The 71,481-nt window shown below is 41.2% G+C and overlaps 4 protein-coding genes across 6 annotated transcripts; 1 reads left to right on the forward strand and 3 right to left on the reverse strand.

Annotated features, from left to right (window-relative positions):
* Window positions 1-220: 220 nt before the first annotated feature.
* Window positions 221-22,117, reverse strand: mrc2 (mannose receptor, C-type 2). Its single transcript, XM_084038092.1, has 29 exons — window positions 21,823-22,117; window positions 17,177-17,581; window positions 14,922-15,095; window positions 14,646-14,810; window positions 13,933-14,046; window positions 13,548-13,691; window positions 13,255-13,446; window positions 12,295-12,449; window positions 12,035-12,139; window positions 9,397-9,512; window positions 9,157-9,305; window positions 8,274-8,491; window positions 7,401-7,543; window positions 7,219-7,315; window positions 7,013-7,142; window positions 6,814-6,846; window positions 6,518-6,684; window positions 6,094-6,262; window positions 5,865-6,007; window positions 5,546-5,654; window positions 5,140-5,306; window positions 4,948-5,056; window positions 4,616-4,854; window positions 4,359-4,521; window positions 4,134-4,283; window positions 3,762-3,875; window positions 3,091-3,270; window positions 2,771-2,794; window positions 221-2,651 (listed from the first exon to the last, which is right to left on the reverse strand). Exons 1-29 carry the CDS (start codon window positions 21,947-21,949, stop codon window positions 2,431-2,433), a joined length of 4,422 nt encoding a protein of 1,473 aa, XP_083894218.1. The 5' UTR covers window positions 21,950-22,117; the 3' UTR covers window positions 221-2,430.
* A 1,102-nt stretch (window positions 22,118-23,219) lies between these two features.
* Window positions 23,220-38,019, reverse strand: tlk2 (tousled-like kinase 2). 3 transcript variants are annotated; one of them, XM_084036490.1, is made up of 28 exons: window positions 37,830-38,019; window positions 37,089-37,177; window positions 36,637-36,905; window positions 36,326-36,375; window positions 36,176-36,236; window positions 35,937-36,076; window positions 35,725-35,831; window positions 35,386-35,451; window positions 32,509-32,591; window positions 30,917-30,994; window positions 30,747-30,816; window positions 30,619-30,662; window positions 30,359-30,457; window positions 29,710-29,811; window positions 29,390-29,482; window positions 29,076-29,186; window positions 28,752-28,888; window positions 27,848-28,000; window positions 27,687-27,753; window positions 27,496-27,593; window positions 27,318-27,399; window positions 26,599-26,690; window positions 26,388-26,477; window positions 26,080-26,249; window positions 25,709-25,847; window positions 24,807-24,918; window positions 24,569-24,676; window positions 23,220-24,468 (listed from the first exon to the last, which is right to left on the reverse strand). In XM_084036490.1, the coding sequence occupies exons 1-28, from the start codon at window positions 37,979-37,981 to the stop codon at window positions 24,295-24,297; spliced, it is 3,036 nt and encodes a 1,011-aa protein (XP_083892616.1). In that variant the 5' UTR covers window positions 37,982-38,019; the 3' UTR covers window positions 23,220-24,294. The 3 variants fall into 3 exon arrangements, with proteins under 3 accessions (XP_083892616.1, XP_083892615.1, XP_083892617.1); XM_084036489.1 differs by lacking the exons at window positions 35,386-35,451; window positions 35,725-35,831; window positions 35,937-36,076; ... (3 more) ...; window positions 37,089-37,177; window positions 37,830-38,019 and adding an exon at window positions 33,726-34,404; XM_084036491.1 differs by lacking the exons at window positions 30,359-30,457; window positions 35,386-35,451; window positions 35,725-35,831; ... (4 more) ...; window positions 37,089-37,177; window positions 37,830-38,019 and adding an exon at window positions 33,726-34,404.
* A 1,501-nt stretch (window positions 38,020-39,520) lies between these two features.
* Window positions 39,521-50,553, reverse strand: itgb3a (integrin beta 3a). The gene is made up of 15 exons (XM_084036966.1): window positions 50,352-50,553; window positions 48,683-48,768; window positions 48,197-48,401; window positions 47,755-48,007; window positions 47,447-47,609; window positions 47,168-47,329; window positions 46,980-47,075; window positions 46,780-46,869; window positions 46,538-46,672; window positions 46,032-46,461; window positions 42,910-43,132; window positions 42,055-42,155; window positions 41,748-41,861; window positions 41,206-41,372; window positions 39,521-41,093 (listed from the first exon to the last, which is right to left on the reverse strand). Exons 1-15 carry the CDS (start codon window positions 50,416-50,418, stop codon window positions 41,028-41,030), a joined length of 2,358 nt encoding a protein of 785 aa, XP_083893092.1. The 5' UTR covers window positions 50,419-50,553; the 3' UTR covers window positions 39,521-41,027.
* A 25-nt stretch (window positions 50,554-50,578) lies between these two features.
* rprml (reprimo-like) lies at window positions 50,579-57,811 on the forward strand. The gene is made up of 2 exons (XM_084036967.1): window positions 50,579-50,696; window positions 56,341-57,811. Exon 2 carries the CDS (start codon window positions 56,806-56,808, stop codon window positions 57,139-57,141), a length of 336 nt encoding a protein of 111 aa, XP_083893093.1. The 5' UTR covers window positions 50,579-50,696; window positions 56,341-56,805; the 3' UTR covers window positions 57,142-57,811.
* Window positions 57,812-71,481: the final 13,670 nt, after the last annotated feature.

Below are 71,481 nucleotides of genomic sequence, written 5' to 3' on the forward strand. Positions count from 1 at the left end.
ACAACAGGCGAGGTGTGCCCTCTTGTGGAAAAACATCCGCATTGCACTCCACAGTTTACACACCAATCGATAACTTATGGAAGGCACTGAAACTCACTAAGTTGACAGACAAATGCATAGTATAGTGTCTCTCTGTCTGTGACCATAGACCGGTAACAATTTAACACGATCAGTTCCTCCACACCAAATAATAAACCACAATTAAAGGTGAAAGCAGACGTTTTGAGAACATAGACTTTATTTATTTCATATAAAAAATTACACAAAACTTTCAAAAAAAAGTTGAACAGGTGCTTCAGCTAATCTTTACAGGGACAAGAGCTGGCCTGTTTCACAGACAGGATCTCATTGAGGACTGAAGGTTCTCACACCTTCACATCATCACCTCAAACACTTCATATCATACTGCATATAAAGTCAACCTGTACAGTAAAACCACCAGCAGAGGCCGGGGTGAGTCTGGGACAGACCGCTGCACCCTTTACACTCCTCCTTCCTTGCATGTTTCCTCTCTTCCTACATCCCTGACTCCTCCTCACACTCCTTTTCCCCCACCCTTCTCCTTCATCTAGTTTTCCTTTTTTCCCCCAATCTTCTTTCTGACCCTCCATGTCCCTGAGCCCTCCTTCTCTGATTGGTTCCAGACGTGCCACTGAGCTCTTCTTGCCGACTCAACATTCCACAGCTGGAGACTGCACACACTCACACTCGCTCACACACTTTCTCCTCCGCCCTTCCCCCTCTATCTTAGTCCAACTTGTGGAGCAGAAAAAAGCTTTTTCACAGCAGCTCTGTGAGACACCAAAAGCCTCAGACTGAAACAGCTCCAATACATTCCTGCAAGCAGAAAGACAGCAATGCACTCAGAGGCAAGAGCTGAGAGGAAAAGAAAAAGGTTTGAGGAGGACAATTAACTCGGAAAAATGTGAAATCTTACAATGATGTAGAAAAAGATTCTCTTTTCTTTTTCGTAATAGTGAATTCACTTTTAAAACATTCTTTGGCTCTCATATATACAATGGTGTCATTCACTTGAGGGATGTTTTCCTTTGTGGAGCAATGAGAGGTTTAAGTGTTGGCAATTATCCCATAAAAGTAGGAAAGTTCCCAAATGTCTTTACCAGTCATATTTCGGTCAAAACGCATGAAATCTGCAACATAAAAAAAACAAAAAAAATCGCAAAAAATATCCAAGAGATAAAAAAAAGGGAAAAGTGAACCGTGGTACATAAAAAAAAAAAAAAAAAAGATCAATCAGACAAAAATCAAATTGCAACTCCTTTTTCATGGTGCATAGAAAGATAATTACTACCTTAAGAAATCCCGAATCAGCAAGTTTGAAATCACAGGACAACTGTGCCTTAAGGAAAATGACTGAAGGCAAGTGGATGACCAAGATTGAATTTGCTCAAGATAATAGTAGAAAGTGCCAAAATGTACACGGAAACATGGGAGCTGAAAGTCTGATCATTTGATGACAACCTTCAGTCCTGCAGTACCAAAAAGACAATGCAGTCTATTTAAAGACCAGCTTTAAATACTAAGTACAGAACTTAGTATTAGTAATGTGCACAATGCTAGTATACTGCCCTCAGACGGTCAACACTAATAATCGTCCCTTGTCACCTTCCACACATTCACATTTGGACTTCTTCCTCCTCTGCTCTTCTGACAGCTGGTGCTGACGTGTCAGATCAGCGAAGAGGAGAGAGGCAGACTCACAAAAACCACATATGCATCAGCAGTAACAGTTCTCTACAGCTGCACAGATAACGACAAATCAAAGAGAAGGACATGAATACAATAAAACAACAAAAACACACCTCAAGTTCATGTAAATACTGTCATGGCGAAACAGAAAAGTACATTTAAAAAAAGGGAATTTGGTCCCGAAGAAGACTGTGGCTGTGTATTTAGAGGACAGAGACAAACGGTTTTAGTTTCGAGTCGATCTGTGGCGGTGATAGTTACGTTTTTCTTTGTAAGTCTTTCAATCAAAGTGGGAAAAAGAAGCGAAATATACACCAAGCAAAAATTTACATTGGCACCAAAGAAGACAGCGAGGAGTCATTTCATAAAACCGATTTATGTTGAACTTTTCCAGCTGCTGCGATCAAATTAAACTCCCAGTAGATCCATTTATGGCCTTCATGAATGCTTTTGGGGAAAAGCTGTACTGGATTTGTCTGGAAAGCAATGGCTAGAAATGTTAAGTCTCCCAGCAGAGGATTGAGATGAGGGGATTCAATTTAAAATCAAACGTCCGCTGCGCTCTACACAGCTCTTCAGCTCTTTAAAATTCTTTTTTTTTTTGGTTTTGGTTTCAAAAGATACAACAAAAAACGAATGCCAAAACGTGTATCTGAATCAGCCTCTCCTGTGTCAGGTTGGGTCCGGTCCAGGGTTTGGTGGGTCCAGGTCTGGTGTCGGCTACTCTGCCTGCTCGTTCAGCTCCATGTCAGACACCAGGATGTTCTTTTCAACCTGCTCTGCCAGGTTGGAGTTGGTGCGGCTGTAGCGGGCCCCTTCGTAGGACCCCCGGGCCCCAACAGTTCGCCGACGATACAAGTAGATCACGCCGACGATCAGCACCACCAGCACCAGGCCCGTCACCATGACAACAATTAGAGTGGGCAGGTGATCGCTATCCACTAGGTAGAGGCAGAGGATGGATGTCAGGATTAGTATAAATAATTCACCAAGTGGTTAAATAATGTATTCATAAGTTTCAAGTGAATACAATAACATGGCAGCAGTTTATCATACTTACTTGTTACAGCTGAGGTTTCAGCAGCTGCAAACGAAAGAAGGGACTGTTAGTATAAATGCAGCATTTTAGTATTTGGCAATTATTTGAATTGAACTTGAACTCGTAAATCTCTTTGAATTTATCAGGCAATATTTGATTTAGTGATTGCTTTGATGCTAAAGGCCACTGTGTCAGCTCCTGCACATGGATCATCATGCTCAAGAAACTTCTTCAGCATTGATGATACTTTCATCATTTGCTCATTGTGGACTAGTTTGATCTTAAACCCAACCAGATCAGGTTGACTTCCCCTTGTCTAAAGGGGTCTTGTGTGTGCTTACTGCGGGGCAGTTTGCAGATGACTCCATGTGTGCGATTTCTGCAGGAGCCCGGCTTCCACAGGCCAGTGTTGCTCTGGATCCAGAAGCAGGAGTTTGGAGACAGAACAGAGAAGGCGACATCATGTGCCTCCCAGTTGGTGTATGACATCTCCGTGTCCCCGCTCCACACCAGGCCTCTACCTACAAGCAGGGACAGATGCACACAAACTCAGAGGAGCTTCACACAAACTGTTCCTTTAGGTGTGTGTTCAGGGAAGTTTAGTCATAGAGATTTCCAATATTCACATTAATTTACCAAGGCTATTTCAGGGCATTTCACTCAAATGATCTAATTAAGATGAATTAATTCATAATGTAATTGACAGTTTATAATGCAGTTTAAATAAATGAATTGTTCTGAGATAATGCACCTTGCTTTATCACATTTAACAGTCATAATTAGGTTCCCTCTACTTAATTAATTGTTTCATGATTATTCTGTAAGGGAATCATAATCAATGGGATACAACTTATTAAATTAGAAAAACATATCTGCAAGCAAAGCAAGATTATTTCACTGCAAGCTGCCTAAAATTAAAAAACTTGTATTCGAAAAAAATAATTGGAAAATCTGAAGGTTAATAAGTTTGCAGCTGTGGAGCGATGGACTTTCTGATGCAATGTTGCTGGACCTTTCACGCTGATGCCCAGCCAAGCTCCATGTGCCTGCTCTGCATAACTCTGGATGTGTTCCCATACAAATCCATTCTCTGTTTCATCCAAGATAGAGAGAAGTTCAGCTCCCACTAGAAGAGACAAAAGGAAAGAAATACAGATGGAGCAAAAGAGCAATGGGAATTGATCATGTAAGAACATTTCACAATGGTGCAGCCCGCTCAATGAACAACACTTCTAAATTTAGACATATTGATGCATTTTGTCAATTATGTTTGCAGTGGAGAAGGTCAGAAGTGTTGCACTTAATTAGCTTTCAATTCAGTATCCTGAGCTGTACGGGCAGCACAGCAGGAGCCTGAGCACAGTCAGAACGGTGGCTTCTCTACCTTTTTTACAGGATGTGCGTGCATCCTGTTGCAGTCTAACACTTTGCAGATTGAAGGCGTAACAGTGGTTTCTGAAAGGCACCCATGCCCACTCCCCCAGAGAGTGTGGGCACTGGCCAGGGTAGATCCACTCGTGATGCACAGGCTCATCTGGCAAGAAGAAAAACACAGATTAATACATTTATTAATTAAATTAAAAAATGTGCTGTTATGACACACACATACCACCAATTTGACAGATAGCAGCCTCCAGTTTAGCATCACAGGGTGTCATGGTCCACTGCCCTGTAGTGGTCATGTGACCGCATCCAGCCATCTGATGGGGCTCCCCATCTTTCCAGTCTGAATACATCACTTCCTCTCCACCCAGCCAGGTGAAGCTCCGTCCCTGAAAACATAACAAGAAATGAGTTGCAATTCAATGCAGCTTAACAGGAAAACAACGGTTGCACTTCAAATAAACAGTAAGTTAAGCAGCTCACCCCATAATTGTAGATACCAATCCACGCAGGCCGGCGCAGGCTGTTGATCAGCAGTGTGAGGTAAGCCTGCTGGTAGGGATCCTTCACCATGGCCAACGTCCCATTCAAAGATTCACAGAGATGCAAAGCGCCGGTCCAGTCCAGACGCTTTTCCACAACCCGGTAGGTCAATCCACCCAGCTCTATAGGCTTTGACAGGGAGGCAGGGATAAGAGCCGGGGCCGGAGGGAGACCAGACTCTGAAGAAAGGACAAAGTCAAACAAATTGGCTCAATTCTGCATGTGGCGCAAGTATTCAGCATTTTTAAAGTAGTCGTGGTTATTATTCACACCTTGTTGCCTCTGACAGATGAAGCCATTACTTTCCATCTCACAGGCTCGGGAGGCCCACATGCCAGTGTTCTTCTGTGGGTTCCCATGAATCATCACCACACAGTTTCCCTGAGAGGTGACAGTGAAATCATCAGAACGGGAACAAAGTCATGACACGTATAACACGAACAAGAGTGGAGTGTTGTGGGTACCGGGTTCTTGTCGTGGTGTGGTCCACTGTTGTCGAGGGGCTCCCCAGGAGCCCAGTTGGTGTAGCTGAGCAGGCCAGCCTTGGCCCACTGGAAATGACCTTTCGAGTCGGAGGTGAGACCCACCCAAAGGTCAACACTGGCATTTGGAAGCAAGGTGGTGACAAAGGCTGTGAGGAGGAGAATGGATTGCATCAGTGTGAATGTGTGAGGACACTTTTATAATGTAATATTACAAACTACATCACTGCTCACAATGACAGGACATACACATTTACCTAATAAAAATAATTATACCTGGAAAAGTAGGTAATCCAACGTTCAAGTAGAGAGGTAATTTAACTTTAGTTGGGTCTGGCATCACCTCCCTTCTTTTAAATGTAGGCCAGCTGTATTCTGCTGTAATTACCTTGCTCCAAATGATTGGACACCACTGCCAGTACTCCTCCCTGCGTTTCACATTTCAACTTGGCTGCAGACCATGTGACACGGTATGGCTGATCAAACACCCTGAAACACTACAGAAACAGATGTCACTGCACACATTAAAAGAATATGATTACTCAGGTTATGCTGAGTTACAACAGCAGTAGATGCATGAAATAAAACATTAGATACTTAATGTTTACTTGTGCTTGCCTTTGATGCATTCTAGATATATTGCATCCTTTTACAATAATAATATGATAATTGTATTATGCTGAACAACTGATGTCTTGTAGCTCTACCTTATGTTGATAGGAAGACCATCCGTCAGGACAGCCTGAAGGTAGGTGGGGGGGTGACGGAGTTGGAGGAATAGTGCCTGTGACATTCACTCTCTTACAGATGTAGGGCAGGTCAGAGTGGCACTTCTGATCAGCCCACTCCGCTGTTTGGGAGTGAAAAATAAAAGCTCATGCATCTGTGCTGTGTTTGATTGAGTCTCTTGAGGTCTCTTCTTCCGGGTGTTCGTACCTTTACCGGCTGACATGTGGACACATCTGCGATCACGGCTTACTGGGTGCGGCTTCCCGAGGGCCCAGGACACGTAATTGAGCACAGAGTGGTCAGACCAGCGGAAACGGCCGTCATTTTCGTAGGTGTGAAGCCCTAGCCACCAGTTGTCACCCTCCGCCTTCACCATCTGAATGTGAAAGAGGAACTGTGAAAGAGCATGTCGAGGCCTCACACATTTTTAAACAGGGCTTATCTGTAGAACAGGCTGCCATGCAGAATGTAATCACTCAGATCACATAGGTTGGTGCTTGTTAGGTATTTCTGAAAATCTTGCCTTGATAAAGCTAGATCGCCTGCTTAAACCACAAGTTATTCACTACATTTTTAGATAATATCAACTCATCCAAACAATAATTAACTTTTTGATAAAAGTGTGCAGTGCCTTGCTTAAAGTGTTGGCCAGGAAGGCTTCCTCCTTAGCCGAGTGGACAGAGGCCAGCGAGGAGTCAAACCAGGAGCAAATCCTCTGGGCCTGGTCCCAAGTGGTGCGGTGGTCAAAGAATTTATACTCGGCTTCCTCAAATCCAATCCACTCCGGTGTAGTGGTGCCTGACGGACGAGCGATGAGAGAAGCAGGAAAGACAGTCATGAGACATAATAGGAAGGTTTGGAAATAAGCCCTTAGTAGGTCAGTTCAGTACGCTGAGAGAAGTTCAAAGCTAAGTAGATATGACTGACCTTCAGTGATGTCTGGTTCCTTCTCAACACTACCTAAAAGTACACACACAAGATAAAAGTGTATTCATGACCTACATATTGTGAGAGATCCAAAATGCAATGAATAAAAGGGAAGAAATCTCGAGAGTGGAAAGACTATTTCATAAGAAAATGTTCAACATGAAATTGAATACAAAAAAAAGTGCCCGTAATGCTGTACCTCTGGGGATCTTGCAGATCCAGTCTAACTCAGAGTCACAATGCATGGCCAGCCAGGTCATAGTGCCCAAGTCTGCTGCAGCACATTGCCGGATGTTGTAGTAGTAGCGGCCAAAGTTCTGGTACGTGAACTGAAACACAAGCAAACAGTAAATTATTATGTATAACTATCTATGTAGAATCTGTACACAGTTTGTTTTTACTCACAGCAAGTCCATCACTCCACTTCCAGCTGCCATTGTCCATCGGGTTTCTGCGGTTCAGTCCAATCCAAAACCAGTGCTGCTCATGGTCCTCTGACTCCCTGCGGGCCACATCATCATCATCATCATCAACATCGTTATCATCAAATGACATCACATAACACCTGGTCAGAGGTGCACACCCACCCATAGGCCTCATGGAGGACCTGCAGAACAAAGTGCTCCTCCTCAGGGCTGGTGATGCTCAGCAGGTTGGCTCCATGTCTCCGGCAGGACAGGTGAGCCTGCAGCCAACTCAGCTTCTTCTCCAGCTGGGCGGAATCAAACACCTACAGACAGGGGATGAAAGTGTAATTACAATCCATTTAAAATGCAATACTGGAGTAAAAATAATAAGTATTAGAAGTTATATTACTTCCACCACCTGACAGTAAAAACTGTGAAGAATATGGTGCTGTTAACTTATTTTTTTGTTACAGATATAATCATTTTGTCAATTCGAGTCAATTTTATTTTTGTTTATTTATTTATTATATTAATCTAGTGTATGTTAATTTTACACTATATTTTATTTAAGTGTTTTTTCTGTTCACGATAAAGATATGTTTTTTTTGTTAGTTTTTAGTTATATTTAAAAGGTCCAGCCAAAGCAAGGTATCGTTTTGATATTGGTAAAACTATACTATTTAGTTAGTTACAAGCATTTAAAAATACGTCTTCAGATATGCAAAATGATACAAAAATCCAGTTTCCTCTGGACTAATGTATATCTAAGGTATGTACTACAGCATCATATAATATTTATTTCAGCATTTCACAATGATTGAGTGCAGAGTTACATATAAGTCTAACTGAAACTATATGACATGACATTTTACATCTACACATTCAGATGATTTCGCATTAATATTAGGGAATAAACTATGCAAAAAAGCGCCACAGCCAGTTTTGTCCAAGATTGAATGAATCAATTCATGTAAACCAAAGTGTGACAGGAAATTAAAAGACACTTCCAGCAGTCCTGATGGTGTGAAACTGGGAAATATTGCTGGAGAGAACCTTGTAACAGTAGCGCAGGTTGTTGTTGCTCTTCCAGCCACTAGGACAGGAGCCGCTGAGGCTCGGTGTGGGCTGAGGAACGGGGGGCTCGGGGCTCAGAGACGTGTCCTGGTTCTGACGGCAGATGAATTTCGCCTTGGATGACGCACACTCCTTCACCTCCCACAGACCTGTTGCGGAGCCTGTAACCATGGAAACGCAGCCGCCGCGGACGTTGACTGAAATAGATACAGGGTGAAATGTAGGTGAGTGGAGAGAAAGAGACACTAAGAGGCTAAACTGATGAAATGTGTGGAAATGGAGGAATAGAAAAAAAAAATGTGTGGAAAAAGTGATGACGCATTTGGAAGGCAAATGTGTGTTGGATGCTAGTTACATTAAATTGTGCTCTTCTATGTAATAAAATTGTTTTATTCTTATTAGAAAGATCTACTGTATATATTTATATGCGTCTGTATCACCTGGAAAGAACTAGGGCTTTCCTCCTGAAACGTCATGATACAATCACAGGCTTTGGAGCTTTACAGAGAACAAATAGAAGTTTGGGATTTAAGCTTTAGCGACATTTTCTGTTACTACTTATCCTCAGGTGCAACTTGTGACAAAATGTGACAAAAACCTACAGATGAAGTTTAAAAAAATGGTCAACGAGGTCCTTTAACCATCCAAGTCTACTAGAGCAACAAAGTGCAGTGGAGGACTCACCAACAACTTTATTTTGCATCATCCAAGTCAGGTATAGAAATTACAGTGAATGAAAAACAAAAAATGATAGGATACTGCCACAACCTCAACCTTTTTATTCTACATCCTGTTATACATTATCAATCATATTTGCAGTTCATTCTGTAAAACTTGTCCAAACATGATGTGTTTGACCAACCTGGTTGGTCGCGATTCCAGTTGGTGTAGGACACTTCATCATTGCTGAGCCAATGGAAGGAGCCGGGACTGCCCTGGTCATGGAGGCCGATCCAGAAGGAATCACTAGAGCGACCGTCCACCAGGCTGTTGGCGAAGGCCTGCTCAAACCTTTAAGGATTTACAGGGAGTTTAAGAAAGGCATCGTGGTGAAACACAATGTGATGTGTGTGTCAGGGTAGGCATGTGTTGCTGTTTGCACCTGTTGGTAATGGTAACAAGGGCAGCTCCATGGTCCTCACAGGACTTCCTGGCCTCATCAAAGGTAAACAGATCTTCTCCCACCCAATAACAAGCTGGACTGTGCCACTTCCAGCCCTGAGAGGAGAATCAACATAACATAGAACTTGTGGGGGGATGGAGGGAGAAATGTGTGTTCATCAAGGAATCAAGGGAAAAATAACTCCAAGCTAAGCAACACCTAAAACATATCCTCGTCTGCGGAGAAAAAAACAGAAATGGTGTCTTTCAGAAAATTGTTTTAAATGGCATTTAAATAGTCGAAGCATAAGTCCAATTATACCATTCAACTATACCAGCATGCAGAAGGTCACAAGGGGTGAGTTTTTGCAAGAGAATGATAGTGAGAGACAGTTCCTATACAATTTTGTGTGAGCCCAACCTCAGGCTTTTTGCACAACCACGTTTGGCATCCAGACAAAAACCTCAAAGATTACAGCTGCTGGAGAGGCTTGATCTGTTGAAACCCATTGCAATCTTTCCTAACCTTCCTTTCCCTATCTTACAGTCACAACATCAGCGTTGCCTTATAGCATGTTCCCAACAACATGGAACAGTATTATGTATTTCAACTACAATCTAGTATGTAGAAATAATTATATAATGTACATAATTAATGTACATTATCTGTCAAGTTTCCCCCATAAATGACACAGAAGCTGAACCATCCAAACATTACATTCAGGGCTTCAATCGTCACAATGAATATTTGAAGCTTTTCTTTTGGAGGCAGTAATGTCTTTCTGATGGAAAGTACATGAATATAATACTGGTTTTGGTCTCTACTTTCTGAGGGAATTATCTGGTTCTGCTAAATGCTGCACAGTGTTCACCAGCGAGTCACACACTGTGTCTGTCTGCTGTTTGGTGCTGGGCTGGTAATGTACAGTGTGATTTTCAGCTTATTTGCTGGAAACAGCAGCCTGCTGCGGTCTGAACCGTCACTATAAAAGTGAACCAAAAGCCAGACATTTAGTTAAAAGTCACTAAAGCCAACGAGATCTGCAGATTCAGGTGATAACTCTCTGTAGGTTCAGCACTACAAACGACCCCTTTCACATTGTCACATTGTTTACATTATCAATTTGTTATATAAATAATATTGATTATAGTACATTTTTGTTTTTGTTCATCTAGAATTTGTTATTTACTATCATTCCACTGTTGGAAGACATCTGGGGACGAAATCAGGCACTGTGTCTTTAAAGAGTTAAATAATCTTTAAAAAAAAAATTAACACAGCCGAAAGAGTGCACATTTTCAATTATTGTGGGGCCCCCTGGTCTCCACCAGATGCAGCTGCTTACGCCCCCGGCTGCCTCTGACATTAGAGATCAGTGTTGTCTTATCTCTCCGTTTACTCACACATGAAATAACTGAGTTATCCTGATAATAAAATCACTATCTTTGACAGTATGAAGCAGGAATTCAACACTAGTATAATAACTGACTTAGTGAGTAGGTAATATGATAGCATACAACATTTTTTTTCCGTATGAGCCCGGGGCTGGATGGAGTATGTGGGGATTCTGTGGCGTAATGTTGCTCAAGGGGTCAGCAGGCTTTCTGTCATTGTTGTTTCACATGTTGCATCAAGTGAGCCGACATGCTTGGGATAAACTGCACCGCCACAGGGCCCTGCAGCATGTGCCATGCCAAATGACCCCCGTCACATTACCACCCATGATGCCTCGCTCCCCAGGGAACGGGAGAAAGATTCATTACACCAAACAAATGGTCCATCCATACAAAGATCTCTGCTGAATGTAGCCGCCGAGAAACAGCACGACTCCCAACGTCAAATCATTTACATTATAAAGCAACGCTTAGCTAAGATATAACATTTCCCAGGGGCACAAACACGCACACTTTGTTTTCTTTTCTCAGTGCGTTCCTCCCCTACGCTGCACATTACTGAAAATAACTGTTCACTTGGACAGTGACCATTAGTAGGAATAGTCAGGTAAGAAGAAGTCAGGTTTGAGAGGCTCATACGGAGAGAATTATGGACTGAAATCAGTGACAGATGTTGATGGATTCTCCAGATGGGAGTTAGTTCCCCATGGGGGTACAAGTAGTGGGCGTCATGGTGCAGTTCTGTTGTATGTATTAAATACACTCGAATGAAGATACAAACAACATGTCCCAATTTGACAACCTCAAAATGAATTGTGTTTTAAGCCAAGGGAAGAGTGTGTGTCCAGTGTTCAGTTTGTCATATTGGAGTGATTTATATTCCATTTACAGACTGCAGGCAGACTACTGGACCATGTGGAAGGGTGAGAGTTGAAGGAAAGTTCTGGGGAAAGGGGTCAAGGTGAAGGAACAGTTGAAAACCTTAGACTAATAAATATACCCCCAGCAACACTGCAGACTGTCAGCAGCTGGAATAAGAGAAAAAATGCTGCAGGAGATATGAATACATCTTTGTGGAGTAAATATAATGGGAAGACAAAAAAACCAAAAGAATCATATCTAGTCCAGAACTGTAAAATAAATAATCATAATAATAAATAAATAATCTAAAGCATAAACAGTAAATGTCCATGAGAAAAAATAAGTATGTAGCAGCGGGTGCAAAGGAATAAAAATCGTCATACTTGTTTGCAGTCTTGGTGCTGTGGCTTCCCATCACTCTTTGTTCCTGGTTTCTTGCAGATGGAGGCCAGAGTCAGATTACAAGGGCTGTCATCCCAGCGACCCTCCTGCACACGCAAGCAAGACACATAGAGGACGAGAGAACACAGCTGTTAAATATATACAAACAGAGGAGACTCACTGCCAGTGAGAGTCCATTACTTCGTGGTGATTAAGGTCCCAGACTTTGGGGGTCAGGGCGAGGGTGAAGGGGGTCACTCACAGCTCCCCAGATGGAGACGCAATCTTCTTGGGTGTTGCGGAAGTTGTTGGGTTCAAACGGGTGCCAGTAGGTGAAGATGACGGGTGTGTGATCAGTCCATTGGAAGTCCATTTGCATATCAGTGTCATGGAGCCCTATCCATAGCTGGTCAATCTCTGATGGAGGAAGTGGTCGAGGACATACTCAGATATTTTACGAAGTAAATGTAGCAAAAGTACAGTGTAAAAATGTTACACTTACAAGTAAAATCCCTGCATTCAAGATGTTTCAGTAAAAGTTAAAAATATAGAGCAAAAAGTACAATATTTCATCATGAAATGTAGTACAAGTTCCTCATATTGTACAGTCATTGAGTAAATGCACTTAGTTACTTTCCACCACAGGACAGAGGACACAGATAGACAGTGAGGTTAGGAAGACATTTAGGGAACACAGAACTAGGGATTGGATTAGGGTTCCAACATAAGATACAACTTTCCACGAGGTTCAATAACTACATTGGAGGATTTCCATGGCCTAAAAACAAGATTCCTCACTTGATGTGCTGTTTTTCAGCTCAAGGAAAGGAATGAACTGCCTCTTTTCCACTACCTTTGAGTTTGCTCCCAAGGTGTAGGAAAACAGCTTGCAAATATTTTAGTTAATTTAACAGAAATATTTACTTTTTTTTTTTTTTTACACAGAAAATCTATCCAAATCAGAAAGCATGTTTAATTATTTTCTTTTTGTTCAGATTTCATTCTGGAGACGGCATTGTGCATTTCCGCTTCCATGTGCTTAAAATATTGACTGAATTTTGAACTTCTCCTGTATTTATACAGAACCATGTCAAAACCCTCACTTCCCCTGTCTGGAACACAGTTTCTATCTTTCAAGATTTACTTAATGGGTGTCTTGTGTCACTTCATTTCTGGTTCCTGAAAACAATGATAAAGCACAATAAAATAATGAACAAATCACCTTTCTTCAGGTTGCGTATGATGAACTCTAGCTCAGGAAGCGTGTGGATGCTGGCCAGGTTGGCCTCCATCCTCTGACATGTTTTCTGAGCTGTATCCCAGTCAATCTTCTCAGAAGTCAGCTTGTAGCAGCCAGCCTGGAAGGCCTGCCAGCCCACATCACACTCATATTTCTCATCATCTGCCCAAGAGTCTGTGGGAGCGAAATGATGAAAGCTATCAAATTCTGGACTTTGGCTCTGTGGCGGGACAGAACCTGCTGTATAAATGTATAAAGATGTATAATACACTAACCAGTAGTGAAGGGATCCAGGGTGGCATTGGGCCTCTTCTTACAAACATACGGCAGAGCAACAGTACAATCACGGTTTTGCCAACGACCCGATGACTCGGTTCTGATCACAGCACAGTTCTCCATCTCAGCGTGGTTTGGCTGTTCTGGAGGATGAGAGTAAAAAAAATTAAACTCTTCAAAACATCACTAATGCCAAGGCCCTACTAGAATACTAGTTCAAGGCACTTAACCCCGGAATACTCCAGTGCTCAACAGTCAAAGACATTTGAACTCAGAGCAGTGCGTTTCTAAAAATGAGCAACATCATTCAGCCTTCTGTGGGAAATACATGTCTAAACAAACTGCACACTTTAAAAAAAGGTTGAGTTATTTTTACAGTCTAACCTGACTCCCAGTTGAGATATTTGAGTGGTGAGGAGTCGGCCCACTGCCAGCCTCCATTGATGTCCAGGTCATTGAGGCCAATCCACAAAGCAGCACTGTAGCCTGTCAGTAAACCTAAAAAAGCAGAAAAAAAAACCCTCTCTGAAATGCTATGAAAGAAGACAAAAACACTGTTTTCTCCGTGTACTTTTGTGAAGGGCAATCACAATAAATAAAAAAACACCCAACAATTAGCTTCCATTTTGGCCTAACAATCTCTATAGTTAGCCATGATTTTAGCTGCCAACACTGTATTGCAGATTACACAATTGCTGTATAATAATTGCCTAATATTGGCAACAGTGTCACAAAATCCCCAAAATCAATCATTCCTGTTGGGAGAGTGAATGTGAACAACTATGAGTCAACTTGGCCTAAATGGCCTAGTTTTTAATGTCCCAGGCAAACTAAGAAACCAGAGGCGTGACTGACATATGCATTCTTGTCATAAGTAATATGGTGATATTAGAAATTAGAAATGTATTTAGAATCAAGGTTATTGTCACCAATTTGATCAGGGGTGCAAAAGGTTGAATTATACCCTGCTACATTTACAAAACCCCACAAAACCTTAAAGTTCTAAACAATTTAAAATGTTCTCTGTACATAAAAACAAGTAGCTACAACATGAGTCGATGCACATAAATGTACACACATGTGCACTCTGACTTTACCATTGATGTATGTCTGCTCATGCAGCTTGGTGATGCTTAGCAAGTCCGCTCCCTGCTGTTGGCAACTGATCCTCGCCTCACTCCATGACAGCGTAGCCTGGAAGTTAAACTGGTAGCAGCTGTCGGTCAGTGGGTCAGTATCCCAGAATGTCTCACAACCATTGCCTGACAGTGAGGTAAGGAGATAAGACAAGATAAGAAGATGTTAGACAGGGAGGATATAACAGTATAGTAAACAGCTGGGTGAGAGGAAATTGTGGCGAAGCAATAACTCACTTTTGACGGGACAGAAGCCCCACCGCTCGTCTTTGCCGTAGTCGTAGGTCGTGGCACACCAGAAGTGTCCGTCCTCACGCCCGATACTGGTGCAGTTGTGGAACCACTGGCCGTCATACAGGAAGGGCAGATAGCAGGGGCGGCCATGAGAGTTCCCCTGGATGGTGTAGATCTCTGTGGAGCCAAGGGAGCAGAGATGTTAAAGCCTTGCATGCGGTAGGAGAGACGTGCCGTGCTCATGTTGTCTGAAGTCATGGCTGTGATCTGTGCTGACCTGAAATACCTTATCTGATTTCCCAGTGAGTAGTATAATTAAACACATGGTGAAAAACAGAGGATGATGTTACAGTGAAAACAGTAAATGTCAAATGGTGGTCAGCAGCAGGAAAAGGAAAAAGAAAAATAAGCAGTTTATCAGGAAAATGCTATATTTGAAAACAAACAGCTTTCATTTCATTAAAAAAAAACGGATTTGATCTAAATATTTATATTCATAGCAAGATCTTTTTAAACCAGGATAGTTAAACTTAAACTATATCTGTATCTATATTTGTACAGTTTGAACAGTTTTGTCTAAATTTCTAAATTCCACGATTATAGTAGCCTATGGCATGAAGAAAAGAGCAAAAAAGACAAGAGAGAGGCTGCATCTGTAGTGTAACCAGAACAAGTTAAGCCAGGGAAAAGTAGGGCAGACATGTTAAACAAGGGAGGAAAGATCTGAAGCTCCCTCCCTGACTTCCCTCTCTGCTCCACCGCTGGCTGGCTGCAGCAGAGTTGCTACTCCGCTGACTAATGTCAGAGGCATTCCTCTACAGCAGCGAGTTCACTTCACAAAGAAACTTATGAAGATCAGCACTTGCAATTTGAAAATGTCTACGCACCCAATTCCCTAACCCCCCAAAAAGTAAGAGAGTAAGGAGAGAGAGAGGTTAAAGCAGAGAGTGCAGGGAGATTTTTCTGGAATTACGTTTATGGCGGATCTGGTTTTAATTGCAGCCGAGCAGAGCCTGTTAACTGTGGACTCGTCTGGCTGACTGCAGTACGGTCTGTCGATGACCAGCCATGACATTTGATATTGGTAAGAATGGTACTAACGGTGGAAATGAGGCTTAGCTGTGAACCACCATGTAAGATTGAATCTGGATTGAAACCTATACATAAATACAAATATGCCCGAGGACAAGGAGAAGTCTGTGTGTGTACTGCAGTTTACAAACACCAGCAATGTTTTTCTTGGCTTTCTGACTGCAGCCAGCCACTTGTCCTCAAAGATGCCCTGAAAGCAACATTTTGGGATGTCCATTTGATCAGATACAGCTGTGGCATTCACAACAGTAAAGTCTATCTGCCACACCGAGGCAGTACAACATAACGTGGAGGAGCAGCTCACTGGGTCACTGTATCACTACAGCTGGGTAAAAAGGAAGCAGAGAATGCTTTGCAGACTCCTTAAATTAGAGCAAGTTGTGATCTCATTTCTTTTTTTTTTATGGTTTATTATTATTTTATTTATTCATTATTGCAATAGAGCGTTGCAGGGATGATGTATTTTTGTAGGCCAGCCCTGGAAGGTAGCGGCGTCACACTGGCTCCCTTCACAAAAAGCCAATGGAAATTTTCCATTGGCTTATTACAGAAAATAAGCTCCGTGGCAAACAAACGTTCATAATACTTACACGTTTTGTTCAGCAAGGTAATTTTCACAAGTGAACACTACTTTTTATGACTTTTGAAGCATAAATTGACAGAAGTAAAAAGCTAATATTGGACTATAACCAAAGCACAGTTGCGTGACCTCACCACTACCAAGCTAAAGGCACACTAGTATTCAACGTTTTTAGCAGTTCAATTAAGCCACTTGTAATCAGCTGACACTTTTAAGCTTCAAAATTCAAGGGTGGGGTATTAAGTGACATATTTAATATCAGAGAGCATTAAACATGTCATATGTCAGGCATCTAACCAAAAACCTATTCAGAAATCCTATTGACTTCAAGATGAGTGAACCGGAAGTGAAAAAATCCTAACAAATGTCTAGGTTTTCAGACTCATTCCTGCAGCACATGTGTTTATCTTCCTTCTATTTTATTGTCTACATAATATTCTATGTTGCTCAGGATTCATGATTTTGAAAATGAAGCCATTTTAAAGGGAATCTGGGAATCGGTGTCGTTATCTTGTAAAGCTTGACAACCAGTCTGAAGAATCCTTGCAATGCAAATGTGACCTTGTTTGATAATAAGCATGCTTACCACGATATGTTTTCGAGCACAGGTCCTGCACACCACCATGCAGTGTCCATTTGAGCTTTGAAGGAGAGGAGGTTGAGGAGAGGTTCCAAAACATGGCTGAGGGAAGGTAGTTGTTGAGGTTGTCCAACACCTGGCCACAGCTCCAGGTCCAGCGTATTCTGGGGGGCTCGCGGTCACAGGTGTACACGCCCAGAGGAGACCTGTCCCATCTGGAGGTGGTGTTACCAGTGGTCACGCCCAGGCACAGTGAGGAACCCAGGTTGAACAGGCGACCCCGGGTCACCCACTTCCAGCGCTGGTTGGGCTCCTCACAGGAGGATGACAGAATGAGGGAGTGATCCTGCACCCCCAGGCACTCCTTGGCGCCCTCATGGAAGAAAGCAAAATCGTCAGCGTCCAGCGGCGCTGTGCAGAGAGAGGGGAAACAATGGCATCGATCAATAATGCTGATTAAAACCGTATTCCATGTTAGCAGCTAATGTGGCAAGAGAACAGGTCAGTGGCTGGATCAATACATTATCGGATGCAATGATGGGTTAGAACTAGAGTCCCTGATGTTCCTGATAACCCTTAAATCTGGTATACACAGTGTATGAAAGCTCTCAGTAGGTAGAAATTGCACAGATCTCATGCAATAAACTGTGAGAAGTGGCTGCACATGTTTGTAATACAAGGTTAGCAACACATCTGAGCTATTTCAACATGCACCTGGTGTCAAGAATTCCCCCCGAGGGTTGACCTGGAATTGCTTCTCACCTTGCTCACTACGAGGTGTGTGGTCATTTATGTTGGGTTTGACTGGAGAGAGGAGTATGTGGTTTTAAGGGATACATATAAAAAAGGTCTTTATCATGAGAATCTGGAAGGTGATACATTTGATACCAATAAGTGAATGTTTTCACTGGTCTGAATTTGATTAAATTGATGAAACTATAATAATCCTCCGGGGTGAAATGGGAAGCTGTGCTGATGGACTTCAGGAGTGATTCTCTGACGAGCGATAGAGTTTTGCAGTATTCTCATACTGCAACACCATACACAAATAAAACAACGAGTTACGTGATAAAACGTGTTGAACTTAAATTCTGAGCAGTGGCTGGACGCCAGCCTCGGTGACTGGAATATCAGGAAAAAAAACAAACGCTTTCTCAAAAATACATGTGGTTTCCCTTCATTCCTTTTTTTTTTCCTTCTCTATTTTTCTTGAAGGATTTAGAGATCAGTAGCCTAGAAGCCAGGATTGTGAATATGCTTGTGTGTGGTTGTGAGTCTGTGTGAAAGTGGAAGAGAAAAACACAAGTCAGGAGTGTAGGAGTGGCTCTAAATAAAGGTCCTGCTAAAATACACATAAATCCCACCTCTCAAACATGAGATTCACAGGAGAAAAAGTGAGACCCTCAGCATTCCTACTCGGCGGGCTCTTGTGAGAGGCCAGGAAGTGGGGAAGGTGGGAAAAGATCACCGGGCATTTAGTTGAAAAACACAACTCTCCTATGTGGACACTTCACTCCGCTCAGGCTACGGCAATCCCTCGTTTCCTACCTCTAAGCTAAAACACTCCAAACCTCCAGAGCTGCTTTTACAGACACGGAGACAATAGAGACTCACCATAAAACTCCCTGTAATCTGGAGACGATAGACACCCCCCCTCCTTCTCGCACTCAGCCTCTGTGGTTGAGTTTCTCAGAAGCGGTGTTAGCTCATTTGGTTGATGGCAAACACAGTAACAGAGCGCAGTGGCCCAGCGGTTCAGTATAGGTTTGAAAGTGCTCTGTACGGTGTAATCAGATATAATCGGCGTGCTCTTTTTCTAAAGCTGTCCCTCTTACAGCACCACACAGCTGTTTACTGCCTGGTGATTGTTTTGTTTCAAATGAGAGCAAGCGGGAAGACAAAAACCCTTACACTTTCAGTTTAAATGTTATGCGTTCCAGTTAACACAAAGCATCTCAGTTGATTTTCCATGAGGCAGTTATTCTAGACACTCCTATTAATGCAACATAATCCAGAGCTGGTTGAAATGTAAAAAAAAAAAAAAAAATTCACTGCCTGGTGAATCCATTGAAAGTACAAGCGTTGAAATGCAAAAACATGACTGATTTCTGTCAAGTCGTAGCCTGCTTAATCTTCTTGAATAATTGATTTTTTTTTGCCAGAAAATAATTAAATTAACTTCACAATTTCCCAAAACCCAAATTGTCTCATTTAAAATGACTATCATAGAGGACAATGAAACATTTGTAAATGGGGGAGTTTAAGTAACAAATCACTGAAATGATTAATTGATTATCAAAACATTTTGATTAATTTCCTGTCCATCTCCCAATCATTTAGAAGGCTCTGTGACAAACAAATAGCTGGAGTTGCACAACGCTGACTTTTTAACAAGATGAGACACACACGGCAATTAATCAGTCTGATATCATTATGTCATTTTCACAATGGGAATCAAATCCATTTTTTTTTTTAAATAGACCACAGTCAGCACCAGCCGTGCCCGTGGGAAGATTTTCCCAGCAGAACCAGCCCAGTAAAATCAGCATTACGTTGAATGTTGAATTCACTTCGAGTCTAAGCTCAGTATTAATATGGTGACTTTAGGAGAAGTTCCTGGCAAAAGCGTTTGAACCACTACACAACCTGAAGCTGCAGCTCCAGACAGCAAGAATTAAATTCAAGTTTAAAGTCCAGTCTGGAGGGGAGAAAACTGGATGTTTGATGTGAGAAAACTCCCAGGCAATCAGGGAGAGTGCAAAATTCCCAATTTACTTTAAGCCATTGGACTCTGTGAAAGCTAAGCCACAACAGCTCTCCTGCTGTGATCTCATCCTCTTCTTTGCCCTGTCACCCCTTTTCTTAACGCTGGAGACAGTTTCCTGCTGGACAGAGAGGCTTAAACTCAAGGACAATTGCCAAGAGAGGCAGCTCTTCCCAGAACCTCCACCTCTCCGCGACTCTGTGGAACCAGGTATGAGGACAATACGGGAATGTGGATGACAAATCAAACATCGAGTCACGGCTCGAGACATTATGAGTTCAACAAACTTCTGCATATAAGTCACAGCTGCTGTCAGATGATAATCATTTTGTCCAGTCATGTGTTATACACTATTATCTAATCGAAAAAACAAGACTGAGGTTTGAGCAGAAGGCCTTTTCCCCCCTTTCCCCCCTGTAACATCTCCGTATTTTGACAGATGTCTGAGATTAAAACAACTGATCAGTGTGATAAAATGGCAACCAACAAGCAGGAAATTCCAGCCTGCTGTGTTTGTTTCTTTGGTGTTTTATGGTGGCCTGGCCTCTGAAGCAACCCAAACTGTGGATAGGTTAAGCCTCGGGGGAGGAGAAAGAGAGGGGCTCTCAGTGGAGAGGAGCATAATCTGCATCTTACAGCCACATTCAGACACAGTAAATGGAATCTCTAGCTAAGTGCCTATCAAATTTAGAAACCAAAGTGTAAATTGATGAAACTTTGCATCATTCCCACACTTCCGCATGGCATAATCGGCATAATGACTTGTCACAACATGCTGAGCTGTTCCCGTTTAACGCTCTCGGCTGGGAATTCACATGACAAATCCAAAGTTCCCCAGCACTTGGTGCAAAATGGAATGAAAACAGAGTTCTCAACTTTTGGCAACAGGGACATTTGATGGCGTAAGGGTGCAAGTCATTCCACATTAAGAAACCTGCCTCTTGTTGTTGCGCTATCCTCTTTTCCTGCTGCAATACAGTAAATTTCTCCTCCGAGGGGCTTATAAAAGATGACTTCAAGATCAAACTAAAAGAGGTTAATTAACCTAATTAAGAGTAATTAAGTCTGGCATGAGGGGTCAGACAATTAAATGTGGTAACTTTAAACTTTCCTTTTGTGATATCAAATAGATGAAAAAAAATATATATGTTAATCATATTTCAGAGGTGACAGCCTTTTGCACAGTATTTACAATAAATACAGACATATACTGTATATTATTTCTCTTTATAACCTTATGTGATAGAAACTGACATTATAGTCGAGTTGGTCAACTCTGATTTATATGTCCGACTGAATCTTTACTGGGAATTTCCCAGTGAAGTTTAGAAAATAAATCCAGTGGGAAACACAGTGTAGGTGGATTTACCCCCAACAGCATCCCATAACATATTATGGTCTAGTTCAGGGCCGGACTGAATGTGTTAATTGCAGCCTGTAACAGGATGTAAAGGTCACATCTGCCCGCAGGGTGCCAAATGAAGCGTCATTATACGTCAGTTTTTATAATGTGGTCCGAACAAAAAAACATCCAGCAGAAAAACAGAATATCAACAAAACATAGGTGCGCTGCTTTGCGGCTTTAAATGAACGTAATAGCGACATAAATAGTGACAATAGAGACACTAAGCCAGCAGCCCCTTCCCTCCTCCCCCCTGCGTTCCTCCACATCTGGTTCCACTCAACGCTCGGACTTTTGGTTCGTGGCATACCGAGGCACCAAATCCACAATACGCCGAAAATACCTTCGTGTATCTGCTTTCAAAATGCATTGTCTAACGGGAAGTCGTTACAAAAATAAAAGCACGCACACACAAAAGGTTCAACGTCGGCGCGGGTTTTCCACTTTTACATCACTGAAATGAAGGGAAAGTTTGTAATTTCTCACCAGTAACGCTCCTCTTCAGTTCCAGACTAAAGATCAATAAATATAAAGTGCATTTGTAAAATATAAGTTGGCGATTTGTCCATGTTCTTCTTGATTCCTTGTTTCGGTGACGACCGTTGCCTTGCATGCTCACAACTAACTTAGCCTACAACACGAACGCACGCGCTGCGACAACAACAAAAAAAAACCAAACCAGGGGGAAAAAAGGAGCAGCGAACCCGGAGCAGCCACTGCCCCTGCGTTTTACTTTGAGGACGGATGATGCAGAGTTGGTTGCGAGTTTGACCGCTAGAGCTCTCAGTGTGCCTCTCAGTCAGACGAGAGTGAAATGAATGGAGCGGCGTCAACAACGTGTTTGTGGGGTTCCCAACGTGAGGTCCGGGGTCCTCCAGGCGGCCGTGAGAGGACCCCCCCCACCGCAAGAAAAAAACAACATGAACAGAAAGTAATCTTAAGAAAGGATTCAGAAATGTGAGAAATTTGTATTCATAAATCACAGCCATCAGGAAAATAAAATGATGATGCTGATAAACTAAAAATGTAATTTGAGAAGTATACCCCTTCTTTACACCACCTATATTGTTTTAATGGATTAATTTGTGTTAAATGAGTTGCCTATCCATAATCTTTTTTTTTCTTTCCAGAGGGCCATCACTTTACTAGGACTTCCTGGGGAAGGTGTTAGGCCATGGTTCTCTGCAGGAAAACAGGGGATTGCTCCCTCTAGGTTAGGATTAACTTGCTGACCTGACTGAAGGAGTTCACGCATACTAGTCTTGCATGAGTGAAGGTAAAATTAAGTGTGAGGTCAACAGGCGAATGGGTGCGGTGCAGTGACATAATCATTGTAACGGACCAATTTGGTGAACAAGGAGATGAGCTGGAAGGCAAAGCTTTACCTGTCAATCAAACCAACGCAGGTAACAAGTTCCAGCCAATCAGAGGCAGAGAAGGGCGTCAAGCATTCAACATTTTAATTGAGCGGTTGTATTAATGTTGTCCTCCACCTCCTGACACAATCATGGTGACGGTACTGGATTGAAGAATGAGAGACAGCATTCATCGTGATGCTTTACTAACCTGGGTGCTACGCTACACTATTTGCATTAAACCATAAAGTAAGCTAATAGTTTCCTGGTTTTAGATGAATAAAGTACATCTATTTGTCCAGAGTTGTTTGCTTCATTTACTCACTTATCAGAGAACACAACTTAATGGAATATAACGGAATATTAATACAACCCGACAGCCAATTCTACTCTGAAAAGTGTAGAATGAAACTGAAGAACATGAGTAACACTCATGACTACAGTAGCAGCTTTGTTGTAGTGATAGATTATTCATTCAAAGACAGTGGTGATGGTGAATCCAGTCAGACAGAAGCCCAGAACAACGTACACATTTTAACCAATAGTATTTAATGGTTTATGCAACTCTCTGCTAAGGCCCAATCTCCCCAACAGTACTATTAGGTTAACCAGCCCCTTGCATTTTATTGGCCAAAAATAAATTCAAACATACCTAAATAAATATGTGTGTTTATGGTAGGGGGGCAATCAAAACAATAACAGTTCTAATTAAAGGCAACTTGAAAAACACAACAGTTTCCTCCATAAAACTGGTTATATTGAAAAGTTTTTTAAAAAATGTAAAAGGGGTCATTTCTCAATACCTTCCACTCCATATCAAGTCACACGACTGTAAACCCATTCATTATAAAAACGGAGGTGGAACACTGCCACCAGCTGGAAGTTATAAACTTTGGTCACAGGAGGAGATGGAAGAAGGGAAGGGGAATAGTAGCTTCTGTCCCTCCTTATCACAAACTATCTGGGTCTGGAATTTATGCAGGGCAGGGGATCCCAGAACAGCGTGCTGGGTGACATAGTGCCATAGATATTTTGGGTTCAATACAATAGGCCAGACTGGTTCTCTCAGTTAGGTTGATTGAGATGAGAACAAACAAAATGTTTGAGCTTGGGGAGTTCAGACTACCTTGGACCAGAATGGCTCATGCATGGGTGTATGTGTGAATGCATATGGGTATGAGGCCTTCAGCAGTCCTTTCCATCTGGCCGAGCTTAAGCAGTTCTATACTTCTTTTTATATTCTCTTTTTATAAGCAGAAAAGAAGAAACCTAAACACTGAACCCCACTTTTCACCAACACAGTGCCAAACCTCAACCCTTACTGCTCCGAGTTGTCCAGGGCTTTGACCCCCAGAACAATGCCACCATTTTGAGAAAGGAGGACAGGTAGGCTGCGATTGGTGGTCATGAGAGGGATGAAGCGTGAGCTGGGTCTCCTTTCCCAACCCATCCATGACTTCTCACCCACCACTTGCCGTCGTCTGACCTGTTTCTCTTTCTCTTCATGGCAAGGTGGGGTGCTGTTGGGGGGGGGGGGGACGAACGGCATCGCCCCATCCCCACCCTTTCAAATGGTTTAGTCAATCAGTTAATGGGCGTGGGCTCAGTTTGAGGCGCTGCTATTGGAGGAGCTGGATGTGGAGGCCACGGCCATGCCCGATGTGCCCGAGGAGGCCACCGACTTGCGGATGTGGGGCATGAGGAAGGGGTCACTGGCCAGTTGGTGCACATCGATTCGGTCCTCCTTACGGTAGACTAGACAGCGCCTTATAAAGGCCTGGAGAAAGACAGAGTGAGAGTGGAATGACTGAATAAGTAAACAAGAAATTCCTTAATGTATACATTAAAAATAAAATCCAATTTAGCTTAGCAAGTACCTTAGCTTCAGGTGTCACTACTGGTTTAGGGGGAAACTGCACATCTGTTGCCTTCAGTATGGTGTTCTCCTGCAGGATGTCCTGTTGGGACTGGTTGTGGCCAAAGGGCTAAAGAACAAAGAGAAGGAGGTAGAGTGTTATCAAAGCAAACCAAACAGGATCGCATTTTATTTACTTTTAATTGACATTATAGCTTAAATGTCTGATTGCAACATAGTCTCTTTAGTATTTCTCCTACCTTGCGGCCATACAAACACTGGTAGAAAATGACTCCCACAGACCACACATCCACCTTGTTGGAGATTTTGGGTGGTTCCTTCCCAACCACAAAGCACTCTGGGGGCAGGTACCTACAAGAGAAAAGATCATATTAATCGGTTTCAACAGATGATCTGACACGAAAACTCGTCCAACTAGATTTCAGCTCTATGTCCCCACATATGAAATGGCAACATTAAAGTAGTTTTGGGTAACACAGTGGACTAGTGATCCTCAGTAAGAACCGGGGTTTGTGCGTTTATTTATTTGTGTGTTAGGAATCTTCCTAAGGTGACCTTTGTGTGTGCATTAACACCAGACAGCATGGTAAAAGTTACACAAGCATCCAACAAGCATGGCCGCCACATACCAAGATAATTCAGTAATATTAAATCTCTTGTAATTATATCAACACATGACACAACAGTACCGTCCGTGTTGTTTCACTCATTCCTAATCCCCAACATTTACACTGGGATCAAGACAGTGACAAAAACTTATATTTTTAGATATCTGAAGAACCATAAAATCACATAAAATATCTGATTAATAGCCATGTGTTAAGTTTGCAACATGATGAATGTTTAAACATTAATGTGTGTCATTTCACAAAAGAATGCATAATCTGTTCCATTGCTGCTGCAATGAAATCCCTCTTGGGTGAGCCATGAAACTGTAGCCTGGAGTGCTGCTTCTAGCAAACTAGTCAATTCAGAATGCTGTCAGGCAGAGCAACCATACTGAACTTGACACTATTCAATGCATTCATAAATCTGACCCCCGAGGACAAAGGCTCAGTAGTAAAAGTAAACAGCACAATGTATCATATCACAGAGGGTGGCACTCCTGCAGCAGAGTGGCATCTTCCAGTGTAAAACCTACCAGTATGTCCCTGCTCCCTGTGATGTCAGCTCCATCCCATCCACTGAGTTATAGCTGTCGTCATCCATGATCTTCGACAAGCCAAAGTCTGTGATCTTGATTTCCCCACAAGCAGTGCCATTCACCAGGAGGATGTTACCTGAGGAGGGTGAAGAAAGGGTTTACAGGCATGAAAGAAAATGTCTATGTAATTCAGATTTATATTCACATTTCAGTGGAAAACAACTGCATTCTCCCTATCACCACTCATGTAGCGGCAGTGGTTAAAGTTGGTAAATTAACTGACAGTTACTGCTAATTTTATTTGAAGTAGAACTGTGCCAAGAAAACGGAAACAAGATCATGCAAGCTCTTTGCGGTGTGGGACGCACCAGGTTTAAGGTCATAGTGAATAATGGGCGGTCTGATCTCATTGAGGTACTTCAGGGCGTTGACTATCTGCATAATGATGGAGCGGCCCTCTTTCTCCGACATGAGCTTGTGCTGCTTTAGGTAGAAATCCAAGTCATTGCCCTCGCAGTACTCCAGGACTGTGCAGAACCTGCACCGAAATAAGGGAAATGCATTTATCCACCTCAGCAGGATTTGATATATTAAATTAAAACAAGGTTAAGGCTCTACATATTGACACAAACCACATAAACATGATGATATTAGGCAAAAAAATGAAATTACTTACGAGTCAGTGTCAAGTGAAAAGTAGTCGTAGAGTTTAACTATTCGTGGGTGATCCAGCTCTTTATGAATTCTATATTCTCTGCATGCGTGTCTGAAACCAAGAGCATTTCCAACATTTACACCTTTTGAAATAATGAAGCCATTGTATGTATGTGTACACACACGCACAGACACACGCACATCACTCACGTGCACACACGCACATCACTCACTTGTGATAATTTTCCTTCTTCTCGTCTCTCCAGTTCTTATTTAACTGGTGGATTTTGACTGCAACATACCTTTGCTCTGTCAAGTCAAAGGCCTGGAAGATAAAAGCCCATGTGAGGAACTGCATTTGGCATTACTTGTAGCTGCAGTAAAGCTCTTGCTTCACATTAAATGCCTGTGTTCATTCATCATTTTTACAGCAATGACGGCAGATTCTAGGAACAACTCTAACATTCTGGCACAATCATAGACTTCTTTATGATGTCAACTTAATATAATGTAATGTAACAGGCATCCTCAAATATTTTCAAAAGTATGTGCAGCATAGCCACTCCACCCACTTTAGGAATATGAGCAAGTTATTTTTTTACCAGTGTAACTCAGCAATCTCTGACCACAAAAATGACCACAGATTTAAATCAAAATCTCAAACACTCTCTTTTAGGCAGCAGAAAACTGGTGTTTATTGCAAGGCTGGTGTATAAGAACGCACCAAAAGAGAAATTAGGCACCATGTCATAAACTCATGCACTAAGTTTGTTGAACAGCTGTATTAACCGAGTAAGAATGTTGCCTTTTCTCTGTCTGCTATACAGGATGTTTTAGCTAAGGTCTTAACTACACTAATTCAGAAATAAAAACTGGAAGGTCCTTTTATTGTTTCAACTATTATCAAACAAAGTGGTTCTGCCTAAAGAGGGATAAATTATGTTTCTCTTACCTTGTAAACTTCACTGAAACCTCCCCGTCCAAGTAAATGGAGTAGCAGGTACCGGTCATTTAGCGTTGGGTGATCTTTGAATCTGCACAGGGTGAGAAACAACGCAAATGTAATTAAACAAGGCATAGAGAGACATCATAGACAAACTAGGAAAGGACAAAATGAGAGGAAATCGTACTGAGAATTGTCCTCATTGTGGATCCTTTTCAGCTCGCGAATGTGCAGGTTCCGCACTCGCTCCAACCTCTCCAGCTCTGCCTGGATTTCTGCTTCCTCCTTTAAGTGACAACAAAATAATACCAATGCAGTTAACCAAACAACTACACAAAAAAGCATTGACACCTAAAACAAAAATACCTCTGACATTACCTTCTTAAGATGGCCTAGTCTTAGCTTAAAGATTTCCTCTTGCTCATGGTACTCCGCCTGTGATAAACTGCAAGGACACAGAACAAATTCAGTACAACTTTGAACATGCATGCAGGAGGAAAGTGGCTGGTAGGAAAGAGTAAATAAGGAAAGCATCGTACGCTTCACTTTCTGTTCCATTGGTTTTGCTTTTGCGTTTGTTTTGCTCCAGGCTTGGAGGTGGAGTCTGGGCCATGGAGGGCGGCTTGCGTTTGGCCAGCAGCTTCCTCTGCCTTTCAATGTCCTCTCGCTGGGAATTGATCCGTTCTTGTTGCCTGAAAACAGATGACACAATGCAATGATCTGTAGACCTAATGCATGTATTGGTTTGTGTATGATCTACTGTAAGCGCTGTGGCTCCCTGGTAAATGCTGATTTTTGAAGGTGCAATATTTAAAATATGGACAGAATTTTAGTTTAAACATTCTAATTGTGTTCTGTATTGTGTTGCAGAGATATTGCTAGCCCCGTCCCACCCATTATGGTAATTACACTTGTTCCTCAAGGGGTGATAGTAATGAAGAAGTAGAGCTGCTCTGTTGTCCAACACCATCTTCCATAAACGTCTCTGCCTGTCTGTCAGCAGCTCACTAACCTGCCCACACTAAACCAAAATAGTTTTCATGGCTGCTCCATGGGAAGAAAACAGCAATGTGTGGAGGGCCTATTGATTCATTGATTTTATTTCTGTCCACTATTAGCTAGTGCGAGGAATCTTCCTGTAGTGAAACAGTTCAAAACTATTAAAAACTTTGAATCGTTCGGTACAGCCCTAATTATTAGTTATAATTTATTTACATCCAGTGTGTGTGCCGACGCCACAAGTAAAGATTACAAGATAGCAGCATTATCTAAACCAGCTCTGTTTTTCAGCAGTTTGTTGCAATATTTTAGATTGTATGGGCCAAAACACCCCTATTTCTTGGGAGTATGCAGATAGAGATTATACAGTGCACCTTTCAAAATTATAAAATAGGGAGAAAGGGTAAAAGGAGAACCATAAATTGTAAATATGATAGTCCTTACTTGATAAGGTTTTGGAAGGCATATCCATCCGTCCACTGCTCAGTGAAAGACGCTCCATGTCTCACTGTGGTGAAGTGACCCAGTCGAAGCCTGTCCTGCATGCTTTTGTCCCGGCACGCCATCTTCTCTTGTTTTGACTGGAGGAAGGGGAGATCAGTACAGACATCAAACCATTGCTGTTGATTCCATGTGGCTTAAATAATGGGTAAAAAACTTGCTCATGTGAAAAAAAAAAAAGACGACAAGACAAGAACACTAATAAATGATCCAAACATTTTGTAAACTTAATTAAAAATAAGTCACTGTGCTAGTAGACAAACTTACCTTTTCAATCAGCAACTTCTTGGACATGGTCACACACTTATTTAAGCGTTCCTTGTATCGTTCCAACATCCTCTGCTGTTCATCAATCTGTCTTCTTAGATCACAGTTTGCCTAGAGCAGAACACAGAAATGAGCAGGGAAAAGGGTCAAGTAAAACAAATACACAAAAAACTCGTTTATAAAGTGCGCATACAGACAGAATTATTTTGTAAATTCTAACATGCCATGACTGAAAAATCAAGACAGGGAACATCATGTTAAACCTTAAAAAATGGCAAGCAGATTACAGGGATGAAATGTAATGAGATTAGTACCCGCAGCAAATCGTCTATTCGGCCCTCCTTCTTCTCCAGGTCAGAGTTCTTGTTGTTCTCCATTGCTGTTAGTTTCTCTATAGTAAGGTCAGACTACAGGATACAGTGAGCACAAAAACAGTGTTTATGTTAATGGTGGATCATTCTGTATCACTGCAAAATGTAGCACAATAAGAAGGCCCATCTCACAAAATCCTCAAGTTGGTTTCCAGTTGCATATGTTTTGGTTAACATACCAATTAAATAACAATTGCATTTTAAATTATAAATAGAGTTAAATTAGATAAATGACCAGGCAGCCCAGATGGCATGTCAAGTACCTGTGTGGCTTTGTGTAGCATATGAAGAGCAGCAGGCTTCAGTGAACACGTAGAGTGCTCTGTGTTGGCTGAGCTTACAGAGGAGGGGCTTCCCTGTTGCACCTGCGAGGCAGAAACACTCATCATATAAAAAAAAACTTACACACAAAGAGGGTCTCTTAATGTGTGAATTGTATCACATTAAAGAATGCATTGAGACCTGCAGCTGCAAGCCTTGATAAAACATGAGACCAATTTGGCAAAAGAAATGTGCATGCAAATTATGACCAGAGACTGTAGACACTGAAATTAACAATGACAGTGAGAGAGTGGATTAAAAACACTTAAGTCTGGGTAACAGACAAACAAACAAAATTCATCAGGTTCATCTAAACTCATTTCTTTTATCATTTGACTGTCCATATGTGTGTATCCATTCTCATTCACCATTTCTACACTACCTCTATATCATTTTCCTTGGTTTTAGTTTTGAACCTGCAATTATTGACCAATCAGTGTTTACAGACCACATCAAATCATTCCTACAGGTAAGCAAACTTGACCTATTGATTAAAACAAGCATGGAAGAGAGAATGGCAGAAAAGGGTTTAGAGATTTTTTTTTAAAAGAAGAAGAAGCATGAGACAGATCATAGAGCAAACATGCTCACCGTGACAGGGGGGTTGGAAAGGGAGTGTTGTGGGGAAGAGCGGACCACTGGTGGAATTCCCCTGGCAGGGCTGGTACCAGGACCACTACCTCCCGCAAACTGACAGACACGCAAAGAGAGAAGAAAGCAGTTCAATGGAAAATGGTTAAAAGAGGGGTTAGAAAGCGAGCGTGAAAAGTAAATACTGAAGCATTTTTTTAGAGACCATGAGTGTTAATGGATACACAGTTAGTCCAACAAAGAAAACTACTGGCACTCACCTCAAAATAATCACTAATTTTATGTCCCCTTGCACCTGCTTTGCCTAGAAGAGACACAGGGATTTCAGAGCGAGAGAGAGAGAGGGGGGGGTATTTGAAATATGTGATGAGCAGTGGAAAACTCTTACCTTGGCTGCTGTCAAAATGGTCTGCTTTCCGTTTTCTCACTCTCTGCTCATTAGCTTTTTTCTCAGGCGTCTGTCAGGAAAGTAGAGTGAAACAACCACATGTATAATAGGGTAACGAAGAGAGATAGTTGGCATAAAAGAAATCTTGATAATGTGTACCAGATACCAACCTCTAGCTCTTTGTCACTCAGTGAGCCTACACTGCATAGACTCTGGTTGGATGATTCATTTTGGTTCTGACCAGAGCCCTGTTGAATGAGGCAAAATACATACAACATAAAACACAAGGAGCAATTAAATACAAAAGATGCATAAAACATGCAAGAGATTTATTCACAGAAAGTGTATCTCCAAAATGTGTGCACACATTCCTTTTGTATGCATGCACTTGTGAGATAGCACACAGACAGAGTTAGGAAACACAGTAAAATGGGTGAGAAACTGAATGAATGGAAGCAGAGGTTTAGCTAAATACTGTCACTATTAACTTCCCACTGAATCTAGACCTGCATCATTCCTAATGCTGGTTCCCTGGTGATGCCTGTCATTCAAATGAATCACATCAGAATTCAGCAGGCACTGTCCAATCAGGGAGAGATACTTAGTCATTCAGAGCACACTAGAGCTCTCTCGCTGAACCCTCCTAAAATGGCTGAACATTAGGCATGCTGCTGGGGATGTATTCCTCCCTCTGTCTGTCACCTTTAGATAATGTCATCCATTTTTCTCCTGTTCGCCATGGCCTTAGCTGTTCTCTTCTTCTCACTTACACTCTGGAGAAAGCCAGTGGAAGATGCTTTGCTTGATTTAGGAATGACATCTTATTTGTACCCCTCCCAGATATCAGGTTGTTTGATCAAACTTGTTCAAACGGAAATTCTCTTTCCAACGATTTTAGTAGGTCCTCTCTGTTCTATAACCAAATGGTGTGCTAGCCCTTTGTCCTCAAAAGGATAGCAATTCCCCTATCTGTATATCAACTCAGTGATAGCAGAGAGGGTAGCGGTGCCACCGGGCTGTTCAAGGTCAAGAAGAACAAAAAAACTCTACACTGCTCTTTGACATTGAAGGGCTTTTAAACCATCATCCAACATTTCTCCATAGCCATTTGTTGACACACTTGTCTCTCTCACCCCCCCACCTACACACATTGCATCTCTGGTCATACAGGGTGGCTGTGGCATCATGCCTTAGCGAGAGCCGCCATTTTCTCTGCGGCAGCAGCCATGCCATGCTCTGGGCTCAGCTCTGCCTATGGCTGGCACAGGGCCCACTCCTGGAGCTGACTCTCACTCCCTAACTGTTCCAAGATCACCTTCCACAAAGACTGCTCCATCCATGTAGCAAGCGGAGAGGGTGGGAGGCTAAATGCTGCCTCCACTCACACCTGGCCAAGAACTATTTCTGCATTCTTCCTCTGCCTTCCCTCCTCCTCCCCGTACCACCCCCTGTCCTGTCTGTGGCCCTTTTGGCAGGCATCACCAATTGCATATGCAGCCTCTACATCTTGAGCCGAGGAGAGATGCCATATCACGCCAGCCAAAATACACAGACACGGCTCAACCTTCTCCAGAGACAGACAAAGAAAAGGAGTGGGGCCAAGCTTGTCCAGGCCAAACAGTAGAATGATACTGAGGCGGAGTGAGACAAAGAAAGGGAGATTCACAAAAATGTTTAAATCAAGAAAATCGGTGATTATAAGCACTTTTGACAGGATAGCGTTCTCATGCTCCACCTCAACGACATCTGCTGTAACACAAACCTTAGCCACGCCGACCCCAGTGAAGCGAGCCTCCAACAGCTCTTGCCTTCGGGGGTCCAGGCTATGCAGTTCTTCCATCATGGCTGCAGAGACAAGAGCACAGATTAAGTAAGGCGTTCTGGGGTCTGGTATATATTCAAGTGGGAGTGACGGATCACTGTTTCAAAAGGCATTGGTTGTGATGAGTCATTGCTGTTTTTAGCTATATGGATGTGGAAAATTCCAGTTCAGAGTCATCAATAAGCCTGACAATAATGTTTTCCACTATCTTGTGTGTACCGCAAGCGCTAGACATGCAATTTGAGTACTCAGTTAAATACTCACAGCACTAAAATGCTCACAAATGTGGCCAATTAGAGATAATAAATATGCATAAGACACGTGAGCCAGATGTGTAGAGTCATCGCCTACAAAATGATAGCATCATGTGACAACACCCTGGCATTATAGGCCCAAGTTGCATGGCGCTGGAGTTATGAAAGGTCATTAATAGAGGGACTGCCAAGTATACTCACAGCAATGGAAAAGGCCACAATAGACAATAAGTGTCCAGCTAGCCAGTGCAAAGGTTAACGTCTGAGTTACACGCCTAACTGCGACGCCTGTCTGTCATGTATGGCTTACGTACATTAAAGGAATACTTTATACTACATCATTCGTGTCCATTTAGGGAAACATACTAACGTTAGTCCTTATTCTTGTGTAGTTTTGCTACGGGATTGAGTTTGCTGGCTCAGCTATGCATAATAATGTGAAACATCAGTGAATGATAAGCGAGGTAGCTAGCTAACATTGGATAAATGAGCGAGCAAGCCTACCGATGTTGGCCATCACCAAGCTAGCATCGCCGTCTAAGAGCTAACGGTTAACATTAGCTAGTAACATTAGATGTGATTTTGTCGAGAACCACAACGTTAAGTTACCCCACATTGGCAATTAATTGTGGCCCAATAACAGTTGTCTGATTAGATAACGACTCAGGACTCAGAACAAAAACACCAATCTCGACTATTTGTCCGCAACAGTATATATTATTCTACATACACACGTAAGATAGCTAGCGTTTGGTAGCCAACAAGCTAGCATTAACTCGTCTGTCAAAAAGAAGCATCCTCTCGGTTCTGTTGTCAGGTTCTTGTGCCACGACGGCTGGAATCTCTGCTCAAGTGATATGTCCAGATAGATTATTTCGCTCGACAACCTAACGAGACACTTACTGCAATTCAATATTTTCTCGGTCCTCCGGGGGGCCTGTTGTCAACCCTGGAACCGTCCCCGTTGTTTCCCCGGTACTCGGCAGACCCTCCCAGGCTAGGCCGCATCCACAGCAGCGTCCCTCGCGTGCTGACTGTTAACGATCGAGACACGGGAGTGTGCGGGTAGCTCAAGGTAGACGACGGTTGATCCCCTCGGAGGCCTCGACAACTCCGGGTAACCCTAGCCCGCCTCGCTGTGCTCCTTATGCGGGGATCACCATCACATCCCTCTCGCCGAGGACCATATCGTGCCTGTGTCGGCTAACCTGTTCCACACAATGGCGACCTCGAGATTCTGCGTTTTTTTCTCACCACATATAGCTTAATGATGTCCTTAAACTAGCGTTAGTTACCCCTATCCTTTTCCTCCCCCGGTGGTGAGATCAATTTCGGGTCCTGGCTTTTAGCTCGATCAAAACAAAGTTCGGCTCCAGTTGCCTTCCTCGCCGCAGGGAAGAAACCAATCTGTTTCGGAAGTTGTGCTGTTGCGGGCGTTTTTAGTTGAATCCGGATCGATTCGGTTCGGTTCTCATGTTTTTACAATGTAAACAATAATCAGTAAAATCTCATATTCTCTCGTGAGATTGTTCAAGTATTTTTCACCTTCGTTCAGTCCACGCCTGCCCCAAATCTCTTGTCTGGACCAATGGCAAATCCCTCTGTACACAATACAATTAAACAGCGCCCACCCAGAAGCCTTCATAATGATCACTTATCAGAAAGTTCCCATTCTCATCATGTTCACACCCACACACTAAATAATATCAGTCAATTGCACAGTGAGTTTTCCCCTCTAAAGTAGCAATCCAAGCATAACTATTGCTTTAAGCATTAAAAAGACTGAAAGAAAGCCACCTAAATAGCATAAAGACCAATATCACAAAGTGAGTGCTTAAACAAAACACCTCCGAGAGCAGTTTTTAAATCCAAAGTCAATCAAATTTTACAGTCGAGATTTTTTATTTATTTTGCATGTACAAAAAGGTCATTTAGCGATCTTAAAAATCATGCGTTGGCATTTTTTTTTAATAAACATCAGGTCATTAAAAACAGAATTTGGCAGAATAGAAACATTTAAACAGCGATAACCAGCCCTCTCTCAGATTACTAAAGTCATCAGCACAAAATGAGAAATAGTCACTCCTGTAGGTAGAATTGCAGCACCTTCGGGAACAGTAGCCATGAATATCGTGGCAGCTGTGATAGATTAAGGCCTTTACAGCATTTAACCATCTAGTTCAATCCCCTCTTTTACAATCACAAGAAAGTTTCCCAATTCTATACATCCTCAGAAAAAGGCCATCATTTTAAGTCGAGGTTCGGATGAAGGTCGATCCAGGTGGGTCCACTCCTCCGTCCCAGCCCTACGTCTCAAGTGGCTGAGCTAGAGCCTTGCGGTACTTGCACTGGATCCACACTCTGTACATGGTGAGCTGTTTGCCTCTATTCACCTGAAGCCTTCTGTCCACAAGGTTCTGCACTTTCTCAAGTCCTGCCTCGGCGAACATCTCATGGAGTTCATCTGAAATAGAAGGCACAGAAATATTTTTTATACATAATTAAAGAACAATTCTGCGAAATAATCCCAATAAATCTGTATTTATATGTCTTTATTTTTTACCTTGAGTAAAGAAATAAACTCTTGTTCCATCACCCCGGACATAAAAGTTTTCTGACAGACATCTTCCTAAAAGAAGTAAAGGAAAACAACATACCTATTATTCTACAAAAATCGCCAACATGAATTTATTCATTATTGTTGTGCCCTTTTAATCTGCAGTGTACCATCAGAAGTACTGCATGTGGACCCCTTAGCCTGATACGTCCTGTGTAGCCAGGCTTACTGTTACTATTTACATTGACTATCCACATTTTCAAGGATAAGCACTAAAAAAGGCCATGAGTTTGCAGTTATTTAGATAAAAGCATAAAAGCCTTGCTTGACTTCAGTCCGACTAACCTTTCTTGAACCGAAGTTGTGCCATATCGTAGCGCCCATAGTCTCTGAGCAGAATCACTCCTCCGGGCTTCAGCAGCCGCGCTAATCTACTGATGGATGCCTGCATCCTGAGACAGGGTGAAACTTTAAGACAACCAGTGCTTTATTCAATGACTTTTTTTTTTTTTTTTGATTGAAACCCGAAGAGAAGACAGAGAAACGGAAGTTCATACTTTTTTGGATGCAATGCTGATAGCACAAAGATTAGCACTATAACATCAAGGGTTCCATCGGGGACAGGGTAATTGGCTTCCACATCACTCGAGTCATGAACAAAGGCGAAGCAGCGCTCAGGGTCATATTCTGGATTAGTCTGAAGACAAGCAGCAATGTTAATTCACCAGTTAGTAGCCCACAACCCTAGAGATGAATAATCCTTCAACACATCATCCTTGCATTTATCTCATCTCACCTTGACTAGGTCCACAGCAGTGCTGGAGAAATCACAGCAGTATACAAAGAGTCCTGGGTCACTGGAAAGAGCAAAGGTGCAGTTATACATTAAAGCGCACATCATTCAGCAAGCAGAGAGAAGTGTTTATCAAACGTGACTTGCACTTACTTGTTGGTCTTCAGTATTGGAAAAACAGTATTGCCTACACCGCAGCCGACCTGTCCAATAAACATCAATTAATATAGTGTAACAAATGCCTTTTTCTGAACTGTATTTGCATCAAATTCATACATACAGTGATGTAGTTTTGTATTCATATAAGTAGAGTGGCTTTATATTATTCGTCTAATTAGTTAATCAGAATTTTTGCAATTCTTTCTTAAAGTCATCAAAATGTTAACTCTGCTAGATAACTAACTAGATATTTTACTTAGTCATTTAATGTGTATGGCTCAAGTTCTTTCAAATATATCTCTCACCTCCAGAATTCGATAAGTGGCAGAAGAGCCTGGGATGTCACCATCAGCGTGCGAAAAAGCTGCAAGTTCCCTTCTTTGCTCTTGATCCAAACTCTCCTGTTGACAGTCCTCTGTGCCAGAGACTTCGAGACGGGACTCATGATTCTGGCTACACTGTGGGGCCAACTCTGGGAATTCTGTGAAGAGCCAGTGACGGTCTTTGAAGAAACGATTCTCGTGGATTGTGTAAAAACCATTCCAAAACTCATTTGCCCGGCTGTCGTATTCCTCTGGAAAAAAAAAAGGTAAGGCAGTGAAGATAAAGAAATAACATTTTAATCCAGCCCATATTGCCGACGTTACAAATCAGCATCACTTTCTGTATCTTTTCACACACTCATCACATACAACTTGTAGAATGAAATGAAAATTAATGCATAAACATGATGCCAGTAATTTGTATATGTGTATACCTTGTTTCTCTGGAGGTAGTGGCTGGTTGTTTTCTAAGACTTTCTTCTTAGCAGATGCTTCCTGCTCCTCAGTCCACTCCACATTGTCCCTGTAGACAGCAGAGCGTTATTATCCGGTGTGGTGAATAACATAACATTAAACACTTGCCAATCCTGAGATACTTCAAGTTTAAGGTTTTCATGTTATTCAGATCGGGTTGGGAAATAGGATATTCATGTATGATGTATTCAATAACGTGTGAAAAAATAAACTAATGTTCATCAGATGAACTGCATGAAAAAATGCAGTTTTCAAACAATCCTGAAATGGGTAATGATTGCAATCTTAAATGTTATTTAGTATTCAACATCTGATATCTTTCAAAAGGAAAGGAAGACATTTCAGGTATATTTTTATTGTAGACAACACAATGGACTACTAGATATAATCATTGTATCCACATTTGCTGATTGAAATGTAATAATATTGTTATTTAATGGCCAGTTTTCATGATATGATCAGATGATACGACTTGACCTGAAAACGTGTTACGTTTCACTTGAAATCAGACAAAATATATCATGAATAATCCATGAAAATATAAAGACCTCCCGAACATTAGCTCCAACCAATTCAGCAAAGGACCACCAACAACAAATATTCTACTAAAGTCAACTACTGGGCAAATATAAACCTCAGCCAGGGGACACCGGCTCTGACAGAGACGCACACCAACATCTGTCCTGGAATAAATGACCCACCATGCGTTGTGCTGGAAAACCTGCCGCGGGTCTGTGAGAAAACGGGTCCCAAACTGCGGTCTCTTCCCATCTCCGGTGGCTGAATCCGACATGGGCAGCCCTGTTTCGCTGCTGCTTCCCTCCGCACCGACAACGGCATGGGGCGCCGCCATGTTCGAACAGACGCAACGGAAGAGGGGCCGGGCGTCTGGTCGCGCAACGTTCAGGGACTATCTGGAATATTGTAATTTAGACGAATAATATAAAGCCACTCAATATGTCGAAATCTTCTGAAAACAAAAGTCGCAACACATTTTTTAGATGAGAACGATGCAGTGCATTTAGAAGGCTCTAGAAGTGTTCTGTAATAATGTTGTTTCGGCTATAAGTGTTGGCTTATGTACCCCGTTGTGAAATTGGTCATAAAACTGGTCCGATAACTTTTTTACATTTTTGTCGCAAAAGTAGTCTGCAATAAACTGCACTTCCTTCTCACTGGCCGAGAAACATCGCAAGACTCATTAGCGATGTTATGCGGAGCCACTAAGTGTGCTGCAGCATTTGACCAGTGCCTTGTTCATACACTAGAGGGAGACATATGCCAAGATTATCTTTGCTACGGTCCACTGGTGTCAGTCTGGCCCACATTAGAATACCTGGACAGAAGTTGCACTGGTCAACAATGAGTTGAGCCTATTATATACACACACTAATAATACTTATCAGTCCTAATAAACAAACAAAATGACAAACACCAGTTTGCCCCATGTCATTTGTGAAGAGATGTTAAAATTGTCATTTAAACTGGTTTCAACTTTTGTGGATTGATTTTTGTGATCAACTACATTTATCAGTTTTCAGATTCTCAAGAACACTGTTTCCAACCGTGTACAGAGCCTACAGCTTTATCTCTGTAGCCTAGCTGTAGAGATGTACTGATAAATACTTATCAGTACATCTCTACAGAGTGCAACTTTGAAAATGCATCGTGAAATGCAAGTCTATTACCACTTTTACCACAGTTGTAGTGTTGTACTAATTTAATCTCAGCAAAAAGTAAATTAATGCAATACATTAATACAATTGTGATGAATAAACTTAAGTCACAACAAACTGTGTAAAACTGTGAACAGGATATAATGACACAGATAGCTTGTGGCATATGAGGGGAAGTGCAAAGTTTTGTGACAACAATATCTATCAGATTGCACACCAGAGAATGGAAGAAGGAAATACCACCCTCAATGTTATGACAGTGACAGGAAATATTCTATGACTTGCTACAGTTGATAAGTTGCGGGAGAAATGAGTGCCTCGGCACTTTGGCATTAATTTTTAGTAGTTTAACTCCCACACAGTGAACTTGAATTTGCTTGCTTGAATTTAGAAGAACTTAGCTAACTTATCATGATTATGTATTTAATATACTTATGTGACATCTATGAATCCAACAGAACATAATTTAAAGGTGCAAAATTCAATGTGGTGCATTACTACAGCAAAACCTTTTTTATGTAAATAAATACATATTGGAGTACTTGAACAGTGATTGAAGTTGCTCTCCCTCTGTGTGTTGTAATCTGAATATATATCCTCTCTCTGTCATAATTTTTCAGTATTAACATTTACATATCTGCAGAGTGTTTGTGTAATTGTGTCTGGATGAAGCTTTGAGGCAAAATGAAGCCTTAAGCTTCTCGCTGAAATCATAGGTTGTTTGTCCAAAATGTATTGTCGACCAACTTCACACAGAGGGAATATAGAAAGAGTTAGATCTTTTTTTTTCTATTTCAGAATGCTTAAACAACTTGTTCTGAATTTGAAATATGGATCTGAAATATGAATTTCAAATGACTTTTGTACTAATCTTATTAAAAGGCTAAAAGCAGCTTTGGCATTTGTTACAGGATCTCAAATGTCAAGCATCACACAAATGTTGTCGAAGTCAATTATAATTCATCTTTATACATTCCCTCTGTGTCAAAAACGAGAGTGAAACCCCAGGCATCTTCAAAAAACTCAAAGTCAGAAAAAAAAAAGAAAAGAAAAAAACCTGCAAAAAAAAACCGCAACAAAAAACAGACAACTATGCAGGAAGAGAGGATCAGAGGTGTACAACCAAAAACACCTTGCTGTGTACTCTTTTCTCCCAAATGTAGGTTACAAGAGTAAGTTGTTCGTAATCACCAATATCAGGGCATTCTGGCTATTATCATTTGATGTGCAATCAAATATTCTTATATACACAAATAAACCACATGGCATTTCCGTATAACACAGTGCTGGTCAGTAGAAATGTGAAATAATTCACAATTAAGCAATAGCAGGACAGATGACATTTTGCCATACAAATGTACAAATAAAATTAACAATAAAAAAGGCCACCAAATAACAAAAAACAGGGATAAAAAATGAAACAACAACAACAAAAAACAACATGTCATTGATAAAGTTATCATTGTTGACACAAATTTCAAAAGCAATATAGAAAACAGACATCACTGTAAACCAAGTTAGCCTCGAGGCTGTAGTTAAGGGGGTTTACTCCTTTTTACAGTTAACCCAAACTCCACAGAGTGCTGCACTCATAGAAACTAACTATATCCTATTCTATTTCTATGGCTGCACTGTTATCAAAATCATTCCTGCAAACTAGTTTGTAGTAGAAAAAATGCAATAATTCATTTCAAGCATAATTTAATAATTTTTTTAAAATTCTATAGTCCATATTTGACATCTGCTTATAAAATTCCCTGTTATTTGATTGGAAGTTTCCTTTTGAAGTGAGTAAAAAATGAATTTTAAAACAGCTGCACTCTGAAAAAGCAAATGACAACATTTTCAACATATGGTGAACAACAATGAAAAGGACTTCAGAAGGTCCATTCATGAATTTACTTATTTGTGTTTGGTTATGGCGATCCAATTGTAAAAAAAAAATAGCCTAACCAAAAATATTTCAGTGGCAGAATTATGTTAATGAATTCCTATCACCATGTACATGACTAAAACTTAATATAAACAGAAAACTCAATAGCAGGCAACCACCTGTAACTTGAACAGCTTTAGTTATTTTTTCAATATTTACAGGCATTTCACCATGTTTTTGACTGCATTATACTTTTCAGCTACAGTGGAGGCTCTTATTATATCCATTTCTCTGCTACTACATTCCATCTCTGTCGTTGACCCCTGAGTTTCTTTCATTGCATTAAGTCATTAGTTGCCTCGGTACGCGACATTGGTGAAGGTGGACGTGGCTCCTTTATACAAAGGATTGTTAGCCTAGGAAATGAAAACAAAGGAAACACTCTTTAACTCAGCCCCACACACATATCAAACCTTTTGCAGTAATACTGCGTATGCAGTGAGTGTTTTATCTATAATTATTTCTTACCGTATCCCATTTGGCTTTGGCTCTCTCCTCCTCAAACCTGGCGAACTCTCTGCGGTCATGGATGGTGATCAGCAGCTTCCAGATAAGTAGACCAATGAGGCCTAGTAGCAGAATAGCTCCGGTCACCGCCAAAAGCACCACCAAGATGTCTGCACCCTGAGGACACTCTGAGACAGGAAGGGAGAAAAGGGGCTCATTTCCTCCTGCTCTCCAAGATGTTTGCTAATTAGCGGAGCTCACACATGGAGTTTAGAATGACTGCACTCCAGCGTCAAACTCTTTATTGAACAATAATTCAGTACATTATCACTACGTGCGTGGGTTTCTGTGGTGTGGCAGAGCGTAACTAGCTGATGGTGGGTTATTTAGAAAATTACAGGTTACTGTTACTCTTCCCCTTTTTCCGTAGCCTGTCAGCAATCGGCTAAACTGTCATTCAAGAACACACTCTTCTGTCCTAATAATGCAATCACATTATAATGCTCTGTTCACTGTCGGCTTTTAAATACATGCACACAAAGTACCTTACAGTCTTACAGTACCTGGCTCTTTTAAAACATAGAGAGTGGATTTTCCACTTTCATCTTCGTAATACTGGAAATGCACCACGCAGTCGTCTTCATCTTTGTATGAGCAATTCACTGCTTTTCCAACGACTGTAAGAGAATTGGGATAAGAAGGGACACAGGGTTTAATAAAAAATGGATATACAGTATATGAGTTCATTATACTTTTGACCACAAGGACATTCTGCTTATATGATGCAACAGGAAAACAACAGTAAGCATGACCACAACACATTACGATCACAGTGTTTAGTAAGGAGGTTAAAGATGCAAGAATTCTCACCCAGTCCCTCCATTACATTGATTTCATCTTTGCAGATTCTACTGCAGCTGTTGTCTTTGGTGTACTGTCCCCTCTTGAAGTGCTGACACTCAACACACGCCCTGCAAGCAGAATCCTATTTGGTTACCTTTCTAGAATACACAGTGTGTATACTATTGCCGTTCTTTAGTAGCATTGCATGATTCAATTCAATATGGGGGGGGATGGACAAACTACTAGATATAAGAGGACCTGAGAGCATAGCTACATTAACATAAACCTGAAACCACCATTTAAAAAGAAAAACTGTCTTTGAGCAGTTTGTTCACATTCGGGAAGCTCTTAATATGATGGATGTAATCTAGTGGATGTAATATTTATGAAACTACAATTTCCATAAATGTATCTGTTGATATAAATGGTTCCCTGACGAGTCCTATTGTTTTTGAAGACCACCTCTCCAAGGCCAAACATTTCACTTGTAGAAAAAATAGGAACATCTAGTGGATTTGATATATATTCATGGTTCCCAAAGGATGGACCCTTTTAATTTTGGACACTACATGATCTTTCCTCAACCACCCTCAGGTCAAAATGGTTATGATATCTAATATTCACAGTAGACTGCCTGTAATTACCAGAGCATGTTCATGCTCCCAGGGAATTTACGCTATGACTTTTTCTCTATTGACAACCACAGGAAAAAAGTTTCAGCCTTGCGCTGTTTTGAAATGTTTGTGTTGGTTAAACATGAATGTTACAGCATTGAGAGGGGAACTGAGAATGAGTTGCTTCAAAAATTACATTTGTTTTCATGTGTTTGTTGGCTGTTCCATCATCACTCTTGATTTTTAAAACATTCAGAAATATAATTACTTTTTTATCGTGCAGGAATCAGGACAAGTGGGGCATTTCTCACAGGTTTTTCCATAAGCACCAGGCTGAGTGCATTGACAAACCCCACACTGGCAGCTACCCCGGCCGTTGCACAGCAGGCCTATGCTGGACATGCAGTCGTCTATGGGTGTGCTGCAGTTACAGTTTTCTCCTTTCCAGCCAGCGTCGCACTGACAAATGCCACAGCTACACTTTCCATGATCTGAAAGAATCACAAAAGGATGCTTGTCCTTAAAATATATATTCATTCAATTGAAATACAATTTGTACAATTCAAATATTGCATGTAATTGCATATTATGAAATATATTTTTCAGTGAATCACATGGGTGGAGACAGACTAACCTGTGAAATACAAATGACACTATTGCAAAATTAATCACTGTGTGTTTATGGGTTTATATGTCTGTGAGTCGTCCTTTGTTGCCTTTTGACCTGTGTGGTTTTTATGTTGTATGTACTTAACGTGATTGGTTGATGAACTAGTTTATTTAAAAAAAAAAAGTAATCATTAGCTTCCATTTTAAAATGATCACCATCTGACAGCATCCAAAAAAGTGATGGTATTTCAACTGTGAAATGAAAATGTTTACTTTCTTTTAATTACAAGGTAAGCGTTGTGTACAGCTGTTTGTCTTTACATTACCATTAACATATTCTCTTTAAAACAGTGCTTATTAACAAAATAATTGTTCTTAATGGAGTATAACTCAGCAAGGGATATTACACAACTGCATTCTGACAAAGGCAGGAAATGATCTCTTGTGACACACTACTCTTTACAGGCATAAAATCACACACACACACACACACACACACACACACACACACACACACACACACACACACACACACACACACACACACACACACACACACACACACACACGCTTCCTTAGACTACTGAAGTGTAGACTAAAGCACTAAAGCCAGGTCATGGAGAACAGTGTAAAGTGAAGCAATGATTTGCTGACAGACTCCAGAGGCGAGCTTTTCTCCCTGGATTACGGAGATTAAGCTCCCTTAAACAAAGGCAGAGCTACAGAGACTACAGTGTTCTACGCAAAAAACAAACGGGATTTAGCCCTGGATGACTAAGAGCAAAGTGAATGAGTCATGGCCCAGCTGGATCAGACTGGGGGAGTGACTGCTCATGAAATATCACAATGGGTCCCTAATTCCAGAGCTCAAAACAAATCATCCGCCGCACTAAACTGGAGGATACAATTCCCCAGTCTCTACCCTGTCAACTGCGGCTTGTCTTTTAGATTGGGTTTGTAGCTGGGCTGTGATAAGGCGTGGTCACTGGTTAATGGTTAACAATCTCACATATAATGCTTAGCAAAGTAATCGGTGACTAATCTTTCTTACTATATCAACAAGATAACTGCTGAAACTGTTGAACTGAAACATTGCAATACTATTTTCACTGCAACAATATCTAGTGTAGAGCACTTAAACTTGACTTAAAGATTTGTAAAGTTGATTCTCACACACACATGGGGGAGTTTTTAGGTTTACATCTTCATACTCTCTCTGTGAGACTGCACAGTAATCCTGCCCATGAATCACTTGCCTGGTCTTTAGTGAATGTTAACATGGGGGCCATGATAAAGGGACCAAACAGGGATATATATACAGAACAGTAAAACATTACACTGTGCAGTGGAGATGGAGATACTGGAGGGAAAAGAGGTTTGGCAATTTGCCAGCAGAGGAATGCAAACTTTCCTGTTCTCTCTCCACTCATATTTATGGGCCCTGGGGTTGTGCTTGCCGACTCCTGCTCCCCGGCCCTGCACCGGTCCCACAGTCCCTCAGCAGACAGAGAAACACACAGCCAGAGGGAATATGACAGAGATTGAGCCTTCTGGCGCACTGGGTTGCAGTAGCTCCAATTGAGCTGGGGCCGAGGGACACTCGCTCTTTAAAGACAACAACGGGATGACTCTATTGAGACACAACAACTTTGCAGCCCCATATTGAGCTCTGTGGACTGTCTTACACCAGCTATGGCTTTGTGTGTTTAGATGTGTGGGTGGACAAGATGGCTGAATGTGTACGCCCAAGCACTGGGTGTCATCACTGTATGCCTTAATACCAATTTCTCAGGAAAACAACCTTCCTTGAGAAAGACTCCCAACTCCAACTTGTTGATATGAATGTGTTAGGAAAATTCTATCTCACTAATACACACATGACCCTCCATCTTCTCGTCAGGCCATGGTGCACACACAGTATGTTTAGTAGAGGATGTACAACCTTAGACATAAAGTTTATCTGCTTAATGTACTCGAAGCCTAGAATTACCGCCTTGACGTTGTATGCCTCCGCCACTATTTTATCCTATTAGACATTTGTTTGAAATTCTTTAGTTATGGACAAAAATGTAGGTCAGAGTGACCTTTGACCACCAAAATCTAATTGGTTCATGCTTGAGTTCAGGTGGAAGTTTGTGTTAAATATGAAAAAAAAACTCCCCTCATGGCGTTCCTGCGATATTCCATTCACAGAATGGCTTGGACAGATGTACAGCCCACAGATATAATGTCTATGGCTATGGCTGTTGCCAGCGTGGAGGCATATAAAACTTTATCAGGCCTGAACTGCTATTAGATTGAATTACCCAATGACAAAGCCTACAAACGTTTTATCACTGTCACTGTGCAGTAAACTGTGCAGACTTATAATAGGAACAATAGCACATCATGTGGCACTAGTTTGAGTGGTAAGAACGTAAGGAACCTCCGTACACACAAACAGACCTGACAGATGATTGGTCATCTGTTGGTATTAATGATTATGTTTGGCAGTTAATCTATGCACTTATTTACAACTCCTTGTACTAAAGGAATAATAGCACATTCAATTGTGTGGATTTTTTAATCCCGGAAAACCATCAATATCAGAAAACTACGCAAACTGACTAAGGTGTATTTACAGATTGAGACTATAACATTTTTCTAAATTCCTTCACCTTTTTCGTGAGGACATCACTGATCCAATCCTTCATTTTCTTTTAGTAAAATGTCATATTGATGTTGACAACACTGCAAAGAGGGCTAACACCGATCGTGACAGAAAGAAGCGTATCTACTCACTGGAGCACAGTTCCCCTTTGAAGCGCAGGCAGTTGAAGTCATCACATTCGCAATATTTGCCCCAAACCTGACCGAACTCATTTGCATGGCAGGAGCACTGTCCGCACAAACAATCGCCTCTGCTGTTGCAGATTGGGCTCCCTGGCTTTGGGATGCAGTTGGCGTCATCAGATGGACTGTAGTCCTCCACTGAGCACTCGCATCGTGGGCCCAGACGACCCTTGTGACACTGACACACGCCGCACTCATAGGTCCCGTTGCCATTGTTACAGAGGGGGCTGTCGGCTTCGGTGTTTGCCTCACAATTGCAGCTACAGGCAAATTCCACTGTGACCTCCAGGGAATCCCTGAAGCCTCGAGGTTTGATGGTGAAAGTGCGGCTCTTCTCTTTGGGGCAGCCACGCAACTGAGCCTCCACACTGAATGACACCTGAAGAGGAAGAAATGTCTCTGTGACAATCTGTGTGTGTAAGAAACCAGGCGTCAGCATCTCAACAGATACGTACTGTGTCTCCAATATTGAGGCCAGAGCAGGACTTGAGCCCAGGGATGACCTCTCCATTTACACAAGTGGCATTGAAGGAGAGATGCAACTCTTCTGGGACTCCCAGTAGCTCCAGCTCCACTTTAGAGCGGATTTTCTGCTCAACACAAAGTTATGAGGTTAAGATACATTACAAGACAGAAAATTTTGATCATATTTTAACAGATTACATGCTCATGTTCCCGTTTTTGACAATTTCCTTACTGCATAAGCCTCCTCAATGAGCTGAATAACATTCCCAGAGTCATCGCTCAGCATTCCCACAGTTGTACCTGGAATGAGATGACTGTATTCCTAGGAAGACAGGCATGACAGCAAGATCATGACCCAGTTTTTGTGTTTTTCATACCAATAAATAACGGACAAATGCATGCTGTGTGGCACAAGCAGTGCAGTTTGTTTACTTGGTAAAGTGGCACCACAATGCTGGTCACGGCAAAAATTAAATTGATGTTGTTTTCAGACATTTTCTCTGTCATGAGTGCCAAGGAGGGATAGTCCTGGAAGACACAGGAATGAATGAAATAGACTTAAATAGAAGCATGTTATGCCCAACAAATGTAATAAACAAGTGAATTTCTGATGCCTTTACCAGCACTGTAGATTTATTGTAAACATTTTCACTATCAAGATGACACCGTCCGTCATTGGGCTGGACAATTCCAGCGATACGTCCATCCAGAGCGATGTGAGTTTTGGCATCAGTGGTGAATACCAAAAGGTGTGAGGCATCCGGACGCCAGCCAATCCTGTCCTAATGATGATGAACACAGAAATGAATACAACAAGGAAAGGATGACTGATATATATGTATGCACATGCTCAGTTTTGCACATCAGTGACAGGTGTGTGTGTGTGTGTATTTTCATACCTTGCACACCACAGCCTGCATGACGGCATCAAAACCACCCTCCGGAGCATCTCTATTTCTAGACACCTGCTGATTATCCACTTCCTCAGTGAAGCGAGCCACTGTCTCCGTCAGTGACAGCACATGCTTGAACCCGAATTGAGCCTTGCATGTGTCATGAATTCTGTATGTATTGAATAGGTGAATGGGGGATAGGAAATCAGTGAAGGAGAACTGGCAAGACTCTGTCGGAATATTAGAAAATCTCCACTTCAGCTCCTTCTCCCCCTCCTCATATCACCAACACCAACAGTAACATCCACACTTACCCAAAGCAAGGGTTTTCCACTGCTTCTGGAGGATAGGTGTACATGTAAGGGGAGATGGTCTTGTCCACAAAGGCTCCAAACCCCATGCGTAAGTTGCTTGTTTTGCGGCCCATGGTCATGGCGAGCTCATTGCCCAAGGTGCGAAGGCGAGCCAAGTCATCCTTCATTGAATATGAAAGATCCATCAGATAGTAGAGGTCCACTGGGTAATCCTCCACCTGTTTCACTGACACGGTGAAATGACTGGAAGCTCCTGTGAGAAGAGGCAGAGGGTGTGGTCGATTGAATGAGATCAATTTTGTCCTTCAAGTGAAAAATATATTAAAATATAGAAATCAGCTCTATGAGTGCATGCACAACAATAGAAATGGTCCTTGGTGTCTGGTCTCCAAAGCGAATATATCTGGTCTTATGGGAAATGTCTGATTGGGTGTTAAAGTACCTGGTCTTAGTACCATACGGAGTTTCTGAGGCTTTATTTGAGTGACATCATCAGCGGTGCCCAAGGCCTTGTCGCTGAGGTCTTTGTCCTCCTCAATACTTATGGTGCTGGAAGGAAACTCCACAGCTGCCGTACTGCATCCTCCATCCAGCAGTTTCTGCTTCACGTCGCAGCGGGACGCGCCGGATCCCCCTTTCCCAAACTCCTGAATGTAGAACCATTGCATGAAAGAAAATCCATTAAAAACTTTTTTTTTTGTGAGATAATGTTGATTTATCCAATAGAGACCAACACCCATGTACTCATATTTTTTTTATCTTATCGGTTTGGAGGCTACAGTGTATAAGCAAGCTGAAAAAAAACATCAGAGGATGACAACAAGAAGAATGCTATTGGGAAATTAGATTTCTGTTCTAACTTGCTGCACTGAGCAATGAATGGGAGGAGCGACAATCCAATATGTGCATGTGCATCTGGTGTTTTTACCTCCTGAGAACACCATGCACAGCTAGGGTGAACAGCCAAGCACTGTTGACAAGTGGTGACTCCTTGTGATGTGCAGATGTTGGAACCTTTAACACAAACACAAAATCAGCGGAGGAAGAAGTGCTGAAGTAAAAACAGCAAAACCACAGTGAAGAGTGTTACAAGTAAGCATCCTGTATTTAAAAATACAAATGTATTAACAACTAAATATATACATAATGCTGGTTATTAACAAGTAGATGAAGATTATCATCCTTCCTTTTCTGAGGAAATTTGTTGTCACAGTCTGAACCGACAGTTTCATCATAACTAAGATATATACACAACATGGCAACATGAAAGAAACCTACATCCACATTTATACACGTAGCACCTATACAATATAATTGATGATTATTATTATTATTGTAGTGGGCATTACTTTAATATTGCAGCTTACTCAATATGTAATTGTTGATGACATTTTGTATTATCAACCTGTCTGTTTTCAACTAGTAAAGAAAGGATTACAAATAAATATTTCCAAAATTGTCTCTGGATTGGTAAAATATTATATAATTATATAATAATGAATAATAAATAATAATTATTGTATAATATTATATAATAAATAAGAATTATTGTATATTATATAATAAATACCTCAAAATTGTAATTACCTACAGCACTTGAGTAAATGTATTTTGACATTCCACCACTGCACAAAATACGCTAACTGTTGAAGCAAGTGACATTTGTAGATGACCACACTCTTTTAATCAGGCGTACAATGCTGCTCTGTTCAACCACAAACGCAGATACCACAGCCATCACGTCAGTCTGTCACTTTGGAATTGTCACATTTGTGATGTGTGAAGTCCCAGCACAGTTCACCCAAACGTTTCACTCCATATAAGTCAACTAATGGCTCCAAACACGTTTCTGTGTTATCTAGCAGGGCCTATGGGTGTGGCTCACTGGAGATAAACACAGAACCAATGTTATTCTACCTGTGTGTGGTGTTACATTTGAGATCTAACAGAGTAATACAGGCAGGCTTTAGGAAAGAAAGAAGAGGAATAAACTTAGTATGACAACTGTTTGAGATAATATCAACTTCCAAATTAACTGAAGTAAGGCCTATACACTGAAGAAGCACCACACATGTTTTTAAGTTACAGTCCTTGATGAAGTGCAAATGTGGAGAATTAATAGAAAAGTTTTGTTGATTTTTTTTTATCAATTGAGGAAAAAATACAATCTCAGAGCACACACACACACAATACACATTCCGTAGTATTTGCTGATAATGAAATGAGCCTCTGGTTTTTCCTGAGGAGACCCGGGGGAGCCTGTGAAATACCCCAGTGCCCTCGCTTTGGGAAACGCATCCCGAGTATTTTCACTCCCTTATAAGGAAAAGTGGCGAAAGCTCCAGCGGATCAGCGCAATTACAAGCAGCAGCAGCGTGGCTCCATTCGTCGTCAGCCAAACAGTGAATTCTTGTGTTCGTCGCCTTTACTGAATAGTCTGTAATAACCGGCACCTAACACTAACCCTACTGTAGATATGAACACTAGGTGGTACCTTCAAAGGTGCCCGACGAGTCGGGCGGAAACACCACCAGGTCGCGTAAGCAGGTGAAAGTTTGGAGGGGGAAGAAAAAGTAGCTCAATGAGTAACAACTTACCGAAAACGTTTGATGCCGACAATAAAAAGAGAAACGGTAACAGTGGACGGAGTAAAAAAGTGCCCATAGCTGGAGAGTAACGGAGCCGACTTGACGTGAGTCGTCTGTGAGTTCACTGTGGGCTTGTTCGCAACTTCAACGCCTTTCCTCATTCTTGAGTCGACTCAGCGCATGTTGGGTCAGACACCTTCGCCTCATGCATCATAACTAGCCATCCAGCAGATGTACCGGGGAGCAGCTACCATTATCGGCATGTTGACACTCGTTCCTGATGGTTTCATAGCATGTGATAGGTTGAGGGGGCGAGGACTACCTCAAAAGCCTACTTCACCCTCCACAAGTGGAGTAAGTGACATTATATTTTCATATCTCGTCTCGTATCAACACCTGGACAGATTTCTCTGAACTGAAAAATTAGAATCTGGTGGGGGAGTGGGCGTGGTGAAAGAAAATCACTCTGAATCTTAAATCATGCAGCCCAAGAACTTGGGAGTCCTCTGTTTTTGCACTAGTTTCCAAGAAATCAAACCATTTACCTTGATCAATTATATAATTTAAATCAAATTGAAACTATAGAACACTGTCTCAATATAAGCATGCACATTAATTGATTAATCACAATTAACAATTACACATTCATTACTTTTAGTCACACCACTGCATGAACAAATTCTTCATCTCAAGTTTTACCATGGAAATGATCAACGTCAACCCTAATGGCCATTTATGTGTTATTTTAAGTGTGAACCTACTAAAAAAATGCAAATCCTCACAGAGTTTTCAGGAGAGTAACTGGGCCGTGTGAGCAAACGCTCAAATAAATTAATTCCAAACCCTTTTCTATTTCCGTTGTGGTTTACTAGCTTTAAACACACATGGCTTAACTTAGAGTAGTATGGAACCGCAGCTTGCTGTGGTAAACATACTGGAGATAAGCAACATTCATTTGAAATGACCATAGTGCTGCTCTCACGCACCGTTTCACCAAAAATTAAGTTGAAAGTGACTTATAGCCTGTTATATATGACATGCGTTGCATGTTGCCCTGCCCTCTACTAGATTGAAAAGAGCTCAGCACACAACAGGAAATATGCACAAAATGTTTGTGTGTGGCAAAACTACAGAAACCTATGAATTCCTGAATAAGCATTTAGACCTCGACACATCTCGAAGCAGCCAACCCTTGTGTAGTTGTGTAGAAGGACCCCTAGTGGGAAAAATAATATATGAAAAAAATGCATATACACAGGGTGATTCTGATCAGCATTCATTTCTTGGTTAGGGTCTAAAAAGGACTGACTTTGCCCGAAGCTTTTAATACGCATTCCCTAGAAACATTCTAGCCAAGTCTTCCCCACTAAAATATGTGATTCTAATAAGAGCTCATCACAGAAAACCTCTTTCCACTGAATGACGGAGCATCCAGAAATGTGCCAGCTTCTGATACAAGAAAGAAAAAGCAGCAGACAATGGGATAAAAGCCATTGAGAAATGAACTTTGGGAGGTGTGTGGTGGTGGTGGTGGTGGTGTGTGCAATGAGGCTTGCAAGAAGCAGACAATGCTTCTTATCTCTGCACTTGTCCATTTATTGAATCTTTATCTCTTTGCCCTGCTCTTATTCTCTGGCTTGTTGCTAAGTTACTGCCACCCGTGTCCAAGAATTGCCACGGGAAGAAATGACAAAAATAGAGAAATAAGTAGAAAAGCTATAATAGTCTACTGTTCTGCTGGCATTCAGCTCTCAGTGTGGGTGGGTGGTGCAGGTAATGCACTGGGGGCAATCAAACCCCCTCTCCAGTATTGACTGATTTGGATCTATTGGCTCCAAAGCCGTCTGTGGCAATCACACCCCACAGATGAATGGCATTTTGGGAAGAGCATAGCGCCAGTCGTCGTGGGTAAAAAGCCAGAGACTGGGTCAGATGGAAGCCAATTAAGACTGAACAAGAAGCGAGGATGGGGGCTGGAGGAGGAAAAGGGGATGGAAGGGTCCTGACCTGTGTTACAGATCTATCTGGAGCCCTTTAAGCTTTTCACTGAGTCTGAGAACACCGTCACAGAGAGCCAATAGATAGAGCAATTGCTCTCAGACAAAATCAGTGTTTGGTTAACCACAACCGGCTTACCCTTTCCTGCATCGCTGGGTTTAACTGGCGGGAGGGTCAACCGGGGGGATATGAGTTTTTCTCAGGTGAAGAGTTGGCAGGCTTATGAAATATGCCCCAGAGTCGTTGACGTGGGTCAATTTGTTTTTGTGTTGTGATGCTCCCTTCTAGCCCCTCTTGATCTGCACCTACATTTCCCTCTCAGGGGATGATGGCGTATGTGTGGAGAAAGCAAGAATGAATAAATAAATAAATTATGCAGAATAAATGAGGGATGGAGAAATGGAAAGAGTGCCTTTTCTGTTGTGTGTGTTGTTTTAAGTGCATTCAGACTTCAGACTGGTGGGAAGTCTAATGTAGCCATGCTTTTGAATATAAGCAGGACAGCGGGAAACAAAGACGTTGGAGAATGTGGCACGAAGGGACAGAAAAGATGAGGCAGATCATGGTAGCCTGCGTTACTGAGATGTGTCTAAATGGAAATGAGGTTAATGGGTAGCGGCTGGTGGAGTGCATGTCTGTATACCAGAGAGGAAGAGATGGAATTTCTTCAATTAGATGAACGAAATCTGTAATCTGTTTCTCAAACAAACAGATTTTCACCAGTCATTCAAGCAGACAGGCTGCAATAGGTGCACACACACACACACACACACACACACACACACACACACAGACACACGCACACACACACACACGCACACACACATCCCCCTGCAAATCAAAGCAATGAAAATCCTTAAAATATCTTGAATGGCTGATGGTTGGTGAGTGTGGGCTTGATGGGGGGCACAACTCTACTGTGTCCCTGCAATCTGTATCAATGAGTAATGTATGACTGTATTTACCTCTGCATGATTGAGAGTCCCAAAGGTGACAAGCTCCTTAAGAAAAAAAAACATGGCGATACTTGCTCTATCCATATTTAATATCCAAAATTGTTAATACGCACTTTACTCGCTTTGTTGTTTCCTAGCTTATAATTGCGTACACTCACTCTCCAGCACACAAGGGAGCTTCCTCACAGTCCTGTGTGCGCTTTAATCAGCTAATTAGAGCCATCTTAGAAGGAATCTGTAAATTAAAAAGGGTGAAGTTGTGAGGAAGTTCTGCTTCCTCCGGGGACGGAAGGGCTTGAAAGGGTGTGTCCATTTTGAGTACTGACTCATGGCAGCACCACGAACAAAAGGGATGGAGGGGTAAAGAGCAGAGGGGAGGTGGGTGTGGTCAAACACCACCTCCTTGTTGCTAGGGATGTCTTCACTTAGTTTGTGTTGCTAGGCTGCCAATTCCCTCATGTTAAGTGGAAACGTTCCCCCTCCGTCCAGGCACCTCATCGCTCCCTCCCTCTCCTCCTCTAAACCGAAATAACTTCACCAACCATCTGTCACTGGGCTCACAGGTCTACTGTTGCTTAGGAACAAGTCAGACACTCGCATTCATGTCTATAAGCATCCTCATATGAATATAACATTTCTTCATATATAGTTATACAAACAATAACCACTGGTTGGATGCATATCTCTGCCTGTGACCACTATATCAATGAAATGTGGAGAAGTCACACAAATCCCCAGTCAGATGCTCCAAACTGTGTAAAGTTAGAAATCAGCTACAGGTTGATGAAGCTTTTAAAAGGGTTAAAACTTCCTGAAAAACTTTAATAATGCCATGAGTCATTTTCTAAAGAGTTTGGTAATTCTTTCAAAGGAGTACCATGTTTCGCAAGTTTCCTCCTCCTCGACTTTGCAACCACTTTCTCCTCATTTGTAAATTCTTTCAACTTTTGTAGTTTAAAGCCTCAAAGAGGCAATAGGTTTTAACTGTAGCGGCGGATTTGCATATTGACACAGAGATGAAGTGTAAGTACAAGCTTCTTACCATAATCACGCTGCAATGAATAATAGAACAGAATCAAATTGTGCAGCAATGATTTACACGCCGCCAATTAATTTGCAACAGCCAAATCCTAAGGCTAATGAGACTTGATCCTATTGTACATGAAAAAACACACCTTGTTCTTCTGTTATCAGCCATAAATAAATGATCTGAAAGTAAACCACCTCCAGGCTTATGAAAGGTATTTGTGGATGGAGCTAATCATTGTTTGTACACAAGCTTGTCAGCTGGTGGCTGAAAGCTGCTTACCCAGACATCAGGAGCATCCGAAATTGAATTTTGTGGCCTTTGTTTTTAGACAAACAACAGATTACTTTGACAGGCTCTGCAGACAAGTTTCAAAATGTTTGAGGAAGTTTCTTTTTAATCAACCTGTTGAACTTTATCTGTGCAGCTGTTCAATAAACATGAATGTAATACAACTGATGTATTATGATAAAATAGGAAAATACAGCTTCTCTTTTAAATAACTTATGAGTGTGTTCAATATTAACAGTTTTCGAGGAGTTGTAGCAGCTGTAATTCTTTGTCGATGTAATTAGATAATGAATATTAAATTAGTGCCAGGAGAGTTTAATAGTTTCTAACTTGATAAAAAAAGTCTAATTTCAGTGATTTCAAGGTTCCTTCCACCTTGCAGCAGTTACATGTCCATACAAATTAGCAGATATTTTCATAGATTTTACATTTTTGACACATTTTTGAGCAATTCATCCCAAACTCATCGCCATTACTTTAAAGGCTGCCATGCCTATTGGGCAATGTGGACTATTAAAACCAATAATAAAAGGTTATTCAAAAGTTAATACCACATTATGACAGTCTACTTATTAACACATTTTTCCCCACCAATGCAGCCTGTCAATACAGTACAGACCTCATCAAATAAAACCCATTATGTGTGCAGAAGTATGAGGGAGAATAAGGTTTACAGAAGAACACTCTCATTTTAATAAGAATCAATATAGATTTAAAAGTCAAATGTTCACAAATTTCCTCGTATATTTGGAGTGAATACTTACCCATGGCTCATATTTCTTTACAGATGAGGTTGCAGGGGTTTCACCTCCACCTTCGTATACGCTGATGTCTCATGCTGCTGCAATAGTTACACCCAACACCCCAAAATCAGAGTAATATTTGCATAACACATCCAATAAAAACGGAGAGCCGTCTGCTGTTCAGAGATTTCATTACAGACGCTGCCCAAACTGCAGGCTCAGTGCAAGAGCCAATATTTTCAGATACATATTTGGTTCAATCGTAGATTTGTCTTCATTTCTATAAGTTAGCTGTGCATATTGGTTTCTCTCTCAGGGCAGTTCCCTCAGCAACAGATATATAATAATAACAATAATAATGATAATAATAATAATAATAATAATAATAATAATAATACATGTATTTAAGGGTACCTTTCTAAACAATAAGGACACCTTGCAGTTAAAACAAGCAAATATAGTTAAAACAGGCAAATACAGTTAAAAAAAAGCTCAATAAACATAATAAACTCTATTAATACCTCTCAACGTAGCAGATGACTAATCTGCTACTCATTTTTGATTATTGTACGGAATGCTTTCAGGTTTTAAATGATTTTCAACACTTTCATGAGTAGCCTTCAAAGTTAATGTATGACTGGATCAATATGGGTGAGGCTTTCAGGTGTTATTGATGTGCATAAATGAATGCTTCAAAAGAGCACACTTCAAATATTCTCATTTAAAAGTAAATTAGGCTCACTCATTCTTTTATTCTTTTTTAACAAATGTATTTCAGCTAAGTGACCAAGAAGACAGGTATTGTCACTTTTTTAAAACTATATTCACGTTATGATTTTTTGAAGAGTAAATCTTCATTTTTGCTAAATCCTTATTTTGCAGCAGAAACAGACCTCATATGTAGTTTCAGAAGGAAAGAAGATGTAATTGCTAGATTGAATATTCAAATTCGTGTTTTTAACCAATCCGTTTTTCTTAATCAGGAGGCATTGTCTGAAGACATCTGACTACCTCCCCTGGTGAGGAGTGGTGTGGTCCACGGGGAACTCATCATCACTTTAAAACGCACCAGAGACTTGGCACAAAAGAAGCGCTCGCAAGCGAACACAGACGCGAAGGGACCGTCTCTCATTACAACTGAGGAAACACGTTTTGCGCTCAGACAAATAGACTTTGAGTTGAAGAAACTTACTTTCGGCTGCACCTGACGCGACGCTGTCTGACTGCAGCGACAGTCCTGTGATGTGGATTACGCACTGAAGCTGTGGCAAAACTGGATGTTTGTCTGTAGAGCTGGACTTTAAAGCGTATTCCCTTATTTGCCTTATTTGCCTTATTTTTCACATGACGCAAAGTTTTAGTTGGAGTCCAGGTTTTGAGGCGAGACTGTGTAGGCTACCTGCCGAGTGGAGTCGCGTGTCTATTTGCTGATTACCCCGCAGGAAAACATGAACGTCTCCCTCTTCGATGTGACCCAGGGCGCGCTTTTTAACGGGAGTCAGACCCTCGCCGGGACTCTGGCGACCTACTCCGGCAATGGCACAGACAACGTGGTGACCGGCGACGGCGGAGGTTCTCTGGTGTTGGTGCAAGACGAGCGCAAACTCTTCGTCATGCGTGTGGTGCAAATCGCGGTGCTGTGCGTGTTGTCGCTCACCGTCGTGTTTGGTATATTTTTCCTCGGGTGCAACCTGATGATCAAATCGGAAAGCATGATTAACTTCCTAGTGAAGGACCGGAGACCTTCTAAAGACGTGGAAACGGTCATGATCGGGCTCAGCTAGAGCATGGAGAGCACAGCCAACTGTGGAGAACTGAAGCGGAGATCCGGTTTGAGGATCTGGTGCGCGTCTCCATACCACAGGACAAGATCTGCATGTACTTCTGAAAGACGGTCTGTGTCCTAGTGATGAAAGATATGCAACAACTTCCAGTATCCTTTCGAAAACGACTACAGGAATGTAGTCAAGCGACCAATGTTCGTGCGTAAAGTGTGCGTAAAACACGGGAAATTGTTTACACGTGGGCTGATCTGTTGAATCTTTGGAGTGATTTAATGTTGCCAACTTGAACAATGTGACGAAAATGTTTACAAGATGTTACCTCGTTTCTTTCTTTATTTTGTAAAGATGAATTGATTGTAGATTCACGTTTTTAAACTAAACGCATGATTATGAAATATTATTGTTCCACGTCTGCCAGTGTAATATGTGGACGTGATGGACATGTGGGTATTCTCTATACAAGATATTTTTCCTGGTCTCTTTTGGTAAATGCTGAAATCTTGCACGTATTTCAATGAACTCCGTCTCAGCTTTATGGAGTGGTTCTGGTCCTGTTTGGCATGCTTGCTAATTGATCTGTAAAGTGATTTTTGGACCAATTTTGCACTTTTGAAATCACGGATGCTGCATGAAGTATTTTGTACCAAAATAATTGAAATTGCAGCATGCAATTAAATCATTGAAATTACCATACTGAATGTTGTCATCTGTTAATCAACGTGATACAGATCATGGCAACACTGCAAAGAAATATTCTTTTTCTTCCAATATGTGTTTAATCTTTAAACGTATAACTGAATTAGTACCATGCCCATCGCTAAAGTAGTTTAAATTTTAAACTCAAATCTAATCAGACTCATGAAATATTCTCCGATCCATCTCTCCCATCATCAGATGTGATCTTTATTAAGATCATTTTTTTAATAAAAGTTACAGATAAAATAATATTTTAAGACATTTGAAGCAGATCACAATCAAATCACTTAATAGTTAGGCACTCATTAAAAGCAGCGTGGCATTAATTGCAGCTTATATAGGGAGGCGATGAATGCATAAGGGTTATCCATCTTGTAGACAAAAGGCAGAGCTCATATTCACAGCATTTAATCAGATCTCTCTGAAGATTGACCAGCTGCAATCAAGGAACATTCAGGCTCACACAGACCACTTCACTTAGCAGCACTCACTGCACCTTTAGAGTGTAAGTATGGCATCGGACTAATGTTCTTCTTCTTTTGCGCCATCAGAAAGTACGTTGAGGAGAGCATGCATGTCAATAAGCGAGCAGTGAGAGAAACTATGCAGCTTTAGAAGCGTTTTACACAAAGATGACGTATCGGGACATCCATGAACTGTCCATGTGCTTGAATATATCATTACTCTTCTTGTCACTATACAGACCCCTTTCCCTTTTCAAGAAAAAAACAACAACTCAAATCACTAAGGGGTTTATTGTCAAGTTTCACATACATGGGCATTGCCTCCTGTCAGATATTACAGGATTACATTTATCCAGCTCAGCATGTTGGTTACATTTCACATGTATTTTTTCTGCATCTCTATCTGTAGCCCCTCCTCCTCTCTCGTGCCATACTCAGAAGCAACCGATGTTCTCATTATTATTTCAGTACTTGTTAGGAGAGCTGGGGTAGATGAATCCTTACAAACACACCCATGCATCCACACATGTGCCTATTCACCATGCACACGTTGGACACTGATGTGCAACAGACCAACACATTCTGACCTCAACCAGCATGAATAAATAAAACTCATTAGATAATTACTACTATACTTAAACGGCTAACTTTACAATATATTTCAGACACAACAAAAATGTGTACATGTTGACAGTGTAGTAAATAAATAGCACAACCCATGTGTGAAGTATTATTGTTGCTGTTAAGTTTTCGGAGCAAGGCCGAGAGCAATTAATATAAAAGCATAAATTATTATTCACGCTTACAAAGATCAATGTTAAAAGCCTGAATGTCATATTGTGTTTTGAAGCAAGCAATTATATAAACAGAAGGTCCGTAATTTCTTTCAAATATAAATACCCGATGCATATAGGGAGGAGGCTTAGAAGGTCAGGCTAAGTTTCCGACTGTAATAAATGCAATGGGACTTCCTGGTTAAATAAAGGTAAAATAAAAATAACAAATGAATGCAATCATTTTGGTACAAAGAACTATTAAGGCAACATATAAGCCTCACCTTTGCATCCACAGCAATAATGAAATGTAATCATCAGAGAAAAAGAGAAATGAAATATGAAGCATACATTTTTGGAGAAGATGACTGATCACTCACTAATTAAATTTTTTTTTAAAACAACGAGTAAATCAGAGCGAGGCGGGGATTTCAATTGATCAGAGTGGGGAGGTCACCTCTGCCACAACCAGAAAAACAGCAACAGAAAAATGCCCGTATAGATGACATGCATGGACCCCTGCTTTATACGGCACATAGCAAACATCGTAAAACTGTCAGCAGCGGCACTCAGTGTTACAACTGACAAATTATTCCATGAGAAAGTCTTGTTGTTTGACTTGGCTGAACGTCAGTTCAAATTACTCACCATCTTGTCGAAGATCCACATCAAGTTCTCGTTTTCTCACTTCAGAGGAACTACGGGTCGCCCACTACCACCGAGCATATGCTACAGAGTTAGCATGTAGCACCATCCATGTGTCCACAATCTGTTGTGGACACATGGATCATGCTCGTCGCCGTGCTTCTTTTCATCAATTGAATGATCGTCAATAATCATGGTATATTCTTTTGAGAAGAAAGTCATGCACTCTTTAATGGGTCCCCAAGTTGCCCTGCTTGACGAGGTCGAGATGTAGTTCATTATATAGGTGCATGAGGAAGATATATAGGATAATGTTGGAGTGGTGGTGCATGAAAAACACATTAACATTTGATCCTTCACCCCATCAACATGTGTGCAGTTTGCAGGTTTGGTGTATATAAAGCTCTCTCTCTCTCTCTCTCTCTCTCCATATAGGCTACTGTACATATGTTTGGCAGGCAGCGTCACCGCTGGCCTTTTACAACAGAGACCTCACAGAAAATAATGAAGCATGCGCTAGCCATGAAATCCTGACAGATATTACGGTGATTAATCCAGCAATGGCATTCAGCCACTAATTGCAATAACGACAGCTTTCCCAAGAAGGGCGGGTTTGAATGAAAATACCTAAAACATCACTAGTATATTACTGTGAAGGTGTTTTGTTTGTGTGTGTCCGGACATGATACAGATTTGTCACCGTATGACACGGTATGTGAAAAGCCCTTTTTAATTCCCTCAGTATTTTTGATTAGAGGGCAAGATACAGAAAACATCTCTATGCCAACATGGTCCCACAAGGATGAAGTGACCTTTCTCAGCCCCATTCAATCCGTCTAATGGGATGTACAGTATTCAAAGGCGAAGGCAATAACAATACATGGAAACGGTATCTCATATCTCACACAGGTGAGTGAGTGAACACTCTTTTTCCTCTCTCTCCCTTTGGCACACACACACACACACACACACACACACACACACACACACACACACACACACACACACACACACACAGCGGTATGACTTGGCAATCATGCTTCAATTACTTTGCTACTTAACACACTCTCTGCTAAAGTGCATTGCTTTCTTAAAGTAATTCTATTCACTTTTATAGTTGTTGTTAGAGACTGGCTTGAGCCTGTTGAAACTGGTAGAATTTCCAAAAACAATAAAAGTACAGTAAAACACACAGGCGTCAAATGCACACACATACAGACAAACATACACACTTCCCTCTACATCACTCCAGGCAAATTGCGCTGCATCCAATTCAGCGCGGAGCCAACAGTCCTTGCATTCAAACTCATGACATTTTAAATAAATCTATTGTGCAGCCAAATGAACAACAGAATTGCCTCATTCTTTCCATTACCCACAACACTACGAAAGCTGGTGATTACGTGCACACACAGACACTTAACTCAATTAACGCATTTCAAACCGTCCACGAAACGATACACCTACATCATTTCACACTCACAAATGTGTTTCTATGCTTCACACATTCTCAGCGTGAATGTGAGCATCAATTGCCAATGCGACTGTTGTTGATTTCATAATAAGACTGTGCTGTCAGCTATAACACGAAGGTATCCTTGAGTTTCCGGGTGACGTCATGCGTCACTGTGCTTTTTTACCTGTCTGGTCCTGAACTTTGCCTGGCGGGATGTCAGGGTGTTCTCAGTCCAGCAGCTCCGTCTGTCCCTTCCTCTCTTGGTGTCTTTTATCTGTCCGCATTCTTAAAAATGTCTTCCTCAGACACTATGAACCAGCAGTGCTGTGTAATTCATACAAACAGGTGTTGATGTGTAATAATGGACGGAATAAGGAGATGATGAAGAACAACAAGACGGTGATACATGGGGTATTATCACTATCACCTTTTTGTTGTTCTTTGTTTGGTTTAGAAATAAATAAGGTGGAAAGGTGGCTTTACGACATAAAAGGAAAAGGATTTTGCCAGAAGTGTCACGTAGCCAGAACCATTTCCAGAGTTCTGTGTCAACGCTGGAGAAGGCTCTGGCTGCAGCCATTATCATTCTGCAATAGGGGGGAAATATAGAGTGCCACTTTATTCAATATTAAATACATGAATAAATAAAGATGCTTTTCAAATAAATAAATATGTCTACTGAATACATCTTGGAATAAATAAGTGGGGCAAGATAAATGTTAATAAATAAATGAGTTCATATAAAAGTAGTTAAATAAATCTGTTTTTATTTAAAAAAAATACTTTTATTTATTTCAGGGAACTTTTATTTCCTAATGCTGTTTGGCGCTGGGTCTTACGCTGGCTGAATTGTTGAGTACAGCCGCTAGCTGAAGGCCTCCACAAAATGTGAAAGCTACATTAGCTTAAAAAGCAATGATATGGGGCCCTGAATATGATAATTATAATGTTCATAAGATGACATATTTGAGTGAAAGAAAAAAAGTGAACAGACCATTTGATTCAAATGCACTGGTGTATTCCAGTATTCTTAGTAAATCAAATTTTCAAAGACATTTCAGTTAGTTATTATCAATTTAGACTATAGCGAATTGTGTATCATAATATCTAAATATAAGACTTATATTTATATATATATTTATACTTCGTATTCAAAGGTTTAGATCTCATATGTGCCATTTGTATAAAAAGCGTAATCATATTTAGAGGGAACACATTTATGTAATAAAATGAAAAAGAGAAAAGCAGTGGTAGTGTGATCCTCAGCAGCACAGATGGCCTCACAGTCCGATTCTGCTCTGCAGCTTCTAAGCATTGAGAGAACAATAAGCAGGTACATCAATGTGGGACTCACGGTTTTCACTGTGGAAAGCATAAACTATTAAAAATGTAATTATCAAACGAGCCTCCAACCTGAAGGAAAGTTTTAGATGAGGCATAATTACACAAAGGCTATTGTCTGTGCAGGCCTTCGGCAGTGAGGTAAAATCTAATTCCCATGAGGAATGGCGAGCCACACGTGGCACTAAACCATCTTTCATCTGTGTCTGTATTTAGTAGAGGATCGCGTCCAGGTCGTTCCTGCATCTGGATGCACACAGATCCAGTCAGAGCATGGAAGCAGCTCGGCACTGGGGATGTCAGATCAAACAGGAGAAGGGAGCTTAGCACAGGTTGTGATTAAGTTAGCATTTAGAGAGGAGCACTGGAGCTGAGACACGATGGCACGAACGTGGCTGCCTTAGATGGGGCTGATCACCATGGGACTAATCAAGTGTACAATAGACAAAAAGCAAACATCCAACAGAATGGGAGCTCATTCTTTGAAAGTCAAACGGCATTCATATGCATTTCTCTAATTGCCACATCCTCTCAAGGGGATGGTAGGTGTCTCATCCCATTGATTTCCACTGAAAATCACTTGTATTGACCATCATTACGAACCTTTCCCATTTCTTATGGTGATCCTTATGTAAGCCAACCACTTACATTTAAATGGCCGAATGCAAGATAATTGGCGTCTGTGTCCAACTAGTTTATTACGTATTAATAAACATAGTGTGCATAGAGATGTGGTAATTGGCTCGAGTTGGTAGTAGGCACTATACAAATCTTGCCCACGGCCGGGGGTAAGAGGAGGTGGTGGGGAGTGTCTGTCAGTCAGCACTTCTCCTTAGGGAAAGGAGAAAAAGAAGAGTGAGAGGAAATATATTCAAAGCCTTATCTTCTATTGCTTCTCTAGGTCTCTTTCTACCTCATCCGTACATCCCAGACAGTGGATCGCCATGGAGAGAATAGCATCCACGCTCCCATCTCTGCCTGGCCCTTCACTCTGCTTTGGCTATGTCTGTCACTCACTCTCGAGGTTAGATGGCCCCTGATGAGAACGCATAGAGTGTTTCTGACTGTCAAGTTGTTCTAATCAGAGATTCACTAATCACCAGCCACCGAGATCAACAGAAAGGATTACAACGCAGCAGTAAACTTATCACAAATCCACGAGCAGTCACTGGACTGCAACATTGGACCACCATTCAATATCCATTGTTGAATGGTGTTTTTCTTGAGGCTGTGAACAGTGCACGCTCGTCAGAGAAGGAAAACATTAAAACATAAAAAAAATTGATTGTACTCTTCGCAAACCTCACGCTATGCCCATGCACACACACACCCACACATGATTGTGAACACACACAAACACACTGCTACCAACACATGAGGGCTGCAGGGTGTTGTTGCCATAGGAACGGGGAAAGGTAATGGCCATGTTCTTGAGCTGGTGCCGTGGGGGGTGAAGGGCAAAGGGGGGAGGTGGGTGTGTGTGAGGGGGGGTTATGGACTAATGATAACAGCTTTAACTTCTTACTGTCATCATCTCCGACTGATTGCTACGAAGACACCAGCGTCCTGATAAGAAAACGAAGAAGAAGTTCTAGGCAACACTGATGCCATGCTATTTGCTTTGAATGGCTTCAGCAGAAAATCCAGCTAATGTGGTTAATGCTGTTAATTTTGGTGCACAGAGAGGCATCTCCATGCATGGCCTTCCCTCTCCTCCCCTGAGGTATGAATAAATGATCTCAATGCAATGAGCTAACCCTTTAACCAACATGGATGACCATTTCTCTGTGTGTGTGTGTGTGTGTGTGTGTGTGTGTGTGTGTGTGTGTGTGTGTGTGTGTTTTCGGGATTAAATATTACTGAGAAGTGGAAATAATTTAATCATACCTCAGCAGCCAGTCCCTATAGCGAGCTATTAAAGTGCCAGAAAGCTCCAGGCTCTCATTCATATTTGACATATGTCATGCTTATATGGTTCCTGAAATGTTCTAATAATAGCAACCTGTAGATACTGCTTCTGTGGCCTCACTTTACTTTATTTTAGGGCAGGGTGGTGTGATTTAAATCAATATCATGTTAATAAGAATAATCTGTTTTATGTTGATATGTATCACACTATGGCAGTGGTGGTAGTTAAAGCACATTTAATAAAGTACTGTATTATCAAGCTACAGTTATTTTGCAGCGTTGGATTTTACACACAAAAAATAAGGTCAATTTAATAAATATGATGATTAAATATAGATTCAAATAACCAGCTGTAAGTTAAAACTTGCTCCACCTTGAACAACAACTTATACATATAAATAAATCAACAACGGCTTTTGGTTAAATACCTGAAAATTATTGGTGGATAACACAAGCTTAAGAGAGTTTAACATTTTGTTTGATTACAGAAAATATGTTAGCATATCCCTCTTGTTATTTTGAAGCTTTTATGTGTCTTAAAAAGGTGGTCGCTAACAAATGGATAAATGAGACTACAAAACATCAGTCAGCCTTTACAGTCTCGTCACATTCATGCGACCATGGTGTGGCTGTCAGGTGGAAAAAACCCTTTGGCTTTTATCGAGGGAACCAGTGTAACGTTAACTAGCAGGTTGGCCTACAAACATACAAACATCATCCCTACACCACTTTATAACACTCCAATAATAACACTGATATTATGAGTACTTTTACAATAAAAATTAATCCTACAGTGCAACATAAATGACTAAAATTAGTGTTAACAATAATTGTTATTACATTTATACACTACATGAGAAGACTCTTAATATTTGAAATGTTAATTTAACAAACCATTTTATTAGCTTTAATCTGCATCATCAAAATTCTGCCAAATGACCAAAGAGTATGATTTTATTAGCATCACAATATGATTCCAGTGAAAGATGATCAATTATGACATTGAAGTACTGGCCAGTCTTAGTTTATTTTACTTAAGTTGTCTCGGGATGATTTTGTGTGTATATCTTGACACACACACTCTCTCTCTCTCTCTCACACACACACATATAAATAAAGTATAAAGTATATATATATATAAATAAAGTATATATATAAATTAATAAATCTGTTATTCCAAAGGAGTTGATGTGAGGTGCGTGGGCTCTACTGGATAACAAGATGAGAATCAAAAAGCACTCTGCCAATTAAACAGATTTTATTAGTTTCCTCGTCTCTCACAGAGTTGGTCATCACCTACTGCTGTGGTTGTTCCCATCTCCACCCTTCGTCCTCCTCCTCTTTCACCACGTGATGCATCCTTTTGTGTCACTTTACCCACACAATGACAAGGGGCTTATATAAATAGAGACGATCCACCCAGATTACAGTGTTTTAATTACAGAGCTGTAGATGTGATGGCGGTGTAGAGGCCCTTTCCACTGACAGGGAGTGGGGAGGGTTGAGGGGGGAGAAGGAGAGTTGGAAGGCAGAGAGATACAGTGAGAGTAAACTGTGTGCTAATTAGTGTCGTCTACCATAGGGAAGCTCTCATGCTGTAGCCAAGCTATTATATATGGATTGTTGTGTTCTCCATAAACACACACCAGTGGCCACATCACTGTTTTAAGTATAAATACCAGTACATCACCTGTGGAGATGATACTGATACTTAACTTAACATCTTGATTGTTGTTGTTGTTGTTTCACACTAAGGTGTCCAAACCAAGTGAACATAATTTTAAACGTTCCCTGCTAACCTTCCAAGAATATCTCCAGATTTGTTCTAGTCCTAAAAATCTATTGCATATAGATCCTGTCCGTTCACTATTTCCAAAAATCCAATACCCTGGTTTTGCCTGAGCAGTCAAAAGTGTTTATTCTCAGTTGTCTGTATCAGGATAAAGATTTCCATCCATCCATTGTCTACCGCTTATCCTGTATTCAGGGTCGCGGGGGGGGGGGGGGGGGGGGGCTGGAGCCGATCCCAGCTGTCATTGGGCGAAGAGGATAAAGATTTGTTGGTGAATTTAACTCCACATTGATGTCATTTTGATGGCTTTGTAACAACATCTTTAAACAGTATGGAGTCTTTTAACTTCACTCAACATACACTATATCGCCAAAAGTATTCACTCATCCATCCAAATAATTGAAATCAGGTGTTCCATCACTTCCATGGCCACAGGTGTATAAAAGCAAGCACCTCGGCATGCAGACTGTTTCTACAAACATTTGTGAAAGAATGGGTCTCTCTCAGGAGCTCAGTGAATTCCAGCGTGGTACTGTGATAGGATGCCACCTTTGCAACAAGTCCAGTCATTAAATTTCCTGCCACTGGACTCTAGAGCAATGGAGACGCATTCTCTGGAGTCATGAATCATGCTTCTCCATCTGACAATCTGATGGACGCGTCTGGGTTTGGCGGTTGCCAGGAGAACGGTACTTGTCTGACTGCATTGTGCCACGTGTAAAGTTTGGTGGAGGGGGATTATGGTGTGGGGTGTTTTTCAGGAGCTGGGCTTTGCTCCTTAGTTCCAGTGAAAGGAACTCTGAATGCTTCAGCATACCAAGAGATGTTGGACCATTCCATGCTCCCAACTTTGTGGAACAGTTTGGGGACGGCCCCTTCCTGTTCAACATGACTGTGCACCAGTGCACAAAGCAAGGTCCATAAAGACACGGATGAGAGAGTTTGGTGTGGATGAAGTTGACTGGCCTGACCTCAACCCGATAGAACACCTTTGGGATGAATTAGAGTGGAGACTGAGAGCCAGGCCTTCCTGTCCAACATCAGTGCGTGACCTCACAAATATGCTTCTGGAAGAATGGTCAAAAAGTCCCATAAACACACTCCTAAACCTTGTGGAAAGCCTTCCCAGAAGAGATGAAGCTGTTATAGCTGCAAAGGGTGGTCCGACGTCATATTAAACCCTATGGATTAAGAATGGGATGACACTTAAATTCATATGCGAGTCAAGACAGATGAGCGAATACTTTTGGTAATAAAGTGTACGTTAGGTCCTGCTCATAAATGTGAAAAGTCGTTTCCGACAGAAATCTCCTTTGGTTTAGTTATTTAATCTAATCATCTCTCTTGCTTTTGACTCCCTGTTTTATGTGAACAGGAATTCTAATATGTGGGGAAATCTGTTCATCTGTAATGACATAAGTGCACTTCAACTCTATCTCAGAATTGGCCTTGCAAGATTAGCCCTGATGTAAAACAGCATAATGCCGTGTATACATGCCTTGGCCAAAACATGCTTCAAAGTGTCCAAAACGCAGTCAGCAGAGTTTTAACCAAATCACGAACGCATCAAATTCCGGCTTCCCTTCACTGGTTGCCTGTCCATTCAAGTATTGATTTTAAAATTGTTAAGGCCCTGCGTTGCAAGGCACAGGACTCCCTGGCTGAGCTTTCATTACCCAACAGCCTGAGGTCCTCTGACAAGGCTGTGTTATTAGCTATTCCCTGGTCAAGGCTGGAGAACAAGGGTGACAGGGTGACAGGGCGTTGATATTCATTCAAGAAATCATTGCTGTTTCTTTTTTTAATCATCTCTCAAGACTCAATTACATTTGCCTTTTTCTTCATTATTTTATGTCTCACTTATTTATTTTTTTATGAGTACTTTTAGCAATTATTTGATCTTTACTTGTAGCTGTGTGGGAGTATGATTTTGTATTTGATTGCACTACTGCTATATTTTATTTGCCCTTGTTTGTGAAACACTTAACGGTAGTTTTGAAGGTGCTGTATAAATACATTCATTATTATTTTGGGGCTGTGGTGTTAAATATTAAATTGTCAGCCGTTATCTAAAAAAACATTGCCGTTTATACTTATTCCATTTTATAGTGTGTAAATAAAGCATTTATTAATTGATTACACGCAGGCACTTACATTTCTATAAGTTTATATTCATTATAATGCCCTGACATAGGTGTTTTTTTTAAAGAAATATGAATAAACAAACTAACAACTCTGCCATACTGTGTCACCAAGCATTCATTAACTGTTTATATACCATAATAGTTGTTCTATATAGTTTTAATTAACACAAACACACATGTCTCAGTGCTTCAGTTGCACACTATATTTTAGTGCTGGAAAAATAAACTACTTAGAAATACCAGCGTGCATATTAAAATCAATCACAAAAACAAACACAAAAAAAAAATCACTAAATGTCTTGGCCTAATTAGCATCATAATTTACTGTTTTCCTATTACTTTCCAACTGGTTGTTGGTTGACTCATACATCTGAGTAAGTAAAGTCTTTACTCATTCAGACTTCCGTATCTACTACACCCATCAAAGGTTTAATTTAAATAAAAATTGCAGCTATTTTTTACTTTGACATTTAGGAGACTTTTCCTCCTCAGTTTTATCAGCGTAATGAAACAAATGTAATTATATCCACTGTGATTCACTGTTGAAGAACAGTGAATGTTGGAAAAACAGTGAATCATAAAAGAAGTTCAGAGTGGGTGGATACTTTTATAGACAATGTATTATCGCTGTCGTTCTTTTAAGTTACCAGCTGCTCTGCTTTTGGCTTCCAAAGTGAGATTAATTACACACACAGCCTGTACGGCATACTGTAGGTCAATGTAGTGATCAGTGAGGGAGCGTGTGTGTGTGTGTTGTGTGGGTGAGTGTGTGTGTGTGCATAACGATGCTTGCGTTTTGGCACCTTGGCAACCTGCTACTGTGTTCCTCTGCATCTCAGCAAACAGGTTAGAATTACATACGGAGCATCTGGTAAATATTATCAGCTGAAGCTCTCTCACATATGGCGTGGACAGAAGATATGTATCCACACTTAGAGCCATATGAGCCACACGCTTTTCAGATATTCCCTGCAATAGTGAGACTCTATTCTGTGGTCATCAGCTATAGCTCTTTATTGTAGCAACAACTAACCTGCAGTAGCGCGTCACCTCCTGTATAAACAGAGTTTATTCTCAGCCACTGTGCCTCCAGGCATAGAGCCTCATTACAGTCCCATCTCTCCTCCCCAGGCTCCTCAGCAGCCCACCATATTCTGCAGCAGCTCCCAGCCACCATGATGCCTCCTGGCTCTGCTCCTTCCATTAGGCCTGGTGGTCATGTCAAGAAGGCTACGGCAGACTGTCAACCCAACACAAACTAAATCAGAGAATTTCACACTCACGGCTATTCTTGCCCGTCTGTCACATTACCAGCTTCCCAGCAAGCACTCAGATGCATTATGTATGGTCTACTCCTGAGCTTGGACAATCGCATAAAATGTGTGTTCATGAGTTTGTGTGTGATAGTGTGTGTTCATTCACATTCAAGTTCTGCAGTGGGTTTTAGTCAGCCTGTTTCAAAGGGGTAATTCAATTATTTAAAATAAAGTTTTGTAAGTCAGAAGCATTTAGTTCAGAGATTCAAAAGGTAAAAACTCTTCCAGTAGCCTCTTTTTGTGACTGTAAACATAATGTGTTTTAAAATGTCACCCCGCATATGTATTTGGGGTTATAACAGTTATAATGGCTGCCTCAACCCAGCTACTGTGCCACTTTGAGTTTACTCAGTTTATAAAACAAAACCCAAGCTCTAATTTGGAGTGATTTAATTCAAAGCCAAACATGTGGTTTGGCACACAGGCCTGCTGTAAGCGCCACAAAGCAACTTGCAATCTCATATTTTGGTGCAAATGCTTGAAAATGTGTTCGAAGTTTGAAGAATGTCAAAACACAAAATTCATGTAATTTGATTATTGTTACAAGATTGAATTCCTCTTAAATCCTGCACTCTCAGTTCATGAATGTAAGGTGAATGCTTAAAGTAATGCTCTTAACAGGTTTATCCTAATTTTCTTCTGATCGCTCACTCTCTTGCTTGCTTGTTTTATTTGTTCAGTTTTAACGTTTGTGCACCCTAAATGTCTTTACCAACCATCTCTGTGCAAGTATTGATCAGTAGGGTCTACATTATAACAGAAAGCACATTCTTCTTTGTTACCACATGACGGCTGACCCAATTGGGTTTATTCTACCTTTACATTTTTTGGACTGCCATTGTTACCAGCACATTAGCTGCCACTTCTGGATTCATTAATATGGAGCCGTCATTCTGAACATGGGCAGAACATTGAATTTAACACTGCTAAACCATTTCAACTTAGAAATAATTGTGGCAGAAACCATGGAAAGTGACAATACAGAGAAAACTCAAAATAAATCTGAGATATGGGCCAGGCTAATCCAGTCATTACGTGTCAACGACTCAAGTGTTTTTTTGAATAGTCCTCAGACTATTAGATGACAAACATTATGAGATTTTTGCTCTATTAATTATGAAACTGATGTAACCCCTTCAACATGATGAAGCATCATCTTAAGTGTTTCATCACTGAGCTAACAACAACTGATGTCCGGAGATTTCATTCACGTTGCCTTGAATATAGTATTAAATAATTCATCAGGGTGAAAATATTTTGCAAAGCTTATACAAAGACCCATTTATAAAATTCGTTTTTTTAATGACAAAATGTAATTATAGTCATTTGAATCGACTTTACCTCAATCTTGGATCACAAAGTGTATTTTTGTATTGCTGGGAAGCTGTGCAACAATTTTTTGAGTCATTGCCGAACAAATATTGAGTGACAAGCAGGTAAGAAAACACCACCTCGGTTTGACAGTCTGAATTAATCACCTACAGTCGCCCCGGGGTAAGAGGACAGAATAGCAGGCTGATAAAATAGATAAGACAATCGGAGGACCGTCGGATGGTTCCAATTGGGCTGTGTGTGTGTGTGTGTGTGTGTGTGTGATGTTCTCGGTATACAGACCGTGTAGAGCTGATGATGATCCAGAATGCCCAGACGCACCAGGTCATCATGAATAACATGACCATGTCGGCTCTCAGCTCATTTGGTACTCCAGCCTTCTGCCGAGCCCTGCGGTGGGTATCATACAGGGAATAGTTCAGTCAATAAATTGAATCCAACTTTATTAAAACCATGTTTGAAATGGAATATTA

This window comes from Eutrigla gurnardus (genome assembly GCF_963514095.1).
Source record: "Eutrigla gurnardus genome assembly, chromosome: 20".
Classification (NCBI taxonomy): Eukaryota; Metazoa; Chordata; class Actinopteri; order Perciformes; family Triglidae; genus Eutrigla; species Eutrigla gurnardus.

Excerpts from the sequence above, each read along its gene's own strand:
- mrc2 (XM_084038092.1), bottom strand. The coding sequence starts at position 21,949 with ATGCAAGGCAACGGTCGTCACCGAAACAAGGAATCAAGAAGAACATGG. Across the intron at positions 8,492-9,156 it reads CTGGAATCGCGACCAACCAG|TCAACGTCCGCGGCGGCTGC; the intron begins GTTGGTCAAACA and ends TATCTATTTCAG. Across the intron at positions 7,316-7,400 it reads GTCCTCCATGAGGCCTATGG|GGAGTCAGAGGACCATGAGC; the intron begins GTGGGTGTGCAC and ends TGTGGCCCGCAG.
- itgb3a (XM_084036966.1), bottom strand. The coding sequence starts at position 50,418 with ATGGGCACTTTTTTACTCCGTCCACTGTTACCGTTTCTCTTTTTATTG. Across the intron at positions 48,402-48,682 it reads GTGCATGGTGTTCTCAGGAG|GAGTTTGGGAAAGGGGGATC; the intron begins GTAAAAACACCA and ends TTCTACATTCAG. Across the intron at positions 41,373-41,747 it reads CTATGTTTTAAAAGAGCCAG|AGTGTCCTCAGGGTGCAGAC; the intron begins GTACTGTAAGAC and ends TTCCTGTCTCAG.
- rprml (XM_084036967.1), top strand. The coding sequence starts at position 56,806 with ATGAACGTCTCCCTCTTCGATGTGACCCAGGGCGCGCTTTTTAACGGG.
- tlk2 (XM_084036490.1), bottom strand. The coding sequence starts at position 37,981 with ATGGCGGCGCCCCATGCCGTTGTCGGTGCGGAGGGAAGCAGCAGCGAA. Across the intron at positions 30,458-30,618 it reads AAATTAGTGATTATTTTGAG|TTTGCGGGAGGTAGTGGTCC; the intron begins GTGAGTGCCAGT and ends CGTGTCTGTCAG. Across the intron at positions 27,754-27,847 it reads AATGGAACAGAAAGTGAAGC|TTTATCACAGGCGGAGTACC; the intron begins GTACGATGCTTT and ends GTGTCCTTGCAG.